The sequence below is a fragment of the Hyaena hyaena genome, unplaced genomic scaffold, assembly GCF_003009895.1.
Source record: "Hyaena hyaena isolate Hyena2069 unplaced genomic scaffold, ASM300989v1 scaffold_98, whole genome shotgun sequence".
In the NCBI taxonomy this organism is placed as follows: domain Eukaryota; kingdom Metazoa; phylum Chordata; class Mammalia; order Carnivora; family Hyaenidae; genus Hyaena; species Hyaena hyaena.
The window spans coordinates 400104-467182 of record NW_024080730.1 but is presented as its reverse complement, the minus strand read 5'-3'; the positions used below and the strand labels follow the sequence as shown (position 1 = coordinate 467182).

The window sequence follows — 67079 nt, the reverse complement described above, 5'->3', positions numbered from 1 at the left end:
AATACTTAAAAACAATCTTTAAAAAACTCATTTTACATCTATTTTAGTTGAGCGAGTATGTGGGAAAATGTGGAGAACAGTACTTGGCGTACTGGGAGTGCCACATAAGTGGTGTATTGTTGGTATTTTCTGCTCATACCGTCATATTGGTGAGAGGGCGGATTTTACTGATGAGAAACTAGGGATGCCAATACACTCCCGCCTCCTGCTCAGGGTGGACTCTTCCTGACCAGCGGGGTGGGCATGGGGCAGGCGCAGGAGCCCGAGAGTGTTGACAGGGGCGACGCTTGCCTGGACTGAGAGTGGGCAGGCTCTTTGGGCACAGACTGTGAGAAAGGAGCTTTGGAACCCATGGGCTTCTCCAGCCAGGTCTCCTGGGGCCAGTGGGGGTGGGGTGGGAGCCGGGAGGGGGCTGGATTAGCCCAAACTCTCTCCGGACCTCCAGACCTGCCCCCACAAAGCGCTACGGGACAAGGGCTGGGAGCGGAGGCTCCAGCTGGACTCGGGAGCTACCAACCGGCCCGGCCACGGAGATTAGTGAGGCTGAAGAGAACATTTGCCTAGGAAGGGAAAACGGGAAGTGACAGGCTAAGGGTAACGCTCTATAAGTCCCCCGAGACCCACTGCAGACCAGTGGAGCGGAGGGGGGCAGGAGGAGGTGGTGCAGCGGGGCATCTTGACAGGTCCCCCACCCCAGCCTCACCCCTTCTCCCCCAGAACACAGCTGCAGCAGCTGCTCCGCCCCCTCCGGCTGCGCCGCCTGCCATTGGCTGAAGTCGGGCCCCGCCCCACAGAAGTGGCCAACCATTGGCTTAGGTCTTTAATGTTTGCGTGCTTGTGGGGGTGGGGGACAGGCGTCATTCCCTGGAACCGGTGGACTTCCTCTCGGCTAGTCTGGGTCACCCTGTCTGCCCGTCGCTGGCCCCAGGCTCGCTCTCTGGCCCCAGCCCTCTCTCACTCTCTCTCTCAGCAGCTGTCTCTCTCGCGCCCGCTGGCCGATCTCCTTCCCCGCAGTCGCCTCCTTCTCTGCCTGCCTGGGTGGCCGCCATGGGCCGGAAGCGGCTCATCACTGACTCCTACCCTGTAGTGAAGAGGAGGGAGGGCTCCGCTGGGCACAGCAAGGGGGAGCTGGCACCAGAGCTAGGTCTCTTAAGTGTGTGTGTGTTGGGGGGGATGGCGGGAGCAGTGTACACCACCGAGGGGCATGAGAGGACGTGGGTGGGCGTGGGTAATGGCAGGGGAAGTGAAGTACGTCCTCTACTTCCTAGTCCAGGCCTGGTAACGGCCGGCAGAGGCGGAGGGGCGGTGAGGGCTGGGGAGCAGGGGCGCAGCTGTGAAGTGAGAGGCAGGGGGCTGCCCTTGCAGGGCACAGACCTGGGCAGGCCTGAGGAGCAGCATGTCATTGCAGGGGAAGAGCCCCAGCCCCTGAGCGTGGATGACCTGGGCAGGCCTGAGGAGCAGCATGTCATTGCAGGGGAAGAGCCCCAGCCCCTGAGCGTGGATGACGCAGAGCTGGAGCTGCTGAGGCAGTTTGATCTGGCCTGGCAGTATGGGCCCTGCACAGGTGAGAGACTCTCAGGCCCCGGGAGCTCATCCTGGTGACAGTCTTGTCATCTGCACGTCCCTGAGGCAACCCAAGCCCCTGCCTGACCCTCTTGGGCACTGCCTCCTAAGACTGGGGGGTGTGGAGATCCCAACACACCCCTCCACACACATTGTCTAGCCTGGACTCTTCCCCACCTGCTATGAGGTCCCAGTGACTTCTTCCCACCCCGGCAGGGATCACACGGCTGCAGCGCTGGCATCGGGCAGAGCAGATGGGCTTGGAGCCACCCCCGGAAGTGCGTCAGGTGCTGCAGATGCACCCTGGAGACCCCCGCATCCAGTACAGGTCAGAGACAGGCCCGGGAGGGCTTTCAGGGGAGCCAGGGCTTTCGTCAGGCACCAGCAGCCTACTGGCCCAGGTGGGGCCGCCATGACCTGAGGAAGAAATGGAGGAAGGCTTCGGGGCCTTGCTGAACGGGCAAGCAGGCTCTACAAGGTACCTGGCTCAGGAAGGCAGAAGATTGCTTTAATACTTCTTAACTCTGAGCTAACAGTGGGGGAAGAGTGCACCCCAGGCCCAAGGGACTGTCTATTTAGTACCAAGGGGTTGGCCAAGGACTATAGGCCATGGCCAAGAATTGGGGTAGGTGAAATCAGACCAAGGACTTAACTGACTCTCTCTGATTTTTCCCTCCCCTCCCCTTGCACAGCCTCTGGCATGTCTATCCCCTTTGAGGTGCCACCTAAGACCTGCCTGCTATCCCGGGACCTCAGGACACAAGTGGGGGTCAGTTGCTGCCCCCTTGGCTCAGTTCTGCCGTGAAGAGTGTTTGGCTGTGAAGAGGAGAGAGGCTGAGTCTGGAGGTCTCAGCCTGCCATCTAACCAGCAGGCTCCTGGAGCCCCCTCTGGGAGCCAACACAGCTGAAGCTTGCACTTCCTACATGGAGAGTGGTCTCTGAGGACAAGGACTTGACCATGACCCTTCAGACGCCTGCTACACACCTCCCTAACCACGGTCCGGGGAATAGGGTGGCAAATAGGCACAGCCTTGGACAAAGCCAGACTCAGGCAGATATCTAAGAGGCAAAGCCACGCTCCCCACTGAAGGCTGGGAATCTGAGGGCAGAACTGGCAAGGGGTTCACTAAAGTTTTTCAATAAAGAACAGTCTGGAAACTTGACCTCCAGTGCCTTAATGTGGCCCTGTTTGGGCTGGCAGCAATCAGCAAGTTGATAGGTGGGAGAGAGCCGGTGCTATGCTTTCCCTCTGCGGCCCAACCCTAGACCTGAGATGGAAGAAAGACGCCTTTAATAGATGGTGGGACAAGTCCGCATTAGAGCTGAGTGACCTCTGGCACCCCCTCGTGGTGTACAGGAAAACTACTCTTTAGTCACCTTCAAAGAGCAGCCAGAGAAAACCTACAGACCTGCCATCTGGCTTGCCCAGTGTGGCCCACCTCACAAACGTGGGTCCTTTGTCAGAGGAGAATCCATAGGGCCCACACACCATAAAGTCCAGACCTACGCATTCCTAGCAAGCACCTCTCCTTCCCACGTTGGGGCTACCTGGATCCGAAATACAGTTGGGGAGGCTTTCAACCTGCGGCTCCTGCTCAGAGATGGGCATCGTCTGATGGGCTTTGATGGGGAACTGGGTGGAGCAGAAGCAATGCTTAGGGGGCCCTGGGATGGTATGACATGGACAATGGAGTCAGTACCCCTCACCCTGTGTCTACCTTCACTGCATCCTGAGCAGAGACTGCACTACTATTAACTCCTTGGGGACAGGCCTACAGAGCAGCCAAGTGGCCCCCTCAGCCCCCACTGTAGTGGGTACTGCCCGTGCCTCAAGCTCTTTAAATGAATAGTCTCTCAAGTTCCTAAAGGGCCATCAAGGTAGATTTTACACAGGAGGAGCCGAAGCCCAGAAAGGCCCTGTGGGGTCGCCCGGCAGTACCAACAGGTACGTGGTGGCGCAGCGGTGAGAGGCCACATGCACCAGGCTCTTCCCACCTGTGCCCGCCGTGCCCAGGCCCCCACCCATTTGCTGAGCACCTTCTGTATGCCAGGCTCTTGAGGTCCTCTTGGGTGTTGTGAGGAGGTGAGAGAAGACACGCAGGTAAATATGTCACGGAGTGGTCAGTGGTAGGCAACATCAGAGTTAGAGGTCAAAGAGTGCCAGGGGTGCTTAGAGAGGTTGACCAGGGAAGTTCCCTGACAGGATGGCATTTGACCAGAGACCTGAACGAAGCACAGGAGCGAGCCTTGCACCTATGGGGCGCTCGGGACCGAAGAAGCAGCAAGCACACTCCAGCAGGCAGGAGCATCCGCAGGCTGGCCCAGGAAGAGCCTGGAGACCAGCGCAGCCAGGGCAGAGGGAGTGAGGGGAGTGCAGTGGGAAATGGGGCCAGAGAGATAGCAGGTCAATCCCACAGGCCTTTCAGGCCTAGACAAGGAATCTGGATTTTATTCTGAGATAGGAAGATATTGGTGGGTTTTAAGTCAACAAATGACATAATCAAGCTTATGTGTTGAAAACATTACTCTGGCTGTTGGTGGAGAACCAATTGTGCAGTTGGGGGAAGAAGAGGCAGCAAAACTGCTCAGGCTTCTGGGGTCGGCCTCAAGAGAGGTGAGGGTGATTTGGACCAGGGTGGGGAGATGAGTCGGTTGTGGGTTAGAGAGAGAGGAGCGACAGAGAACTCCAGAGGCTTCAGCCTGAGCAGCTGGGAACTCAGAGCTCCCATGACAGGGATGCGGAAGACTCTGTGAGGGGTGGGGCGTGCTGGGGAATCAAGAGTTCGCCCCTGAAGTGGCTGACACCCCAACGGAGCAGGGGAGCAGGCGGTAGATAGGCCAGCCTGGAATTCTGGGGAGCTCTGGATCTGAGATGTAAATGTGGACGTTTCTTCGGTGGCATTTAAAGCCCTGAGCATGAATGAAGTTACCTCAGTGAGTACAGACAGAGACAAGAAGTGGTCCGAGGACGGCCTGGGCCTTCCATGCTTAGAGGAGCGAGAGGAGACTGTGGGCAGCAGGGCCGGGGGAAAACCAGGAGGCGTGGGCCTGGGAGGCCTGGACATAAGGCATTTCAGGGTCTCAGGTGCTTTGGAGAGGCTGGTAAAACGAAGCCTGAGGGCAGAATGCTGGACTTGGCAATGCAGAGGTCACCGGAGACGAGAAGTTTCCACGACTGCCAGGTAAGAGTGCTTCTGCAGTGGGCCCAGAGGGAGTGGCAGCAGAAAGCAGAAAGGTGGTAGAGCTCTTTCAGCGACTTTTACTGGAAAGGGGAGCAGAGGAATACGGTAGTGACCAGAGGGACGTAGGACCCAAGGAGGGGTTGTGATGTGTCGTTTTGTGTTTTGCTTTAGAGACAGCGGCACTACAGCATGTCACACAGTGAAGAGGGTGAGCAAACAGGGAGGGTACTGATGCACAGGAGACGGAGGCAGCAGCCATACGAGTGAGGCCTTTGTGAAAATGACAAGGGCCAGGACTAGCACCCAGAGAGGGGGTGGCCTCAGCTAGGAGCATCCAGCGTGACAGAGAGGCCAAGGATGTGGGAGTAGATGCGGGTGGGAAGGTATAGTAATTGGCGGGAACATTCGAGAATCCAATGTTTGCTGAGAGCCCCATGCAGCTGGGAGGGGTCTGGCGTGTACGCAGGGGCCTGCGTGCCATCTGCTGGGCCGGAAGCGCACATTGCTCCTTGTCTAGCTGGCCTGGCTGACTCAGAACACTCTCATTAGATCGGTATCAGCCACAGTCGACAGATAAGGAGGCTGAGAGGAAAAGCGACTTGCTCCATCAGGAAACCCCAGGGCCTGCCGCACAGCCGGGGCTGCCTTCCGCTCTGCACTACCCCACAGCTGCACCCCACTGGCCTGCGCTCCGGGTGCTGAGGGTGCTATTGGAAGAGACGAGATCTACCCTTGTGGAAAGTTACAAAAACAACGTAATATACAGGCTACTTTGGGGCAACTGGGAGTGGTATAGACACGGAGTCCTCAGGAAGGAGAGAGCACTGCGTTTAAAAGGACGCTCACTGTGGGGACCCTGAGCACAGGGACAGCCACCTCCCGCTACATTGGTCGTCCCTGCCTTACTTCATCACCTCACCCCTTCCGTTGCAGAATGAATGCAGACCCCTGCTGCAGCTGGAGGGTGGCCTGAGAACCTCCACTCTGAATATTCTTTTTTTTAAATGTTTGTTTATTTTTGAGAGAGAGAGAGACAGAGACAGAGACAGAGACAGACAGACGGAATCTGAGGCAGGCTCCAGGCTCTGAGCTGTGAGTGCAGAGACCGACGCGTGGGGCTCAAACTCATGAGCTGTTAGATCATGACCTGAGCCGAAATCGGACGCTTAAACAACTGAGCCACCCAGGCGCCCCTGAATATCCTTACTAGTTGTTTCTTTTTACTTCAAAATCCTCAGCCAGTTTTCCATTCTACTCCATGATATGACTGGAGCGGCTGCTGTAGCTTTAAAAATGGGTAAACTCACTTGTCAAGTAAAATGACCCCTCCGGGAAGATGTGCTGTGCTTGCGTGGCTGGCCTGACAACACCCGGCCAGGTGGAGCAGACCTGCAGGAAGTGGCAGAGAAACGTTGATCGGAAGTAAAATGGGCGTTCAGTGGCCCATGAAGGGTGAGTAAGAGTAGATAGGCAGAGAAGAGCATTCTAGAGTGAGGGACTGGGCGGAGCAAAGGTAACGAGGAGAGGCGGACGCGTGCACCCAGGGGACAGGCGTGCACACTGTAACACTTGCTTAATGAGAAATCAGTGCAATAAACAGCTAGCATTTCAGTGCCTACTGCATATCCAGCACTGTTCTAAGTGCCGTTTATCCTCTCAGATGCTAAACTCTTTATGAAGACATTTTAAAGAGAAGATTCAGTCACAGCAAGGTTAAGTACTTGCCCAAGGGTCACACAGCATGTAAGTGTCGGGAATATAATCTGATGCGTGCACTCACGTCACGGAGCATAAAGCCAGCAAGAGGGGCTGGGGCCAAACATGGGGCCTGGAGTCTGATGCCAAGGAATCTGGCCTTATCCACAGTGATGACAGCCCCTGAAGGCTGGTGAGCAAGAGAGAGAGAGGATAAAAATAATCGTTCTGGAGAATCTGTCTGGCAGGTAGGAAGACAGACCAGCGGGGAAGAAGCTGCAGGCACGGGGAACACAGCAGAAGCTATGACATACTCAGGACGTGGGTGCCGAGACGCTGGATTAGCAGACAGATGGCAGGGGGCAGGGGGCAAGGCTGTGTTTGGGAAGGGAGGAGTGGGGAGGAGGAGTCCCAGATGACTCAGGATTTGCGCATGGGTGCGTGAGAGGAGCCCGATGCCATGGGCAGAGAAATGGAACCTGGGAGGAAAGGCAAGCTCGACTTCGTGCCTGCTCAGTTTCAGGTGTTGACAGGACTCCCAAAAGGAAACAGCCGGTAGGCGGTGGCACGCGAGCGGGCACGTCCAGCGGCGAGGTCGGGAGAGGCGGCATCCAGGGCAGCGGGGGGCGCCTGCACAGAGGCGCGGGTGGGTTCTCAGCGGGGCAGGGCGGACAGGGAGCTGGGAGGACGACAGGACCAAAGGCGGCTCTCGGGAAATCCCTCTAGAAGGTGGGAGACCAGCAGGGAAGGGAGAGTGGCCGAGTGGCAGGGGAGCCGAGGCAGAGCAGGGCCCGGGGGTCCCCGAGGACTTCGTGAACGGCTGGTGTCATGCTGCCCGATGTCAGAGAAGAGATCGTGAGGAGGAGCTCGGCCCACGCTGCCTCTGTCCTCGCATCTCCCGTGTCTCTCTGTCCCCATGCTGCCATCCCCAGCTGCCACGGTGACTATGAGTGCCACACCCGTCGACGAAGGCCACACTGATTCATTCTCTCTCTAGTGACTCAGGTGTGGCAGCTATTTTCCACCCTCAAACTCAAACATACGCGCCGGTAACGTCAGGCTTGAGCTGATTTGCCAAGAAACGCAAGGAACTGAGGGAGAGGAACACGTTTCCGAATGGGGCTAGGAGCGGAACGCGGCCTCCGCAGCAGCAGCGCCGCCTCCAGCACCCGTGGGACCCTCCACACACACTTCTTCACCGACTGCGGACCTAGAAAGCAGCTCTGTGCCGCGCTGGCAGGTGCGGGCGGCGGGCACTCGGGCGCCTGGAGCGAGGAATCTCCGGACGAGTAGGGTGGACGGGAAGGGGGGCCGGTCCGGGTCCTCCTTGAGCCCCGCTTTGGTCCTTAGTCTCTTGAAGGAAAAGGCACTTCCCAGGAGCGCCCTCTGGGACAGATGCCTCCGCCCCGCGGAGAGGCTCCGCCGGCTTCCAGGCAGGCAAGGCCTGCCCTTGACCACCAGCCGCTTCTGGGGCAGCCCTCCCCAAGAGGAGTCGGCGTTTCTCTGTTTCTCTCCTCGCCCCGCACGTCTCTCTGCCTCCCCCGCTAGAGGCCGCCTCGTCGTGGTGCCGGCGCCCAGCGCAGGGCTGGCCGCCCACACCTCCTGCTTGGCCCCGTCCAGCCTGGGAGGACCTGCCTCTGTGCCAGCCGCCGGTCGCTCGTGTGGCCTCCTGGGGGCTGTGTGACCTTGCAGGCAGGGGCCCCACTTCCCGGGGCCTGCTCGGCGGCGCGGACGGACGGCGTCGGGGCGGCCCGCCCAGGGCCCCAGGGCGGGTCAGCGGCGAGGAGCCTGCGCCCCCACTGGGCCTGCGCACTGAGCGCCGTCCGCGGTCCGGGGCCCCCCCCCGCCCCCCGCCGCCCTCAGGGGTGGCGGCCCAGGATCCCCCCACCCCCACCCTGCAGTCCCGCCACGCGGGGGTGTAAACTGGTACTTGTCAAAATTACAAACGCACATACCCCTTCCGGTTCACATCTAGAACTTTATCCTACCGACACGCTGTGTGTCTACAGTAACATCCAGAAGGCTGTTTCTTATCTTACCGTTTGTAACAGCAAAGACTACAAACAGCCTGAGTGTCTGTCACTAAGGTCCCGGTAAAGCAAGTTAGGTACACCGCGGGTTCCCACCGTGAAGAGTTCAAGCAGGCTGTGCAGGCAGTGGTGTAGAACAGCATGAAATCTAAAATACAGGTGAAGAAAGTGAAGTGGGGCGGGGGGGGGGGGGGAAGGATTTACAGAACAGTGTATAGAATAGGCTACTATTTGGGCAAAAATGTGTTTATTCCCTTGTATTCTGCATAAATATCTCTGAAAGGACGCCTAGGAAATTGATGCCATTAGTCACCTTTGAAAGGAAGGTAACTTGGTGGGTTGGAAATAGGGAATGAAGGGAAATTTTCATTAACACTACCTTTGAATTTTGAACTGTGTGGCTATGTTACTTATTTAATCAATCAATAAGAAAAAAAAATCTTAGGGCGCCTAGGTGGCTCAGCCGGTTGAACACCCGATTCTTGATCTTGGCTCAGGTCATGATCTCACGGTTTGTGCGTTTCAACCCCGTGTCAGGCTCTGCACTGATAGCACAGAGACTTCTTGGGATTCTGTCTCTCACTCTCTGCCCTTTCCCCACTTGCACACTCTTTCTCAAAATAAATACACTGTTAAAAAAGAAGAAGAAAAGAAGTCTTACCATGTTATGCTGACATATTTCACAAATGTTAAAAATACCAGAGGGGCACCCGGGTGGCTCAGTCAGTTATGTGTCCAACTTCAGCTCAAGTCACGATCTCACCTGAGATCCAACGTGGTTCCAATTGTGGGTTCGAGCCCTGCGCTGGGCTCTGTGCTAACAGCTCGGAGCCTGGAGCCTGCTTCAGATTCTGTCTCTCCCTCTCTCTGGCTCCCCTCCCCCCCTCACAAATAAACAAACATTTAAAGAAAACCACTAAAGACAATTCTACTGGGGTAAAGGGGTCATTGTGTCTTGTATTGCAATGGCTCTGTGCATGTCCCCGGACTCATAAGGCTGCACTCTTCCTCTGTTCCACAGGGAGAGAAGAGTCTTCTACTTGTCCTGGGGGGAGCGGGGTGTTGGCAGAGGCGGAAGACCTGTCTCCTCTTCCTTTTCACTAGCTCCCCGCCAGGTGCCTGGCACCGCCCACAGTGGGACATGAGTCAACTGTCATGGTGACCGGTTTCACAAGAGACCCAACATGATGAGTCTGGTAGGGGTCCAACCAGTTTGTCCCTTTACTGATTTAACAAGTACGGGGCACCTGTTAGTGTGAGCAGCATGTGAAATCCGCAACCTTAAAGAGTTTCTAGTCTACCCTTAAATATATGACAAGATGTCCACTTTTTTTTTTTTTTTTTTTTTTTTTTTTTTTTTAGAGAGAGAGAAAGAGCTAGCAGGGGAGAGGCAGAGAAAGAGGGAGAGAGAACCCCAAGCAGACTCTACACTATCAGCATTGAGCTAGATGTGGGGCTCGAACCCACGAACCATGAAATCATGACCTGAGCCAAAGTCAGATGCTTAACCTACTACTGAGCCACCCAGGCATCCCAAGATTCCCACCTTTAAATAAGATTGGCAAAAGCTAAAAAACCTGGACAGTATATACTCTGTTGGCAAGCTGAGGGGAAACATCTAGGAGTATAAAATTGGCCCAGCCTCCCAGAGAGAGGAATTTGGTAGTGCTAATAAGACGGAATGGCATTTACCCTCTGACCCAACAATGCTATTTCTAGGAATTTCTACCGAAGATTCACTTCTACAGACCTATAGCAGCATATGCACAAGCTTGCTCACTGTGGCATTATTTGTAATGGCAGAACGTTGGAAACCACCTAAGTCCCATGGACGCTGATTAAATAACCCCCCAGTGCAATGCTGTGTAGCTATTAAAAAAAAGATGATTTTCATTAGCTGATACAGAGTGATTTCCATGAAAGATTGCTAAATATGTGGTGCGCTACCTTTGTGTAAGAAAGAATGGAAAATAAGGTATCTGTCTGAAAAAAGAAATACAGGAAGAGTAAACTAGAAACGAATGAAGTGGGTGGGAAAGCATGAGGAGGGAGAGACGGCAGGAGGGACTCTGCTCTAAGTATCTTTCATGCAGTCTCTCAGCTCCTAAAGCATATGAATATTTTACAAATTCAAAAATATATCAAGGGATTGTTTCAAATCCTAAAATGGAATGCAAGTAGTAACAGCTGAACCTAACTGTATATCAAGTTGGTAACATAATTGTACAGAAAAAATAATACAAGAATTCAAATAAATATTCAGCACAGTTCATGGCCTTCCTAAGGACTACCGAAAAAATCCTGAGGTTTACTTAGTTGGTTTGTTGTTGATAATGAGATTAGTGTAGGAATTCTAAAACCATCTTGCTGTTTTTGTATGAAAGATATAAAAAATGAATAAGTATACAGATGTTGGAAATCAGAGATTGCACTGTGAAAAAAGGGAGATAAAATATGGCATGAAGGAAGGTGAGGAAAAATCCAGAAATGTCAGATCTGAATTGGAGATAACAGTATGCAGAATTTTGTTGTTGTTAAGTAGGCTCTACACGCAACGTGGGGCTTAAAATCATAACACTTTTAAATGGTGAAATATAGGGGCGCCTGGGTGGCTTAGTCGGTTGAGCGTCCGACTTTCGCTTAGGTCACGATCTTGTGGTTCGTGGGTTCGCGCCCCGCGTCGGGCTCTGTGCTGACTGCCAGCTCAGAGCCTGGAGCCTGTTTCGGAGTCTGTGTCTCCCTCTCTCTCTGACCCTCCCCTGCTCATGCTGTCTCTCTCTCTCTCCTAGAAATAAAAAAATAAATAAATAAAAAAATAAATAAATGGTGAAATATAGGGGCGCCTAGGTCGCTCAGTCGGTTAAGCATCCGACTCTGGTTCAGGTCATGATCTCACAGTTCGTGGGTTTGAGCCCCGCGTCAGGCTCTGTGCTGACAGCTCAGAGCCTGGAGCCTGTCTTCGGATTCTGTGTCTCCCTCTCTCTCTCACCCTCCCCTATTCATGCTGTCTCTCTCTCTCTCTCTCTCAGAAATAAATAAAACATAAAAATAAATAAATAAATGGTGAAATATATGTATTGTATTAGTTATATCTCAAAGAGCAAAATAAAATAAGCTAAAAAAGAGAACAAGTTAAATCCCAAGAAATGAGTCATGAGAGCAGAAATTAGTAAAACAGAAATACACAAAGAACAAAGTTAGCAAAAAGCAAAAGTTGGTTCTTTGAAAAAAATCAATAAAATTGATAAACGACTAGCAAGACTGATTAAGAAAAAAAAGAGGGAAATGCAAATTGCCAATTATCAGTAACAAAAGGGTGAAGGGGGCAAAGGAGATTTAGGGAACTTTTGGGGTGATCGAATGTTCTAGATCTTAATTGAGTTGATGGTTACACCAGTGTATACATTTACCAAAACAGGTGGTGGTACGCCTGGCTGGCTCAGTTGGTACATGCCACTCCTGATCTCAGGGACATGAGTTCAATCCCCATGTTGGGTATAGGGATTACTTAAAAACAAAATAAAAGGGTACAATCAGTGGTTTTTGGTATATTCATTATGTTGTACAGCCATTGCCACTAATACCAGAGCATTTCCATCACTCCAGAAAGAAGCCTATTAGCAGTCAGTCCAAATTCCCCCCTGCCAATCACTAATCTACTTTCTATCCCTGTGTATTTGCTTGTTCTGAACATTTCATATAAATGTTCACAACACGTGGCCTTTTGAATCCAGCTTCTTTCACTTACATAAGGTTTTCAAGCCTCATCCGTGTTGTAACATGTAACTGCTTCATTCTTTTTCTGGCTGAATACTATCCCACTACGTGGATGGAACCTATTTCACTTTATCCATCCTGGTGCACATTTGGGTTGTTTCAACTTTTTTGGGCTACAGGACTCATGTATCTATAAACATTTGTGTACCAGTTTTTGTATAAATGTATGTTTTCAGCTCTCTTGGGTATACATGCAGGAGTAGAATTGCTGGGTCATACGGTAAAAATATTTAACTTTTTGGAAAATCGGCCAAACTTTTTCTAGCTTCTTGGGGTCTAATAGAACATTGATTTTAAACCTTTCTTTCTTTTTTTCTGATTTAAAGTTCTCAGTCTCCCTCTAAAGCACTTCTGATATGCTGTGCTTTTGTTCAGTTTGTTCAGTTTGAAATATTTTGCCTTCACTGTGTTTTCTTCCTTGACTCATTAGTCATATATATATATATATATTTTTTTTAATGTTTTATTTATTTCTAGGAGAGAGAGAGAGAGAGACAGCGTGAGCAGGGGAGGGTCAGAGAGAGAGGGAATCACAGACTCTGAAACAGGCTCCAGGCTCTGAGCTGGCAGTCAGCACAGAGCCCAACGCGGGGCTCGAACCCACGAACCGCGAAATCATGACCTAAGCGAAAGTCGGACGCTTAACCGACTAAGCCACCCAGGCGCCCCTATATATATATATATATTTTTTTTTTTTTAAGGGAGATTTAAGTAATCTCTACACATAAGGTGGGGCTCGAACTCATGACCCCGGAGATCAAGAGTTGTAGGTCCCACCAACTGAGCCAACCAGGAACCCCTAGAAATATATTCTTTAATTTTTAAACATTTGGGGCTTTTCCAGATATATTATTTATTTATTTCTAATTTAATTCCTTTGTGATCAGAGAGCATATCTTGTGAGACTTTCATCTTTTGCGATCTATTTCACGCCAAGGATACAATCTAGTTTAGCGAATGCTCCATGCGTTCTACAAGTAGGGACAGAGTTCCCACAGCCAGATATAATCTCGATTCTGTCAAGCTGGTTGTACCGCTCAGATTTTCTATATCCTACAGCGTTTTTGGTCTAGTTATTCAACGATCAATTACCAATGAGGAGTTTTCCAATCTCTGTGATTATGCATTTGCCTTTTTCTCCCCTTAGTTCTGTCGATTTTTACTTCAGTTTTTTTGTGGCTCTGCTATCAGGTGCATATACACTTAGGATTATAGCTTCCTGTTCAGTCGGTCCTTTTCTGATTATGAAATGTCTCTCTTTTATCTCTGCTAATTCTTCTTGTCTGATCTGATATTAATGTAGCTGCACCAGCTTCTTGTGCTTTCCAAGTGCCTAGTATATCTGTTTTCATCCTTTTACATTCTGTGTCCGTAGAAAAATTCTCTCTTTTACATGTTATATAGTGGGGTCTCTGTGTTTTAATTGGAATATTTACATTTACTGGAATTAGTCAAACAGTTGGGTTTAGGTCTGTGTCAGTCTGCTGGGGCCGCCATAAGGAAGGACCAGAGACTGGGTGGCTTAGACAACGGAGATTGCTCTTCTCAGTTTTGGAAGCCACAGGTCTGAGATCAAGATGTTGACACAACTGCTTCCTTCTGAGGGCTGCGTGAGAAGGATCTATTCCAGGCCTCTCGCCTCATCTTGTCGACGGCCGGCTTCTCCCTGTGTCCTCACGTCCTTTTCCTTCGGTATGTGTCTGTATCCAAGTCTCTTCTCGTGAGGACACCAGTCAAATTGGATTAGGGTCCAGGCTAATCACCTCATTTTAACTTAGTACCTCTGTCGGGGCTCTGTCTCCAAACACAGCCACATTCTGAGGTGCTGGAGGTGAGGATTTCAACATATGACTTTGGAGAAAGATAGCAAAATCTGTCACCTTGCTACTTTTTTCCGTGTCCTTTTAATTCCTCAGTTCGTCCTTTCCTGCCTTCTTCTGAGGAACTGAATAGCATTAATATTATATTTACATATTATAACAGTCAGGATTTCAATATCATTAATATTATATTTTACTTCCTTTCTTCGCTTTTTAGCTAGATATCTTTTTATTATTTTTTCATGGTTGCCTTAGAAAGTATAGCATGCAGGGGCGCCTGAGTGGCTCAGTTGGTTGAGCGGCCAACTTTGGCTCAGGTCATGATCTCACTGTTTGTGAGTTCAAGCCCTGTGTCGGGCTCTGTGCTGACAGCTCAGAGCCTGGAGCCTGCTTTGGATTCTGTGTCTCCTTCTCTCTCTGCCCCTCCTCTGATCATGCTCTGTCTCTCTCTCTCAAAAATAAACATTAAAAAAAAATTATAGTACACATCACTCACTAATGGATCACAGTCTAATTGAACCTCACATTTCACAGATAGAAGAACCTTACAACAATATAAGTTTATTTACTCTCCCATTATTCATACTATTATATTTTATTCCTACTTATATCATAAACTGTATCTTATGACAATATTATTTTTGCTGTAAATAGATATTTGTCTTTTGTGGAAATTAAGAAGACAAAAGAGTAGTGCTTTTAAATTTACCCAACTGTGGTGCATTTCTGTGGTGCTTCATTCCTTCCTACGGATCCAAATTCCCAAATTTCCCTTCGGCCTGAAGAACGCCCTTTAGCATTTCTCAGAATGCAAGCCTGCTGCCAGCAAATTCTCTCCCCGTCATTCTTTTTTTTTTTTTTTTTTTAAGTTTTATGTATGTGTGTATGTATGTACATATTTATCTACTTATTTTGAGAGAGAGAGAGAGAGGGAGTGGGGAAGGGGCAGACAGAGAGAGGGTGAGAGAGAATCCCAACCAGGCTCCATGCTGCCAGCACAGAGCCCAAGGCAGGTTTTGAACCCACAAACCGTGAGATCATGACCGGAGCCAAAATCCAGAGTTGGCTGCTTAACTGACTGAGTCACCCAGGCACCCCCTCCTTTATCATTTTTCTTAAAATGTCTTTACCTGTCCCTCTACTGCAAGGTATTTTCATTGGCTACAGAATTCTAATGGTCTTCTTGGTGCGCACCTCAGAGGTGAGAGCTCACCGTCTCTGTCCTCCAAGCTTCCACATCGCTGTTCCCCGATATGGAACCTACCAGCTTTCAAGCTGTCTTCTTTACCGCTGGTTTTCGGCACTTGGACTGTGGCCTGCCTGCTCCGGGTGTGGCTTTTGTGCTGCTCGTCCTATTAGTGGCTTGCCAAGCTTCTTGAATCTGTAAGCGAATGTTTCTCATAAAATTTCAGATTTTTTTTTTACCAGTATCTCTTCAAATATATATTTTTTTTCTGACCCATTCTCTTTCTCCTCTCTTTCTGGAACTCCAGACACACGTGTTAGACGGCATAAGGTGGTCCTGCGGGTCACGTGGGCGTTGTTAATTCCTGTTCAGTCCTTTTGTCTCTGATTTTCAGATGAGATCACTTCTCCTGACCTGTCCTTAAACTCACGGCCTTTTCTTCTTCCGAGCCTTCTTCAATCTTTTGTTAAGCCCCTCCAGTGGATTTTTCAACCTATTTGATTCTTTACAGTTGTACTTTTTAAATGTTTATTTATTTTTGACAGAGAGAGCAAGCGAAGGGGGGGGGGTCAGAAAGAGAGGGAGACACAGAATCTGAAGCAACAGGCTCTGAGCTGTCATGACAGCAGAGAGCCCGACGCGGGGCTCCAGCTCACGGACTGTGAGATCATGATCTGAGCCAAAGCTTAATCCACTGACCATGCAGCTGCCCTGATTATTTAGTTTTAATTGCTCTGCTAAGACTCCCGATTAAGACCACCATATTTTCCTTCAAGTCCTTAATCATATTTATAGTAACTACTGTACAGTCTGTGTACATGGATTTCAACATTGGTATCATCTCATGATTATGTGTCTGCTTTTTTCTTTAAGTTTATGTATTCATTTTGAGAAGGGGGATGCAGAGAGAGAGAGAGAGAGAGGGAGAGAGGGAGGGAGATAGAGAATCCCTAGCAGGCTCCACACTGTCAGTGCAGAGTCCAATGTGGGGCTGGATCTCATGAACCATTAACTCATGACCGGAGCTGAAATCAAGAGTCAGATGCTTAACCGACTGAGCCACCCAGATGCCTCAGAATAACAGATTATATTAAGCACATAATAGATGTAGAAGGAATGATATAATTTTAAAAACTCAATTAAATGATTCAGGCCAAGATCATTCCTTGATACTAAAACCAGTGGCTGACAGATTGCTGGGGACAAGATATTCACACACCTTCAACTTACCACATGGCTCATGACTGCAAAGGGAAAGGGTTTCTGGACAACGGAAAGACTTAGCGGGTGGCATCTTAAACAGCAATCAAATTCAGCATCAGCAATAATGAGATCAGACAACATTAAATGGTGGCAGTCATGAGGCAGAAAGAACTTACCGCTCTATAGTATTCTTGCAAAAAGGCTTAGCCTGAATCTAATTGCAAGGAAACATTCAAACAAAGCTGAGTTGGAGAATATTCTATAAGACAACTCGTTTAGATTCGGCAAAAACGGCAGTGCCATGAAAAACAAGTAGGAGGGAAGACTGTCCCAGATCAAAGAAGAATCAAGAGACATGATAGACTAAATGCAGTCTGTGATCCCTGATTGGATCTTGAAACTTTTTTTTTTAAGCTGTAATGGAAAATTTAGGGCTATTTGGGGAGATGTAATTATGGTAGGCAATCTAGATAATAATACTGCATTATTGTGAAATTTCTTGGCCACTGCGAAAACAGTTTGGCAATTCCTCAGAAAGTTAAACACAGACTTCCCACGCGAAGCGCCAACCCCACTTCCAGGTAGGCGCTGAAGACCTGAAGCGGGGACTCAAGCAGATGCTTGCACAGCCACGTTCACGGCATCATCCAGAGCGGCTGAAAGATGTGAACAACCCCACGCCCATCAACAGGTGAAAGGCTAAGCAAAATGCCGTCTATCCTTGCAATGGGATGTTATTCAGCCTTAAAAAGGAATGAGATTCCGACCGGTGCTAGAAGTATAGATGAATCTTGAGGATATGAGGCCAAGGGACCTACGCCCAACATAAAATGACAAATACTGAATGATTCTACTTGCATGAGGAACCCAGGACAAGCAAATGTGTGGGGACAGAAAGGAGAACGGAGATTACCAGGGGGGATGGGAGGTTTAATGGAACAGTTCTGGAAATGACTAGCAGGGAGGGTTGCACAACGTAATGAACGCGGTTCACGCCACGAGCTGCGGAGGGGACCCACCAAACGAAGAAAGGAGCTGCACAGGCGTGTGTGCTGCTGGGACAGACGGGTGGCCGCTGTTCCGCGCACTTCCGCCCGGCCCCAGGCCTTCCCAGGCCCCACAAATTAAGGGGGTGCGTATAACGAGCTCTGTCTCCCGGCCCATAGGGGCACCCCCTTCACCCAGCCTGTCGCCCGCCCCCGCGATTGTGTCTGACTTGAGCCAGGCCTGCGTGAGGGGTCTTGCTTTCATCCGGGGCTTGTTCCTGCCACACCCCGCTCTCCATCTTCACCTCCGAGGCTCACTGGGCTGCGGCCGGGCGTGCCAGTGGGCTGGAGTGTGGCACTTCTCCCCGGGCCAGGGAATCTCACTGGGCAAACTCTGCCAACTCGCCTCCCCACCCAGGGGGAGAAGAGCTTTGCATTTAGTCCTCCAGCCCAGCGCCAGCATCCCCTCTGGGGTCCCAGTGGCCCATGGCGGCTGCAGACTAGGAAAAGGGCACCGGCTCCCTGATGCGACATGACGCCACGGGAACAAGTCAGGGCCTAGCGAGGGCACGAGCGTGAGAGACCTTGGCCAAATATGTCCGATAACAGCGGGGCAAGGCAGGAATGCTGGGGAGAAAGGGTAGGAAATTCTGACTGAATGAGAAGGAAGGGGCGTGCGGGTCTACTTTCAGGTCAGCCTTACAGCTACGGCCTTCCCAGTAGGCAGATGGGTCCCCTTCGGTGACCGCCAAGGCAGTGGAAAGATCACTGGCCTCAATGCCACCATTTGGCTCTTTGATCTATAACCTCTCAACTCAGACCCCTCAGGTGGAAAAGTGAACATCATAAGAAATTCTGGCCATTGTAGGGGCGCCTGGGGGGCTCAGTCAGTTGGGCGTCCGACTTTGGCTCAGGTCATGATCTTGAGGTTCGTGGGTTCAAGCCCTGCATTGGGCTCTATGCTGACAGCTACCTTGGAGCCTGGAGCCTGTTTCAGATTCTGTATCTCCCTCTCTCTCTGACCCTCCCCTGCTGATGCTGTCTCTCTCTCTCTCAGAAATAAATAAAACATAAAAAAAAATTTTTTTTAAAAATTCTGGCCATTGGGGCGCCTGGGTGGCTCAGTCAATTAAGTGTCCGACTTCAGGTCATGATCTGACCCCGCGTCAGGCTCTGTGCTGACAGCTCAGAGCCTGGAGCCTGCTTCAGATTCTCTGTCTCCCTCTGACCCTCCCCCGCTCACTCTCTGTCTGTCTCTCAAAATAAAATAAAGACATAAAAAAATAAATAAATAAAAAATAAAAATTCTGGCCATTGTAAACTGTAAGGGAGCAGCATGGCCCTGACACAGGCTGACACAGGCCTCCACGACAGGCACTGAGCTGGGGTGACCTCCGAGCTTCGCGCGGCACTTAGCGACACAGGAATCCTGACACACCCAGTGGGCACTTACCCGCAGCCAGTGCGGTGGGGGGAACCGGAAAGGCAGGACGGAGAGGAAGAGCAGGACTCCTGGGCGGAAGTGCGGGCTGCCGGGAAGATGAGGGGACGGCTCGCTCTGGGTCCCTTCAGACGTCCGACTGCCCTCCCACATCTAGGGACAAAACAGTCAGTCAGTCGTGCCCCATCCCTTCTTTGGCTGAACCCACTTGGCCCTTCCCCAGTTTCCTCAATCCGAGGGTGACTTCACAAAGGGATCCCAGAGGGCTGTCTAAACAGGACTCGGGAGGGTCTGCCCTGGCCTCAGGCCCCTCTCCTCAATACTCTCTGCTTTGCCCGCCTCCAGTGACCCCTCTACCCCGGGTCCTAAGGTAGTTCTCCGCTTCCCGGGTCACTGGACGGCTGTTCTAGGTGGTCTCTCCTTCAGTGCTGGAAGAGGGGTGGTGGGAGGGGCCCTGAAGTCAGCCTGAAGATGGCGCCACTGAAGTCCACTTCCTGCCTCTGCGGCAGCTACGGGCCTTGGCAGTCTGTGGGCACCGGGGACACAGTTTGCCCTCCCAGGCAGGTCACAGATGGGAGAGAAATTTCTCTGGGGTAGGAGTGGGCCACGGACAAAGAAGAGCCAAGGACGGACACAAAGGCCACTCGACCAAAGGAGTCTCCATCACTGGACCTCAGGACTCCTAAGCCTCATAAGCCTTCGTGGTGGTCTCCTCCCGTCGTGTAGCTCACTTCCGGGAAAGGAGGCTCACACGCCCTCCTGCGCGTCCCCCAGACCCTGTTCACTGGGCTCCCGGTCACCGTACTGAACGTGCCAACAACACGGCCCCACAAGCACCTGCCGATTCACCTTCCTCGCTTACAAGGGGGTCTCTAAGATACCCTGTAAGCTCAACACAGGGGTCTCAGGATAATACAAAGACCACATCTTGGCTCGTCTCTGCCAAGACTCATAGCCCCTGTTCCTTCACTCATCTTTCCTACGCGCGTGTGCAGTGCTGGGAGCAAAACACTGACCCAAACCCAGTCCCTGTTCTCTAAGAGCTCACATCTAGACAGGGCTCCAGACATTTCTCCCCCAAGTCGCAGGGCTGCTGGGGAAGGGGGGGCGGTGCCCACAATATCTTTTCCCTGCTCCTTGGCATATCCACATGTCTACATCCTTCAAGGCCCCGCTGAAATGCCGTCTGCTCTTTGCTGTTCTAATGACACAGCCACTTCGCAGGGGTGTCTCTCACCTCTGAGTGTTCACAGCAGACACATGTTTTTCTGTGCACAGTTGGCCTTCGCCATAGACTCTGCTTTCTGGAAGGGCAAAGACCATCTTACGCTCTGGATCCTTCAGACCACGCCACACAATACCATGTACATAATAAGAGGTCAAAATCCACTCCTACAAAGGAGCTTCCTCATAAAGATGCTCGTCAGATGAATGAAACCTTGTTTGGGAAGCCACTGGGAGTTCCCTGATTTAATAAATCATACATTTTATCACTAACTTAAAATTCCTTGTTGGGATTTTCCCAATGAATACAAAGTTAGAACTCAGTGCAAGTAGCATTCGATTCTTACGTATTCCTTATAACTGTGCGTGTATCCAGTCTTACAGAAATGTTATATGAATATTATAATTCAATATTCAGCTGTTTCTGTATCATAGCAGAAGTTAAGTCTGATGCTTAACTGACTGGGCCACCCAGGAGCCCCGGTGCTCACACCATCTATGAATACTAGGGAAGAAAATGTATCTTCTGCACTGCGTGATGTTCGGCTTTGCACCCTCCCTCCCTACAATGTGGTAATGATATAACCCAGACCTGAAGGGAAGAGATACACAGGTTGAGAGCATCCAGGCTTGGATAAAAAGACTCAGGTTCCCCCATCTTAATCAGCCTATAAAACCATCCTGTCTAGGGGCGCCTGGGTGGCTCAGTCGGTTAAGCGACCGACTTTCGCTTAGGTCATGATCTCACGGTTCGTGGGTTCAAGCCTCGCGTCGGGCTCTGTGCTGACAGCCAGCTCAGAGCCTGGAGCCTGTTTCAGAGTCTGTGACTCCCTCTCTCTCTGACCCTCCCCTGCTCACGCTGTCTCTCTCTCTCTCTCCTAGAAATAAAACATTTTAAAAAATTAAAAATAAAACCCATCCTGTCTAGGAGAATGGACTTGACCATCAGTAGAGGAAGGGCCTCCAAAAATTAGGTAAGGTCTCACCATAGCTAGGGAATGTGTTTTAAAGGGTGGGAAATGATGGCTGGGGCTTGGGACAATGCTTACTAGGTGCAGGCCTGGGGCTAAAAACGTACATGCATTAATTATCTCATTTAACCTTCAAACACTTGAGGTGGCAGTATGATTACCCCCAGTTTTGCAACTGAAGAAAAACGGAGGCTCAAGAGATGTAATAGTAGCTTTGTCCCAAACCACACACCCACGTTCCTCTGACTCCAGATCCTGAGCTGAGATTGTCGCTCAAAACCATCCAGTTCCCTTTCTTTCTTCTTGCACGCGGTGTGCAATGTGGGGGTAATGATCCCGTATTCTCCAGAGGGGCCATGAAGATCATCCGCTTCAACCTCGTTACTTTACAACGGAGGAAACGGGCTCGGGGAGATACAGGGACTCGTCCCCCGGGTCGCGCGGAGCCAGAGGCTGCCCTGCAACGGGATCGCAAGGCGCCCTAGATTTCCAGCCCAAGTCCCACTTGACGGGGGAGGAACGACAACCGCGACTGGAGACCCGGGTCCCGGACCCATCCGAGGCAGAAGCGGACTCACCCCCGGGGGCGCCCCTCCTCGCGCACCTGCGGCGCCAACCGTCCCGCGGGCTGCCGCGCCCGACCCGCGCCCCGGTGGTACCTGTCTGCGGAGCGCAGGCTTCCGGCCGGGGACCGGGCGCTGGCGGGGAGCGAGGGCGACTGCGCGGGGCCAGAGCCGGACGGACGCCGGCCTCGCCAACCCGGGCCTCCCCGGGGCCCCTCCGCCTCGAACTCCGAGGCCCAGGGAGCGCGCGGACGGCCGGAACGCCGAGAATCTGGGAGCGCTGGTCCCGGGAGGCAGAGCCGCCTGGTCTCCTCCCCTCCAGCCCCCTACTCTGCCCTCTCAGCTGTCCGCAGACCTAGTCCAGCGCGAGTGCACCTGAGGGGGACCAACAGCCACGCGCAGGGCAGTCAAGCACCTGGGACCCTAGAGGGCGGGGTTCCCATGGAAACGAGAGAGGCTCTTGGCGCCTGCGCGGACGCGCTAGGCACGGTGGGAAATGTAGTTTCCCCGCTGCCGCCCGGCGGCCAAAGGAACGGACGCAAGATGGCGCCCGAGGGTCGCTGTGGGCTCCGCGCGGTTGGGTCTGTTTCTCCCCCCGCTACCCCGAGCCCGAGCGCTGCCGGCGTGGGAGAGGCCACGGAGGCCTGAAAGGTAGTTACTCTTGGCAGCCTCGGCTCTGAGGCGTCTGGGGTGTCGGAGGAAGAGGCCGGGACGCGCTCTCTTCTCCGCGTTCAGTTGTGCCCTTTGAAATGCAGTCCTGACGAAGGGCCTCCCTGGCCCCGGCGGACCCGGGCCGGGCGGAGGGAGGACTCTGTGAAGGTGACAGTGGTCTGGCAGGCACCTGCTGTCCGAGGGAGGCGAGCTCCCTCTGGCAAGGGTTCACGTCTGGGCTGGGTGACCGGCCGGCTGCTGAGAGGCTCCCGCGGTTGGTGGGAGGCGACGTGGGATTCGCGAGCAAGGGTCGTTCCGCGCACCCCCCCCTCCGGGCCCCCGACTCCATCCCCCCACCCCCCCAGCCCCGCGGCCTTGGGCAGAACCGGTGAGGCCATGCGGGCTGGCGCCGCCCTGTCCGTCTGAGTTAGGTCTCCGGGCTGAGATCTAGAAACTTAGGATCGGTTTCAGGCCCTATCAGAGACTCAGTTACTTTCTCTGGGCCTCAGTTTCCTATTTCCAAAAAAGGTGGTGATTATAATGCCTGCTCTTCCTCCTCTGGGAGTGGTGTTAAGGTTCTCTGGAAATGACGTTGGCCTTGTGTAGGCTGGACAGTCCTTTAAGGGCATGCACGGGCATTCCTGTTTGCTATGCATTGATGCAACTTCGTGGAAGGAAATTAGGGAATGCCTTCCAAATTAAATGCATACAGCCTTTGCTTCAGCAGTTTTAGAAATATGTCCTACAGGTTTGGTATGTGTACCAGAAAGTATATGCAAGAGTACTTAAGCATTACTTGGAATGACCAAAAAAAAAAAAAAAAAAACAACCTGTAAGCAACCTTAATGTTCTTTAGTCGATGAGCACTTCAATAAATGGAATCCATAGACTAGAATATGTATGACTTTTATTTTTATTTTTTTATTATTGAGACAGAGAGAAACAGCATGAGCAGAGGAGGGTCAGAAAGAGAGGGAGACACAGAATCCAAAGCAGGCTCCAGGCTCCAAGCAAAGAGCCCGACACGGGGCTCGAACCCACGGACCGGATCGCAAGATCATAACCTGAGCCGAAGTCAGATGCCCAGCCGACTAAGCCACCCAGGCACCCCTCATGTGCATTTTTTAAAGTACTCTCTACACACAATGGCGGGGCTCGAACCCACGACTCTGAGATCAAGAATCAGATGCTCTACCGACTGAGAGCCAGCCAGTTGTTCCTGTCCGTAGATTCCGGTCAGCCCCAAGCTCTGAGTTCATGATACGACTCTGCTTTCCCAGCTGGAGAGGCTGTGGGAGGGCAGGGCCTGGCCTGGTTCCTCCTGACACTGTCACCCTGTCAGCACCTGACCCTGGCTTAGGACTACTGAAAGGACAGCCTGCGTGAGACGCGTGGTTGGCTGTAGGATGGCAGGCAGCCCCACTGTTTGCTCAGCAGGGTGGATCAGCAAAGTGGCTCAAGAATCAGGCTAGCTTCTCCGGACCCCACCTGTGACCCTAGGCGTGTCACCTGCAGATAGGTACACGCCGTTCCTCTTCTAGACAGCATGTTGAGGGTGAGTTCTGTCAATGTTCAGATGACATATGTCGTTAAAATATCAAAGTGGGAAGGGGGCACTTAGGGGTTTCCTAGCCTAATCCCTTTGTTTTACAGAAAGAAACAGAGACTTGAGGTGAAGGAAGTTATAAGTGGCAAGGCCAGGGCTAGATCCCAGGTTTCCTGCCCCTTGGTCCTCTAGGGGTGGAGCAGTGGTGGGCCCCCCCGGGTCTGGGTGAGAAATGCCCTCAAAATGGGGCATGAGTTCTCCATGGTGCCGGCTCCTACCTCCTGAGTCCGCTTTGAAGGAGGGCGTTGTATACCCAGCCCCACCCCCACCCGAAGTAGTGTGTTTATAGGGCAGAGGATATGGTCTTGGGAAGCGAAGACCAAAGTGACAAAGATAGAACCACGTACTCTTTTTGAACAGTAAAATGGAGCAAAAGGAACCCAGATGCCGAAGGGGAGGGCCCATCGAGGGTCCTTCTTCCTTGGCAGGGATGGACTGGCTTGGAAGATCAGGCTCTCTTGCGTTGTAGCAAGAGGAAGGTTCTTGGGACCCATGGCGTGCTCGAGAACAGTCAGCCAGTGTCCAAAAGGAGCCTTAGCTTCTGGAACAGGCTCGGTCCTGTCCAGATAGGCGTCGGCAGCTCCCACTTCCTCACGGGCAACTCCCTTCAGCTGTCCCAACAGAGCCAAGCACCTGCTGCTCAGTGTAGACTTGTCCCCCACCCCAACCTGCCTGAGGGGCTCGGGGGCAGCTAACATTTACCCAGGCCCTGCCCTAGGAAATGAGGGAGATCACACTGGTCTCCCCTCTTCTCTTCCCCATTCCTCTTCCCGCCCCCCACCCCACCCCTCCAGTCCTCCAAACGGGGCCTCCCCGGTGACACCTGGTGGTCGCGCGGTGGAGGCTGGAAGGGCGCGGAGGAGGCTGGAAGGGCGCGGAGAGGCCAAACTCCATGCGTAACCAGAGAAGGATCAGACTTACAGGCACACAGCTTTATCATGAAAGTGAAAATAATATGAAAATGTTTTTTATTTCTAAGTACAAAGCCAGATACTATTAAGACTGTGAAAAACTGACTGGCCAGAGGCCGTGAAGGACAAAAAGAAGACTCTCTTTGGCCTGGTGCCCTGTGACCCAGCGCGCTGCTGTCGGGGGGTGGTGGGGGGCAGGGGGCAACAGCAGAAGACGGGCTGGTTGTGGAGTGTGGGAGGGAGCCCCCACCCGCGGGGCCGGCTCTCTGCTCCTCAGAGCCTCCGGAACTGGGGACTGAGGTTACTCTTGGCCCTTAGGGCCACTGGTTCTCTGGCCTGGCGGGCCCCAGGAATGACGGGGGGCAGGGGTGAGGCACGTGGGAGTGGGTGAGGGAGGGAGCGTGAGCCCCTCTGCACTGGGACGCTCAGTTTTTTATCCCCCAGCTGCAAGTGAATGTTTCAGGCAGCAGTTGAGAAAGAAGCAAGGTGCTCTCGCCCCCAAAGGCACCTTCGGTCTCTCTGTCACATCCCCATTACAGAGAAGATCTTGAGCCCTTGGAAAGGTGGACATGTCTGAGACTTAAGGCTGTAACAGCCGAGGCTGTAGTGACGAGTCTTGGGGCCACTGGGGAGGAGCTAAAAGGCAAGTGGACAGGCTGACAAGAATGAAGGGTGCTCGTCCCAGGAGCTGTGTTTAGGCGCCTCGATCTGTGTCTAGGGGGCCAGGAGCATGCGTGAGCCTGCTCAAGCCTCGCCCTCCTCCCCACTGCCATCCACACTGGCCTGCCTCACCACCTTCCGGAGCCTGGGGGTGGAGGGACAGCCAGCCTCCCCCTGCTCCTGCAAGGCCTGGGTCCGGCTGGCCACCAGGGCGGCGCTGTTGAGGGCAGCCACGGACTGGCGGGACTTCAGGGCAGGCCAAGGCCCCCTGCGACCCTGCCCGCCTCCCTTGGCCTTGGAGGGCTGAGGAAGGGGCTCCGGAGGGTCTTCTTCTGAAGACTCGTTTGAAGAAAACACCTGGAAGGGGCAGAGTGGAAGAAGAATCACTGAGAAGTCTTTCCGGGGCAGAGGTCTTGAGCACAAAGCCTGGAAAGGGGTGGGTGTGGAATGTTATGTGACTGCAGTCTCCGTGGCTGCTTTGCGGGGACAAAAGTGAGCCGCCCAGGGAATGGTCCCCATGGGAAGTCGGGCACCCCTCCTGGTCTCTCTCCTTCCTCCCGCCATCACCCCCTCCTACTTCGGTCCCCTAATGCGCCTTGGCCTGGGCTCCTTCCCTAGCTCCAGCCTCACCTCTGGCAGGTCACTGGCCCCTGAAGTGCTTTCCGGCTCCGAGGAAGGTTCCAGGAGGCTGATGGACCTCATGACCCCTCGGAGGTTGATACGGGGCCGCGGGCCAGGCTCTTCTTTCAGGCCTGACTGGCGCCCCTCCAAGCCCAGAGCCTTTGCCTCCCCATTGCCCCCTGGTTCGGGCGGAAGGGGCGGGAATGGTGCAGACACTTCGGGGGCGAGGGGCTCCTCTGGGGAACCCCTACCGGCTTTCTGCTCCCAGACATGGCTCTGCCGGCTGGGAAGAGGTGGCCTCGAGTCAGCGCTGAGTGGCCCAGCAACCACGCCCAGCATCCCTCCCCCCGCACCCCCCCCTCCCCGCACCTGGCCGTCAGGATGCCCTGGTAGGTCTGCAGCTGGCGCAGGAAGCCGGGGTTGGGGCGGGCGACGGGCCGGAGCTCCTGCACGTGGCGCAGGGCCTGCTCCAGACCCCAGCCGTACTGCTTCATGGCATAAGCTACCACCGTGGCGGCCGAGCGGCTGACGCCCATCTTGCAGTGGACTAGCACCCGAGTGCCCTGCGCTCTGCGGAGGCGGAACACCGTCAGCTCCCCTCCACCCCTCCCCTGCCCCATCACTGTGAGGGGCCCTCCGGGATGGGGGGAGGGCAGGGAGTGCTCCCTCCCAGAGCAGAGGAGGAGGTCAGCACCCTGAGGGCCTGGAGAGGTCCTAGGCGGCCAGGAAGAGGGCAAGGGGAATGCCTGATGCTGGGGTAGGGGGAGCAGCGGGGGCAGGGGGAGCCCCACCTCGCAGCCTCCACAAAGCGGTGTGTCTCCTTCCAGTGGGGCAGCAGCTGGGCTGACTCTTCATCCCAGAGGCGCACATTATGGTAGATGAAGCGCTCGGGGTAGAAGTTGTCAATCTCGCGGGCCATGTTCAAGATGTGGCTGACCCTGCAGCGGAGGGCATGCGGCCTGGCTGACGTCGCCTGGGGCACCGGGCCAATGGGCCCGGCAGACCCGGGCGACCCTGCCGTTTCTGTTTAGCTCTCGGTTCTGAGAGTCAGGTGGGGACGGTGCAGTCATGCGGGGAGGAGAAGACGGCTGTGACCCTGAGCGAGTCGCCCTGGTGGGCTGGAGTCTCGCCCTCTGGTCCGGGTGGCTGCAGGGCTGACTGAAGCACTGAACCTATTACTCTCAGAAGTCAACCGGAGGATAGCTTAGCTCAAAGCTGAGACCGTGTGGATCTGCAGCAGCTGGGTGACGGGGGCCACCGTTGGTCTCCCGGAAGCCCGCGGGGGACAAATGGCAGGAACGTATGAGAGCAGGCAGCCGGGCCCCCTGCACGTCTCCCCTGAGACAGGGTCAGGCAGAGAGGGGCCCTTCAGCCTGGGAAAGGCCCTCAGGGCGCCCGCTGCCCCTCTTCCCTGCATGGCTGAGGCTCTCTGCGTGGGGCTTGTGGGGAGGGAGCGGCCCCAGGAGCCGCCAGCAGGCCCCTCTCTCCCGATGCCAAGACCTTGCAGGGGTGGGGGGGTCGGAAGCAGAGCTAGCCACTGCTCAGGGTGGCCTGGGGGGTTCTGGCCAGGTTGCTTCTTGGGGTGAGGCCAAGGGAAAGGGGAATCAGAGGGTGGGTGGTCCTGAGGCGCCCAGAGCCTTACCTGTTTCTCTGTAGCTCCTCTAGGTTTGCGGCATTCCACTCTGAGCCCTGGGGGGGGGGGGGGGATCAGAAATATCACCGTCCGTCTCCCCCCTGCTGCAGTGCCACCGTCCCACCTGCCCTCCCCCTGCCGCTCACCAGGTAGAGGTGGGGGAAGATGCGGGAGGCACGGTCTTGCTGGGCCATGAGTAGCAGCATCTGGTTGTCAATGAAGTCGCGGTACTGTTGGAGAGGACGGCCCAGGCGCAGCTCCAGGGCCTGGCGGATCTGCAGGCAGGGCCAAAGGGGAGGAGGGGGTGGGGGGGGTCTTGCAAGCGTCCTGATGCTCCCCCCCCTTCCCTCTGGGGCCTCAGAGGACAGTACCTGTCCCATCTAGACAGAGGAGTTGAATGAAGCGAGGCGAGGGGGACGGGCTCAGGACTGGAGGAAAGCTCGGCCCCAGTGGGAGGATCTCCCCACCGCACCCCTGCCCTGGCCGGGGGCCCAGCTGCCTCCTGGCCCCTGCTCCTTCTCAGGACCAGCCCACCTCTTTGGGTTTTTTAGCTTTATTTATTTTTATTTTTTTTAAGTAAGCTCTACGCCCAACGTGGGGCTTAAACTCATGACCCCTGTATCAAGAGTCGCATGCCCTACCGACTGGGCCAGACAGGCGCCCCGCCCCGGCCCCAGCCCACCTCTTTGGAAGTGACGCTCTCCAGGTCACTGGTGTCCAGCACCTCCCACAGCTCGGCCCGGATCGCCTGCTCCATCTGCTCCTGTTCTGAGGGCCTGGGAGCCGAGCCCGTCAGTCGGGGGACCACTCCCGGCTCCGCCATGGCTCCCTCCCCTTTCCTCCCCTCCCCGCACTGACCGGGCAGTCTCAGTGCTGGGAGGCCGCAGAGACTCCAGGTCGGCCATGGCCGTCCACTCGTTGAGGCAACTCTGGTCCGAGCTCAGCCTGTCCTGGTAGTGTCCGGCCCAGGTAAGGGCGCTGCCCCCGGGCACGAGACCGCTGCCAAGAGCCGCCTCACAGGCCTGGTGCAGCACCTGGAGTGTGGCCCTAGGACAGAGGCGAGGCCGGGTCACTCCGTCCTCCCTGCCGCCCCTCCCCAGACCCTGCCGCCAGCTCTGAGAAGAGGAGGCTGGCCCGAGACTGGGCCCCGAACCCTTACCACATGGTCTGGATGGAGATCGGCTTGAAGATTCGGCTCTGCCCGCCAGACGTCACACTGAAGCCCCTGAGGGAGACCGGGTGGCGGTAGAACCCAACTCCAGGCTCTGGGACAGAGCCCCTGAGAGGCCGGTCCTCAGAATACGTACACATCATTTGGGCTTCAAAACGAGCCCCATTTGCCACATATGGGGTGCGGGGCTGAGGCCTAGAGAAGTTAGGTGACTTGCCTAGGATCACACAGCAAATCTGAGGTAGAGCTGAGTCGGCCCAGGCCCCAGATACCCAGCCTGGATTTCTTCCACTGCTCCCCACTGCATAGTCACCACCCCGCTGAGCGCCCTCTCCCCATTCTCCTCCCTCCAGTTACCATCGCTTACCCGTCTCCGTCCAGGTACACCTGGGTGTCACTCCACAGGGGCAAGACCAGGCCCAGGGTGCAGCTCGGGGAGCTGGCAGGGGACAGAAGAAAAGCCATTGTTCCCCAGCATCTCACTTCCTTGCCCCCCTCCCTTCCTCCCCCTGCCCCCCTCCCTTCCTCCCCCTGCTCACACCTGCTGTCGGGGAAGTCCACTCCCAGGAGGACTGTCTCCTCCTGGCTCTGATGTTCTCTTGTGGAAACTACCAGCAGGTAGCGGAGCCGAGGGGGCCGCGCTGCCTCCAGCTGGGCTGCCTGGGGAAGATGCGGGGGGAGCCCAGGGTCACAAGAAGACCCTGCAACCCCCCCCCCAACCTGACACACACCTGGGCCTAGAACAGACCCGCTTGCTCAGTGCCCTTCCTCCTCTTCCCAGATCCCAGACCGGTGGTTACAACCCAGTGGCTGCCAACTTTTGGATTTCGTGGTCCAACAAAATGTTTAAGAAGGTTTTTCTCTTTTCTTTTTTTAAATGTTTATTTACTTGTGAGACAAAGAGGGACAGAGCTTGAGGTGGGGAGGGGCAGAGAGAGAGGGAGACACAGAATCCAAAGCAGGCTCCGGGCTCTGGGCCGTCAGCGCAGGGCCTGACGCAGACATCGAACCCCCGAACCGAACCAGATCATGATCTGAGCTGAAGTCGGCTGCTTAAGCAACTGAGCCACCCAGGCGCCCCTAAGAAGATTTTTCTTGAAGGGGGTATGTGTGGAAGAAAGGGGAGAATGGGCCTGGCACACGTTGCCCATCTTCAATTTCTGCCCAGGAAAGAGGCTTAAAACAACCACCACCGCCTTTGCTACTTGCCCTTACCAGCACTTGATTCAAGAAAGGTTTCTCATCAAAGAAATGCAATCTCACAACAAAGGACAGTGCTGCTTTAGGAAAGGCTGCCCGCAGTTTGTTTTTCCCATCTTGCCCGCAGACAGATGTCCCGCAGGCATCTGGGAACTGGTCCTGGGCTCCCACCTGGGCCCCTCCGGGCCTGGCGCCCCTCCAGCTCCGCAGGCTCCCGAGGGCCAAGCGGGCCTGAGGTATGCGCACAGCTCATGGGGTCAGGAAGGTCTTGTGCTGGTCGCACAGAACCCCAGTTCCCTGCTCTTGGACCTGATGGGGCCCTACAGGCTCACACAGGGAGCCCCCCCCCCCCCCCGTCACTTCCCAGCCCCTCCAGAGACCTGAAGACATGACTGCGCCCTGTTAAAACAACTAGCTGAAACGGGAGGCTCATCAGGGTCTGGGGAATCCGTATTACAGGCCCTCATACCACTGCTCCCCAGCAGACACAGGCTGGCTCCCTTCCACCCTCGCCTGCCCCCCTGCCCGCCCGCCCCCTCCACCGACTCAAGGGCTGGCTCTCTCTGCCTCTCCCAGGGCTCTGGAGGCCCCTCACCAGGCGGATGTCGTCCTGGGGCCTCAGCAGCTCCACCATGAGGTGCAGGTGCTGACTCTGCTCCTGCTTCCGGGGACTCTGGGGCCCCTGTCCATCGTCTGTCTGGTCCCCGTGGGGCTGTTCTTCACCCGGGGGGCCCTCCACTGCCTCGGGGCCAGCATCGGTTGCTTCTCCATTGTCCTCTTCGTCCTGCAGCCCCAGGACAGCCCCACGGAGCACTGCAAAGCTCTGCCTGGCGGGGCAGCAGGGAAACCATTTTACGCCCCGTCATACCCCTCCTCGGGACAGGTGGGCATCAATCATCCACTAGGCTTGTTAGAACAGGTGTTGGGCCTCATTCCGGGAGTCAATAGGTCTGGGGTGGGGGCCTGAGAATGCGCATTTCTAACCAGTTCCCAAGTGCCCAGGCCACCACATTTGGGGAACTACTCTCTTAGAGGCTCTCAAGCCCCCCACCCACTTGTTTAAGGGTGGGGGGCAAGGATTGCTCCCTTTCCCTTCCCGCCTGCCTATCTCAGGAGACGCTGTAAACTATGGGGACCCAGGAGTACTCGGGCTCTGTTCTCCATTCTCGCCCTTTGGCTTGTGGCCTGAGCCAGGGTCCGGAAGAGTGGCGGGGGAGTCCCACTGACCCGGAGGAAGGTAAAAGCAGAGGCGGCCAGGTCAGCGCTGCAAGCCCACCAGCCGTGCCCACTGGCAACATGGCCCGCATATGCAGTGGGTGGTCTGGCGTGAGCCCCCCAGGACGGCAGTGGCCAGCCCTGGTGGCTGGAAGTAGTTGTCTCTATTGGGGAGAGGTGCTCACCTTCGCTGGAGCCGGCTTCTCCGCTTAGATGCCTGGTCCTGCTGGGAAAGCAGCCCCCAGGGCAGGGTGAGGTGGGGGGTGGCTATCAAGGCTGCTGGGGTGGGGTGTGGGGATGGGATCGCCCCCCCTTTCCCCAACTGGGGACTGGACTGGAACCAGGAAAGGTGTCAGGTCCCTTCCCACCCTAGTCCACTCCCCATCCGGAGGCACCGGGGGAGCCTGGGCCCAGGTCCAGGTAGGGCAGCTGGGGTGTGAGTGGGTGGGGGTGCTGGAGGTGTCCAAGGGGTTGGCCCAGATCTGGGCCTGGAAGAGGGCAGGGCCTCTGCAGGCTGGGCTGGTGCTCGGGGCTCCAGATCTTGCCCTGGTCTAAGTTCCTGGGAGCCTCCAGACCCCCTCCCAATCCCTTCCAGCGAGACACTTGGGTCCCCTCCCCACACCCCCTGCCTCAAGGGGAGGCTGGCAGTGGGCAGGACGCACTCCCCCGGGCCCAGCTGGCAGCCAACTGCGTGGGCCGGAGCTCGGCAAAGCCAGACTTACCGAGGGCCCCACAGGCGTGGAGTGGCCGCTGGCCGGGGGGGAGCGGCTCACCGTGACCAGGGCCATGGGGCCAGGCCGGGGACACCTAGGCAGGTCCGGTCCGGTGCCCTCCCACAGCCCCACGGCCAGTCCCTGCCCCGCAGGACCAGGAAGGAGAGACGGGAGCCACCAGGGCCTGGCACCTCCTCGGGGGCGGCCCTTAAAGGGCCAGATACGCGTCCAGCCCTCGTCCAACCCGGCTCTGCGGAGCCAGCACCGAGCAGCCGCCGCCCCTCCCTTCGCGTCTCCTCGGTTCGGCCGCCTCGCCCCCGCCCCCTGAACACGTTGGGGGCGGGCCCGGGGCGGGGCGCAGGTGCGGAGCGCGGCGACTCGGAGGGAAGTGGCCCGAGGTCGGTCCGGCAACTTGCGGTCTTCGTTCCGGGGGTTCCGGGGTTCGGTCCCTCCTCCCGGGAGCTGCCCCTGCCCCTGCCCCCTGGCTCCGCCCACCAAGGTCACCTGAGATCTGCTTTGGGCTTCAGCCGTTCGGTTACCTAGCAGAGAGGGGACCTAGGGAGGCAGGGCTGGAGACACAGGTCTTGGAGAGGATCAGACAGAGTAGGTCTTAATTTGGGGGGCACCCCAGGATGACTTCTTCTTGCTGACTGGCCCTCACGTTCCACTCTCTGCACAGATTATTCCTGGGAAACATGTAGAGCCTCAGCGGGAGCTCACGGCGGTCCTCGCGGCCACCTTGGTGGTGAGCAGGGCAGAGCGGGGCAGGCTCCCGCTGCAGCGCCGGGAAGTGACTTGTCCAAAGTCGCTGGGATAGAACGTGCTCTGATAGAACCGGCAGGAACCCAGGCCTGGGGTGCAGGGGGCTCCTCCCAGCTGGCTGACAGCAGTCTGGAGGCCCAGCCTTTCCCCTCCGTGACAGGAGCAAGGGCGGATTCTGGGAAAGCCCAGTAAGTGGCAGGAGGAGCCTGGGTCCCCAGTAGCCGGGACGAGACTGCAGGGACTGGACGTTTATGAGGCACCTACTCTGTGAGGGACTTGACTATGTTGGTTTGTTCACGTCACCCAACAGCCCCGGGGGCTGGGAGGTGGTCTCATTTTACAGCTGAAGAAACTGAGGCTCAGAGAAGCTAAGGGGGCCGTAGCCGGGATTCAGACGCAGATCTGAGGCCGATGCCCGGAGTCTCCCCTCAAGGCTGCCTCCCCCACCATGTCTCCCCATCGAGCAGAACAAACCTGCTGCTGAAAGTCTCTTTATTTCCACCTGGGTCTCCAATGCAAGACCATCCCCAGGGCTCCAGGCCCCCAGCTCAGCAGCAGAGAGTTTATAAATAAATAAATTACAAAAGCAGGTGGAGGAGCAGACCAGACAACCCTCCCAGGGGCTGGGTGCTCGGTGCTCAGTGCTCCGTGAGCGAGAGCCGCAGGACCCTCTGGAAGTCTTCCTCTTCCTGCTGCCCCCGCCGCTCCCGCTCCTCCTGCTCCCTCGAAGACAGCTCCAGGGCCAGGCGAAGCTGCTCCTCAAAGCTTGGGGGGGCCGGGCCCGGGGGTGTCCTGTGAGGGGACTCTGGGCTGCTGGGCTCTGTGGACATCCGCAGGCTTTCATGGAGGGCCCTGCCAGGCAAGGCGTGAGGGGGGAGAACAGACCAGTGAGCGCTAAGGCTGGGACCTGGGGGACGGGGGGGCGGGGCCTTGGAGAGGGCGTGGGGTCCTGGGACCAGCACCTCCCCACTGCCCACGGCCGCCAGCCAAGGACCCGCCGGCTGGCAGGCTCTCCGGGGCAGGGCATCCTAGCGGGCCTCACCGCTCCAGCTGCAGCTGCTCCTCGTAAGCGGTGGCCTGGGGAGGAGGGTGGGCACCGGGCCGGGTGTTGGTCAGGGCTTCCCAGACGGTTACCTGCAGCAGACGGAGGCCGGAGCTGCCACCTCTGGCGCCCCTGCCCGCGCCCCAGGCCTGGCCCCTGCCCGTGCCCGTGCCCCACCTGCTCCGCCTCCGCGCCTGCCTCCAGCAGGCTCTGCCGGATGGCAAACTGCAGCAGGTCATCATCCTCGTCGCGAAGGGGCTCATTGCGCTCCGTGCCCAGCACGCTGTACCCCTCGGGCACCTCAAACACGGCGGGGTCCACTTCACAAGGGAAAGGGCTCCCTGCACGGCAGAAGGGCAGCACTCAGCCCCAGGGCCCAGAGACCAGCGAGCAGCAGCCCCTCCACCCCCCGCCCCCGGCGGTACCTGAAGCTGTGACGGCAGAGCCAGAGCCAGAGCCGGGGGCCGGCACCCACACCGAGCTCAGGGGCTCGTCACAGCCGCACAGGTTGCTGAAGGTGATGCGAGCATTGAGCACGTGGAAAAGGGGGATCTCTGTGAGGAGACAGCGGAGCCTGAGCCGGAGGCCGGCCCCACCCCCAGGAGCTGCCCCAGACCCTTGGCTGCCCCAGACCACCCCTCACCAATCTTGACCGGGAAGCCGGGGGGGAGGCGTAGGGTGATGAAGTCACGCAGCTTGGCAAAGTGCGCGTTGCTGATAGCCATCAGGTCAATGATGGGCGTCACCTGGTCACCCAGGGACAGTGGGTGCTCCTCGCTCAGCCACAGTGTTGCCTTGAACCTGCACAGGACGTGAGTCAAGGAACTCCTGGTGGCGCCTCTGCTAAGACCCACCCACTCCGGACACCTGCCTTGACTCACGCCCTCGGCCAGGCCTGAGGTGCCCCCTCGTCTGCTCAGCTGCCCCCGCCTGCCGCCCCCAGGAGCTTCCGTCCTTTGGTCCCACCGCCCGGGCTGCCCCCAGACCCTGGGCCCAGGCTGGGCCCTGTGGCAGCTCGAGCCAGCTCAAGTCCTCTGGATGAAGAGGGCAGGGCTGGGGCTGCTGGCTTCAGTCATGGCCTCGCCCACAGCCAGGTCCTCCTCCCCAGCCCACAGCGGGCCAGCGCCTCACACTCTGCCATACTTTTGGGTCCAGAAAAGCCCCGAGGTCAGGACGACCAGGGCTCGAACCTCCACTCCAGCACTCAGGGGCTAGGTGTGCCTGTGGTTCCTAGGGCAGTGCTGGGCTCGTGAGTTCTATGTCACGGCTCATGAGATCCTCCTAGCACCCTTGTGAGCAGGCGGCTAAGAGTGAGTGGTATCTTACTGAGGAAGAGAACAGACTCTCGGAGGGGAAGACATTTCCTAGGGCCCCAAAGCCAAAGGCCAGAAGCTGGCCTCCGGTAGGTGCTCATTCAATTGAATAGAAAACCATAAATGGGTTGGTGCTGCTCATTCGTTCATTCGTTCGTTCGTTCGTTCATTCCTTCCTTCCTTCATTCCCCAAAGAAGAGTGACCAATCCTCTGGTCCAAGCCCCCTGCCAACAACCAGGGACAAAACAGACCTGGCTCCTGTCCCCAAGGAGGAGAGTCTAGGAGGAAGCCGGTGGGCCCCAGGTGTGACAGGAGCCTACAAGGGGCTCGGAGGACCAGGCGCATCCCTGTCCCCGAGGGAAGTCCCCAAGCCAGCCCCAAGGCCTCACCTCTGAACTTTGCTGGACATCTCAATGGGGCGGCCGATGTTCCTAGACTCCAGGCTGAAGTTGGGGTCGAAGTATTCACTGGGGGAGATGGCTGTGGGGTTGGTGGGGCTGGCGGCCTGCTGCACAGGAGTCTGGGAGGGCCCCAGGACCGGGCTCAGTGCTCGGGAGGGCGGCTGCCCGGCCCTGCCCTGCGGCCCCCCGCCCCCTGGGCCTGGCTCACCCCGCTGTGAGAGGAGTGCTGCTGGGCCATGCCGAGGAAGGACTGGAACGGGGTCTTCCCGCCTGAGGAGAAGGGGTAGGAGCCCGTGAGGAGACCCTGGGCCACTGCGCCCAGACTGCCCCCACCCCCATCCACCCCGGGAGCCTCCTGGAGGCGGGGGACCCGAGCCCACGGGAACGGGGAGGCCTCCCAGCTTGTGCCCGGGGCTGAGGCCCGGAGCACGGTGACCCGGCGTGGGGTGTGACTGGGCCGCAGGCAGGCGCACCTGGGTTTACCTTTGCTCCTCGACTTGTCCTGGTCAGAGAGGTGCTCCGTGCGAGTGCGTGTCACCAGCTCCACATTGGTGGCACTGTATACCTGGGGAGCAGGGGGCACACGGGGGGAGCTGAGGGCTCAGAGCCTGTTGCCCACATTCAGCCTCACCAAGCCCTCCTCTCCGCGGGGACAGACAGGACCTCGCCCCCCACAGTGGAGGAGGCGGCAGGGTCTGAGCCACGGGGACTCAGCAATGAGGCGAAGACGCTCCTCATTTCCACTTGGAAACCTGGGTGGGGGCTGGGGCCGGGGCGATCCCTACGTGCTCGGCAGGGCCTGGGCAGTCGCGCCCCACTCAGTTCCCATGGCCGCACGGGGCTTCCAGAGTCCACGGGCTACTCTGTCCCTCTTCCACGTGTTGGGGGGGCCCCACCACTAGCCCCGCCTGCCTTGGCCTCGTAGCCGCTAACGGTTTCCATCTTCTCAGACCGCCAGCCCCAGATACCACATTTGTTCCTGAAACAGACCAAACAGGAGCTCATGAGGACCCGTGCCCCTCAACCGTAGCCGGAGCCTTCCCTTCCGGAGACCCCTTCCAATTAGCCTTCCCACTGCGCAACACGCAAGGGCCTTGAAGGGGCTGGACGGCTGGGGACCACCACACAAGGACTGGGGACTAAAGAGTACTGAGGGATTATCGTTCATCCTGTTACGTGGGGTAATGGTGTTGGGGCTTGTTTGGAAAAACATCCTTCTTTGTTAGAGTCATGCACAGCGGCATTCACTGTTAAAACGATAGGACATCTGGGATATGCCTTAAAATAATCTGGGGTAGGGGCGCCTGGGTGGCTCAGTCGGTGAAGTGTCCGACTTCGGCTCAGGTCACGATCTCATGGTTCACATGTTCGAGCCCCGCATCAGGCTCTGAACTGACATCTCAGAACCTGAAGCCTGCTTTGGATTCTATGTCTCCCTTTCTCACTCTGTCCTTCCCTCCCTCTCTCTCTCAAAAATAAATAAATAAACATAAAAATAAAATAAAAGGAATAAAAGGGGTAAAAAGGGAAAAAGCAAGGAAGGCTAGAAAGATAGGCAGAACGTTGGTACGTGTGGAAGCAGGGTGCTGAGGACTTTCTAACTATTTTCTCTCCTTTCATACATACGTGTTTGAAACTTGCCACAATAAAAAATGAAAAATAAAAGGACAACAACAATAAGTGCAAGCGATCAGCAGCCTGCTTTCAATAATGGACAGGACAAGCAGACAAAAGATCAACAAGGACACAGAAGACTTGAACAACCCTACAAACCAGACTTAACAGATTTCCCTAGAGCACCCCACCCAACCACAACAGAACACGCATTCTTCTCAGGTGCACATGGAACATTCTTCAGGATGCATCATACGCAAGGCCATAAAAGAAACCTCAATAACACTGCAAGGAGAGAAATCCTACAGACTATGTTCTCCAACCACAAGGGAATGAAGTAAGAAATCGATAACTGGGTAAAGATTTGGGGAACTCACAGATGTGTGGAAAGTAAACAGCACACTAAAGGATCAATGAATAGAGTGAAAGAGACGTCAGAAAATGCTTTGAGGTAAATGGAAGGAAAGATACGATCCATCAAAATTTATGGGACACAGCTAAAGCAGTGGTTCTAGGGAAATTTACAGCTGTGAACGACAAGAAAAAATTAAAAGACCTAAGTGAGTGGGAAATGATCACATGCCCTTGGTAGGGGACGCCTAACATCGTTAAGATGGTGGTACTCCCCAAGTGAGTTACAGATTCAGCGCAAAGCCCATCAGAATCCCACCTGGCTTCTTTGTAGAAATTGACAGACTGGATCTGGAATTCATGTGAAATTGCGAGGGACCCAGAACATCCAAAACAATCCTAAGAAAGAAGAACAGTCAAAAGACACACCTTTCCAATTTCAAAACTTACTACAAGGCAGCACTGAATTAAGACAGCGCCGCGCCAGCACAAGGACCGATGGAAATCAATGGAATAGAATCAAGAGTCAACTGATTTTCCACCAGCGTGCCAAGACCATTCAATGGGGAAAGAATGCACGGTGCTGGGGCAAGTGGATCGTCACCTCTAAAAGAACAAGGTCGGACCCTTACCTCCCACAAATATGAATTCAAAATGGATCAGAAGGTAAGAGCTAAAAAGCATAAAACTTTAAGAAGAAAACATGGGGGGGGGAATCTTTGTGACTTTGGATTTGACGAAATATTGGTAGATGTGATGCCAGAAGTGCAGGTGACAAAAGAAACAACAGATGCACTGGATTTCGTGAAAGTTAAAAACATGTGCTTTCAAAGGACACCGTCAAGACAGTGAAAAGTCAACCCCACAAGACGGGAGAAAATATTTGCGAATCAGGTCCCTGATAAGGGGTGTACCTCTAGAGTATGTGAAGAACTCTCGAAACTCAATGATAAAAAGATAACCCAATTGTTGGGGCTCCTGGGTGGCTCAGCTGGTTAAGCGTCCAACTCTTGATTTTAGCTCAGGTCACGATCTCATGGTTTGTGAGTTCAAGCCCTGCGTTGGGTTGGGCTCTGTGATGTCAGCGCAGAGATTCTTTCTCTCTCTTGGGATTCTTTCTCTCTCTTCCTCTCTCTCTACCCTTCTTGGGCTCGCGCTCTTTCTCTCTCAAAATAAATAACCCAATTGTTTGAATGCGCAAAGGATCTGAGTAGGCACTTCTCCAAAGAAGACATACAGATGGCCAATAAGCACATGAAAAGGTGCTCGGTATCACTACTCACTAAGGAAATGCAAATCAAAGCCACGATGAGATACCACGGCTCACATCATGAGCCATGATGGTTATAATCCAAAAATAAATAAACGACCACTGAGTGTTGATGAGGACGCGAAGAAGCTGGAACCCTCATTCACGGCTGGGGGGCCGGGTGTAAAATGCCGCAGCCCCCTCGGTAAACGGTCTGGCAGTTCTTCAAACAGTTAAACATCCAGTTACCACGTGAGCCCGCAACTCTACTCCCAGGGGATCCACCGGAGAGAAACGAAAACTTATGTCCGCACAAAAACTCAGATACTGATGTTCCCAGAAGTGTTATTCGTAACGGGCAGAAGACGGAAGCAATCCTACTGTCCGTCAGGAGATGAGTCCATGAACGAAATGTGGCAGAGCCATACGACGGGCAGCCGTGGAAGGAACGAAGTGGTCACGTGCTACCAACTGGACGGACTGGGAAAGCAGCTGCTCAATGAGACAAGTCACAAGGGACCCCCTCGTGTAGGATTCCATGCACGTGCAAGTCCAGGATGAGGCACTCTGTAGAGACGGTCAGTCAGGGGCTGCCTGGGGCTGGGGCAGGGGGGTCAGGGCACTGGAGTCGGGAGCTAAAGGATTTCTTTTTGGGGATGAGGACAATGTTCTAAAACCAACTGTGGGGAGAGCTGCCTATCTGTGAACCTGCTAAAAACCGGGAACCGTACCCTTCACAGGTGAGCTGCATGGTGTATGAAATTATATTCCAATTAAGCTGTCGGTTTGTTTGTTTTGTAAGGTGGCTCAGAAGTCTGTTCCTGGAACTGGGACGTATGTTGTCAGACAGAACAGCCGGGCCAGTAGGGTCAGATTCCTCGGCCACCACCCACAAAGGACTCTGGCCCAGAAACGGCCATACCGTGGAGAAACCAGCATGGGGGCAAACAGCCGCCCTGACCCACAGCCTAAATCCTTGCTGTTGTGGGAAAACACGTGAGGCCAGAAGTCAAGGCACTGGGGGCCCCTGACCTCGCCTCCCGAGGTTGCCAGAGGGGATCCGAGTGAGCCGTTAGGCCCGCAGTGACCCCCGCCCCCGTCCGAGCAGCCTCGGTGAGCGGCCCAGCCTCCCAGAGGCCCGAACCAGGGGCCTGGAGGGCACCACCCACAGTGTGGCCGGGCCCCAACTGACCTCTCGAAGGCCACATTTCGAGTGTCCAGGTGGGTGGAGACGATAGGCGAGGTGAGACGGCTGGCCACGTGCTCTTCGCTGGGCCGCATGGCGGCCAGCAGCGCTTCCGGCTCGTGCAGGGCGAGCCCCAGCGTCTCGGTGTGCACCACCTGCCGGTCATGGTCCACCTCCATCACCAAGGCTCCTGCTTCTGCCAGCCGGAATGGGTGTGTGAGGGGGCCATGTGGGCGCTGGGCCGCAGACGGTGGCGAAGGGGCCGCCGTGGCCCCCACAGCCGCCTGCTGCTAAGGGGGTGAGGCCCCAGCCCCTGCGGCCCCTCCACCCTCAACCTCTGTTTCCGCGTCTGGGAAGCGGAGAAGAACACCGTCCTCACCAGCCACGGGAGGACCCGGGCTGCGCTGGCCCGCCGCGTGGCCGCGCTCCGTCCCCCCAGAGCTCACCCTGGCCCTTGAAGATGAAGCTCCTCCGGCCGCGCTGCCAGGTCATGTGCTCGAAGCCCAGGAGGCTGGTGTCCACCCGCAGGCTCTCGCCCCGCTTCCACACGCGGTACACGTCACTTGGGCACATCTTGGACACGAGAGGCACTGCAGGGGTGGGGTGTGTGTGGAGGTCACCAGGGCTCACCTTTCCCAAAGATCCCACCCCAGGCGCCCCCGGAAGCCAAGAGGTCCTCACTCACCCCAGCTGGTGAACTCCCACTTCATCTCCACGTAGAAATCGGGGGCCTGAGATAGACCAGAGCACCTGTAACGGCCCCTGCCTGGTGCCGGGGACCAGCGGGCCTGGGTGGGGGGTGCTCCTCCCTTCTGGGAGCCCAGCCCCTCAGCAAGTCTTAAAGTGCGGCTAGGTCCCAGATACGCCCCCACTACAACCAAACCCCACCCAGCAAAGGTGGGCAAAGTGGAGCCCTAAAAAGGTCTTGGAATAATCAGACGGTAAGTATCTGGGGCCTGGAGGTCAGTCCCCACCTGGCCGCTAGCCTGCTGAGGGGCCCTGGGGGAACTGCTGCTCCCCCTGGGTCCCAGAGTCTTCATCACTGATCTGGGGCTGCCCCTGGGGTGGGGGCCATGAGCTAGGGTGCCCTCCCTGCCAGGCTTCTTCATGCTGGAGGGGGCCGGACAGGAACTCCCGGGGTACCCGCCCACACCCGATGGGTCACACGCAACTCTCTCTCCAGGAAACATGCTGTTCACCAGGAGGCCCAAATCCAAAGCGCTGCTGAGATTTCTGGTCTGAGGGACCTGGGGGGGCGGCCCTGGCTTTCCTCCTACAGGGCCCGATGTCACACGCATGCGGGCCTGGGCGCCCCTCTTTCCTACACAACCCCGGACTGCGGTCCAGAGAGAGGGATGTCGTTTACAGTGTTGGGAAAGCATGTGGTACAGACTAAGCAGGTGCCCAGAGGGACCCACCCCCCGACGGCCACACCCCTCTGCACCCCGCTGTACCTGGCGGAGCTTGTTGAGCAGTTCTGGAATGCCGGCCAGCCTCTGTGTGGCCCTCTGGTAGTCCCGATACTGCAGCACCAGCTGTACCATCTCTGGGTCCCCAGTGCTGACTGCCTCCTGCAGGACTGGGGGGGGGGCACCAGGCCGCTGGGGGGCGGAGCTCAGCCACCCCCCAGGCCTGACCACTCACTGCCGCACCAACCCCGCGGCCAGCCTCGGGGGGAGCCCCTCTGCCCTCTGTAGTACCTGCCCAGCCCTGGCAGCTCTCTTTGCCCACATTGGCATTGTGTCGAAGGAGCACTCTCACGGACTCCAGGTTCCCCAGGGACACAGCCAGCTCCAGGGGAGTGCGCCCCCGGGGGTCCTCCTGTTCAATGTCGTGCTGGGAGAGACGGGACACTCAGCACAGGGCAAGTAAGGAGAAGCAAGAAGGCCACTAGGCTGAACGTGGTTGGGAGTCATTGCGGGAAATAAAGATCGCAGACAGACCATGGAAATGGCCGAGGGTGGCCTGCGGGTCCTAGTAGGAAGGGGGAGGGCGCAGGGGGGAAGGGCCTGTCCACCTCTCCTGCCTTCGGCCAGCAACAGAGCTGGGGGCCCCCCCGCGGTGGGGCCTGGTCAGGCAGAGGTGCGGCTGCAGATGTCAAGAGTTTGGACAGGTCTGGGGACCAGAACCAGGCTGCTTGTTCGCGGCCAGGCTCAGGGGTGGTGTGGCGCGAATTCGGGGGCTGGATGCAGTGTGAAGCGGGGAGACGGGCTGGGCAAGGCCCAGCGCTGGAAGCAGAGGCCAGAGGCTCAAGCCAGAGGGGCAGGTGACCCGGGCTTCGGACCAAGCCTGGCAGCCTCCAAGACGGAGACCCGGCTTTGGGTGGGCGGCCCGGAGGACAGCCCCGGTGCCCGGTGGGCCTCACCTGGCGGCTGTGGAGCGCGGCCTCCAGTTCGCGGTGCCGGTTCGCCCAGACGAGCCGGTGCAGCGGGAAGGTGGGGCCCGGGCCGGCCATGCTGGGCTTCAGCACCGCATCCCAGGAGGGAGGGTGGGCGCGGCGGGGGCGGCCCAGCCCCGCCTCGGCTTCGGGCCTGGCGCAGCCCCCTCGCCTCCAGTCCGCGCCGCGCGGAGTTGCGCCCACCGCAGCCCCCGCGCCCCGCGGCAGTGGCGGCGGCGGCGCTGGCGCTGACGGCGTGGAGGGCGGGCCGGGCGGGCGGGGCTCGCCGGGGCGGGGCGGGGCGTCGGGCCGCGCGCCCCCTTGCCTCCCGCAGCCATGGCAACCGCAGCCGGGCCCGCGCGCGCACCGGGGGCTGGCGGGGGGCGCTGCCCAGTCCCCTGGGCAACTTCGCGCGCCGCGGAAGGAGCCCGGACCCGCGTCTGCAGGACCCAGGCCTCAGCCGGGCCTGGGTCTGCGCTGGGCGGTCTGGTGGGCCGGGCCAGCCTACGGCTCCGCCCTCAGCCTGCAGGGGGCGCCCCATGCCCAGCGCAGACCCGGCTTTCGGGTCCGGAAAAGGGAGGAGGGAGTCCGGGGGCGGGGCGGTTCGGCCAGGGGCGGAGCTTGGGCCCCCGGGACGTGCGCGCGCGTGTGCGCGTGCGTGCTCAGCGGGCTCTGGTCTTGCTGTCCTTGGGTTTTCCGCGTTTTCCCCGCTGCCATGCACCCATGCCCGGGTCTTCCTACCCGCCGCGGGTGCCGACTTTGTCTTGTAAGGGCGGGTGAACTGGGAGACCCTGGCTCCCTTTACCATCACCTCGGAGATGTCCCTAACTGCTGCCCAGCTTAGCGTAAAGCACCTTCCCCAGGGACCTAGGCGTGTTTCATGGTCGCCACATCACGGGCTGGGCTGGCCACGCGGGGAGACGCGCCGCGGGGGCACCGCAGTCAGGGATGGGAGTCCTGGGGGGTGGGGGCGGCGGACCTGGAGCCAGACCTCTCCTGGTGGACTGTCCACCCTAAATGGCTGCCTTCACCCACTGCAGACCGCTTTTGCAGAGGCTGCGCTTTGCTGCCAGTATCAGGAAAGGAAGGAAAGTTTCGAAATCAGGGCCGGCCCCTCCACCCACGCTGGAACGGGGGGTGCAGGCCTCAGCTAGCTGCCTGAACTCTGTCACCGTTACCCTAGCTTCAGCCTGGGGTCTGGTGTTGGTGGATGGGGAGGCAGCCGCCAGGCTTGGCCAAGGCTAATCTTCTGGTCTCAGCCTCCCTATTTTTTTTTTTTTTAATGTTTTATTTATTTCTGAGAGAGAGAGAGAGACAGTGTGAGCAGGGGAGGGTCAGAGAGAGAGGGAGACACAGAATCTGAAACAGGCTCCTCCAGGCTCTGAGCCATCAGCACAGAGCCTGACACGGGGTTCGAACCCACGAACTGTAAGATCACGACCTGAGCCGAAGTTGGACGCTTAACCGACTGAGCCACCCAGGCGCCTCTCACCTCCCTATTTGTAAAATGACTAACTACGTATTTTGATCTAGAGGGTTGAGCTGACTCTCTGGGCTGGGAGGGCCCGGTTGCCGTTGTCACCCTGTCCTCTTCTTGTGGCCAGGTGGCTCCTGTGCTATCTGGGATCACTTTGCCGCCCCATCCTGTGGTGTCGTCGGGTCACCGTGATGTCCTTGGTTCTCTAGAAGCTCAAAGGCCTCTGAACGTCCCAGAAGTCTACACCAGGGCCTGCTGGCCACCGGGCTGCAGCTCTCTCTACCCTCCACCTTTCTTGAAAGGGGCTCCTCCCTCTCCCAGCCGCTTCAACTGAAATCTAACTGCGCTTCTCAGGCCCGGCCTCTCCCGGTTTCTGCAATCTGAACACTACTCCCCACCAGCCTGTGACCCTAATTCCATGGTTTTCTCAACCCTTCTCCAGGACCCCTCCTCCCTCTCCAACCCCCAAGTCAGGCTTCTTTCTCCCTGCCTGAAAGCTTGTTTCTACCGTCCCCCTGATGCCACCCTGAGGACTGCATTCAGCTCCGTCTGGGACATCTCTATGCCTGGTGTCCCATTCTATCCCATTAGCATTCCTGAAACCAGATCTGGTCACAGTCACCCTTTCCCCAGGCTGGCTCGCTGGCTGTCGTGAGGCAGAGCAGGCACGGACCTCCCCGTGTGGCCTCTCAGACGCCTACCTCTCTTGTCCCGTGTGGCCCATTCCTGGTGGGCAGTGTTCTTCCCATCTGGCCTCCCTGCTTCCTAGCCTTTGCCTCCCTCCGTGCATCATGTGTGAGGACATCCGCGACGTGTTCTACAGCTGGCCCTCATCACGCAGCCTGTCCAGAGCCTTCAGGGACTTCCCGGAGCCTGACTGAGTCCCCGATGTCCATTTCCATCTTCATCGCTCAACGCACGCTGCGCTCTGGGCCAGGGTTAGCCTGGCGTTCAGGACCTCCCGGACTGGCTCCTTCCCACAGTGCTCCTACCAACCTGGGCCAGTCCTGACTGCCCGGCCATTCCCTGCATCAGGGACATCCTCCCCAACGCCCCGCCCCGATGCTGCAGGCCCAGCTCAAAGGCCTTTCCCTCCCAAGACTCAGCCTCTCCCTGCAGCAGCCTTCCTTCTGCACCTGCTGTGCTCTGGATTCGGGCCCTCAGCCCTGCCCAGCAGAGCCCAGCACAGAATGGGCAGCAACTGGCATCGCGCAGAGGGGCCTGTAGGCCCAGTACGTGGGGAAAACGAAGTGGAGCAGAGCCTCCGGGTAGAGGCCAAAAGCTGGGGGAATCCCTCGGGCCTCAGGAAGCCCTACTGGGGTCTGCACAGCAAGGCAAGAGGAGGCCAAAGCCAGAGAGGGCCAAGGGCCCAGGGGCTGCTGCGTGACCCCAAGGGCAGAGGTGCCTGACTGACCGAAGGGTGTCCTCAGCACAAGGACTGGCGAGCTGAGATGCTCAGTCGGTCAGTCCAAATGTGATGTGAAGCTTCCCCTTCTATTCCCCTCGGCTGGGGGGATGGGTCGGTGGGGCGGGAGAGGAGGCGTGGAGCCCCCTGCCCCAGCCCGGGGAGGGATTGGGCCAAGGGAGGCTGGCCCTGGATGCCCGCCATGGCAGCGGAGGGGACCCGGCACTGCCAATACCCTCTCTCCTCAGGCCCCAGCTCAGCGGTGGCCAAGAATGGTCGTGGGGCACAAAAGAACCGACACAGCTAAGTCAGGCACCATTTTTTATAAAAACGCATAGTCTCATTTTCCACTCTTTAAAATCACATTCAAAAATCGGCAAAGGAGCGCCCCCGGGAGTGAGTAGACAGGAAGGGAGGGTGCGCCAACCCAGCCCCAGGGGGAGGGGGGGCGCGACACCACACACGGCAGCGCGACTGGCACAAGGGGGCATGCGGCGGGCGGGGTGGCACCCTGTGGGCAGTGGCACTGACGGGACATGGGACTATGGGGCTGGACAGCCCGGGGGGGTACACTGACCAGCCTGAGGGGGTGGGGGCGAGGGCTGGCCCTGCCCGGCCCCTCTTGCTGTGCTGCCCGACCTGTTGAGGGTCAAGGCCAGTCACCTACGGTGCCGGGCAGATGAGGCCTCGCCCAGCCCCGGGGGCAGAAGGGGGGCCAGAGATCTCAGGGCCAGGCCAGGCCAGTGTGACACAACCCACAGCTGCCTTTCTGTGGTCCCTGAGCCCGGGCGCTTGGCAGGGGAGGAGAGGGGACTGCGGGGAGGGCAGCGGCACCTGCTGCCCATGCCAGAGCCCCTCAGCAGCCAGGGAATGTGGGAACGGAGGCGGCCAGTGACACAGGGGCTCTTCCCGGGCAAAGGGCACAAGAGCTCGAGTCACTGCGGCTGGGCCTGGGGTCAGGGAGATCATGGGCCCCTCCTCCACCGATTGGCTGGAGGACAGGACAGTGCAGGACTGCGCCCCCGTCACAGGAGGGGCTTCGGCGGGAAGATTCAAGTAGTAGCCCTGTGCCGCGGCCTCCCCTGGGCTGTGGGACGCCGGGCCACCCTGCGGTGCTGTGCGCACAGCGCGGTGCGGCGTCATCCCTGGGGAAGGGCCAGGAGGGCTGCTGGGGCCGCTGCTCCCCCGCCCCCCGCCACCACGGGAAGACACGGGGAGGGGAGGCCCCTGGAGGGTCGGGGCTGAGGGCAGCTGGACAGTGGCTGGGTTGGTGGCAGCAGGAGCCAAGGCAAGCGGGGCCCCCCCTGGGGGCTGGGCCAGGCCGGGGCCACAGGAAATCACAATAATTACAAAATAAAACCTTTTCCGCTTTGCGGGAAAACAAATAATAAAAATCCGACAAAATAAATTAGAGGTTTATAAAAGGCGGGCGGCTCAGAGGCCATTGGCGCTGCCGCGCTGGACCAGCGGCACCTTGCTCAGCTCCACCACAGGCGAGCGCGGCTTGTTCTTCATCTTGGGCACGCGCTGCACCAGCTGCTGGGCCTCGCGGTACGCGTCGCGAAGCTCCTTCTTCCACTGCACCAGCTCCGGGTCACTCTGCGGGCGCCCGGGGGGCCGTCAGGTGTTGTGGGGGGAGGCCTGGGCGCCCGAGGCTCGCGCCCGAGGCTCCCTCCCGGGCCCGCCCGGCCCACCGCCACCGGCCCCCGGCCCCACTCACGTCACACTGCAGCACGAACTGTTTGCCGCCGCGGATCTTGAGAAGGAGGCACTTCCGCTCCTTGATCTGCGTCTCCTCCACAGACTGGATCTCCTCCATGGTCAGCAGGCTCTGCTGCGGGGCGGGCGGGAGGCACGGGGAGGGGCGCTGAGGATGGCACAGGCTGGCGGCTGCGGCACTGCCCTCCTTGTCCCTCCCCCGGGCACCAGGCCGCTGCTTACCGGGGCCTCGCCCTCGCCCCGCCACTCCAGCCGGTTGGGAAACAGGTAGAAGTACCGCCGCTGCCACTGCGTCAGGAAGGGGTTGCCCATCTTGGACATGTAGCCGTGCATGATACAGTCCTTGCCCAGGGCGTAGTCTGCCGCGAGAGAGCAAGAGGCGCGCTCAGCCAGGCCCCCCACCCCCGGCCCCCCCACCGCCCCAGGGCTGGAACCTGGTTCGGCCACTCCGGCTGGGACCCTGGGCAGCTCCCCAAAACCCGAGCCGATTCCTTGTCTCTAAAGCGCCCAGTGGGTGCCCACGGCAGCCGCGAACCCTCACCTTCCTCGTGGCCCAACTGCTTGTTTTTGGTTTTCTTGCGGGCCTCCAGCCGGTCCGTCTCGGCATTGATGGTGTCGAAGACCGTCTCGGCCACCTCCTGCTGCCACCGCTCCGAGATGGTGAGCGGGAAGTTACGGTAGAGTTCCTGGTCACTGTCCAGCAACTTCAGCGGGTAGACAGGGCAGGGACATCCATCAGCCACAGGCCTGCCCAGGCCCGCGGCTCCCAGGCGGGGGGTTCTGGTCTGACAGCCCCCCAGCCGCCCAGGCATGTGTGGGGAGGCCCAGTAGCTGACAGAGCCCCGCAGGCCGGCATCAGGGCGCATGTGGGAGGCCAGGGCAGGCCTGGGTACCTTGATTCCTTTCGTGTCCTCCTCATCAAAGGAGCCAATGTCGAAGGCGTCAGCAGCGTTCACCTCCCCTCGAGGGGGGATCAGCGGGGGAGGGTACTGCAGCAGAGCACAGGCTGGGCATCAGCACCAGGCAAGGGCTACAGGGCGCCCGCCTGGCCCTGCCCCAGGCTGGTACCTTCTGCAAGAAGACCATCTGCCAGTCCAAGGAGCGGAAGAAGGGGCTCTCCTTTACCTCCTGGGCCCTGTGGGGACACGCGGGTCATCAGGCCGTGGCTAAGTGTGGGCGCCGAAGCGCCTCTGCCACCCTGGGCAGGTTCCTTAAACCTCAGCCTGTTTCCTCATCTCTAAAATGGGGAGAACAGTTCCCACAAACTAGGGCCGTTGGGAGCTTTCACATTTGTAAATCTTGCAACATCACGCCCAACAACTTACTAAGTGTTAAATAAACACAAAAAGCTGTCGCCATCATCGTTGTCATTGCTGTGTTTGTTACAGGGGCCCCTCTGGCAGCCGTGCCCCCAGGCAGCCCTGTCCTGAGAACACTAGATGGGGTCTGGTCGTGCCCCAACCTGCGAACCCCTCAAAGGAAGGTGGCACCAGGAGGGGGCTCCAGGGACGGAACACAGCCCTCGTTCTCAGGCCGGCCCCGGGCCTGGCAGGGAGGGAGGACCGGGGACAGTGGCCCTGGTCCCGGGCACTCACCCTCGACCCAGGCAGCCCAGTCTCCGGTTGACATCCCTCTGCAGCAGCCCCTCCAGCAAGGAACGGAGCTCGGGGGAGAAGGAGTCGGGCAGCTCCACAGCCTGCGGGAAGAAGTGGACGTCGGCAGGGGCCGAGGAAGGGACCTGGCACCCGGCACAGGGAGAGACAGGGCCCAGCTTCCTCCCTGGCCCCCATGGGGCACGTTTGTTCTGACAACACAGGGCCGGGGAGCCTCTGGGGCCAGAGGCCAGAGTAAGGATCAGTGGACCAAGTTTGCTGTTATTTGGTGAGAACCAAGAATCCGTGACCCTGACGCGCACAGGAGACCCCGGCTCCACAGTGACCACCCCCCGCCATGGACCCCACCCCGCCTCCCTACACTCACCATCGTCAATGTCATGCGGTCAATCTCGTGCTTATCTTTGGTCTTGTGCTGCCGAAAGGGGCTGTGCCTGGGCAAGAGGCGCAAGGTCAGAGGAAAGGCATGGGGAAACTGAGGCAGGGAGCAGCAACGATCCTCATCCAAAGCCAGGGACGGTGCCACCCTAACACCCAGGCAGCTGTAGGCGCCGCTCACCTAGATGGCTACCCTTCCCTGTCCCCTCCCACCCGCCGGCAGGGGAAGGCCCACTCACCCCCGCAGCAACTTGAAAAGCATGCAGCCCAGGGAGAACCAGTCAGCGCTGCTATCGTAGGCCACGCCCTTCTGCAGGACCTCGGGGGCCATGTACCCATGGGTGCCCCTGCGGGAGCAAGGAGGCCATGAGGGGGTCTGGCGGAGGGCGCGGGAAGGGAGAGTGGGGGGTTGGGCACTCACACGCTGGCGTGGGGCTTCTTCTTGGAGAAGTCGCAGGCCAGGCCCAGGTCAGAGATGCGCACGTGACCGTGCTCGTCCAGAAGGATGTTGGCTGGCTGTGGGGGAAGCCCAGTGAGCGGCCTCAAGAGCAGCTCAGGACAGGGCCTGGCCAGGCAAGATGCCAGCTAGGTCACTGTCCTCACCCTGGAGGGCTGGGGGTGTCCAGCGACAAGGCCCCGGGTGGGGTCTTCCCCTCCGTCCCCCAGTTACAACCGGAATCCAGAAAACGGCTCGGGGAAGAAGAGGGCAGCCGGCCGGCCCTGTCCCAGAACGCCACTGCTGCGGGCCAGGTGGGCCGGTGGCACGGAGGGGATGGGGGGCCGGAACCTCACCTTCAGGTCCCGATAGACAACGAAGCGGTTGTGCATGTGTTCCAGGCCCAGGATGATCTCGGCCGCGTAGAAGCGCATGTCGGCCTCGGAGAACACGCCGTGCTGGGACAGGTGGTAGTGCAGGTCCCCACCTGAGGGAGGCAGCCCCGCGGGGTGGCGCTCAGCTCCCCGTCACACCCCCCCGTCCCCCCCGCCCTGCGGTCCACCTGGGGCCGGGCCCACGCACTCACCGTTCATGAGGTCGAGGATGAAGCTGAGCTTGTCCGGCGTGTGGAACGCGTACGACATGCACACGATGAACGGGCAGTCCTGGAGGGCAGGGGAGGGCGGTGAGCAGAGGCGGCGCGCGGGGCTGGGACCAGGGGCCCACAGTGACCTGCCCGGGCCCTCCCGGCTCACCCCAGTGCTGACAAGGGACAGCATGATGCGCTCGTTCAGGGCCAGGGTCTCCCCCTGCTTCATCTTGATGCGCTTCTTATCCAGACACTTCATGGCATACCTGGTGGGGGAGGGGGGCCGGCTGGTCAGTCAGTCCCCACGCACCTTCAGTACAGAGCCCAGGGCTGCGTCTGGGGGTCTGCAGGGGCGGGGCATGGGGGGCAAGTCCTCAGGGCTCTTGCAGTGAGGACTGGACACTGAGACCAGCGTACGACACATCAGAGTCAAGGCGGGAGGCGGGAGGCGGGAGAGAGCTGTGAGTTGCGGCCTCTGTGCGCGCGTGCAGTGGGGAGACGGTAGCCGCTGCAGAGACCTGCCCACTCAGGACCTGGGGGCCCTGAGCCCCCTCACAGCTCTTCCACGGACCCCAGGGGCCCCTCCCCTCCCTCAGGCACCCCACTGGACACTGGCCGAGCCGGTGCTCACATCTTGCCCGTGTCGGCTTTCCGGCACCCGTAGACCTCGCCAAAGCCCCCTCGCCCGATGATGCGGTGCACGCTGAAGTCGTTCATGGTCAGCTGTGGGGCGGTTAACAAGCGGGGTCAGAGCATCCGGGGCCGGTCCCAGGCCAGGGACCACCCTCGCCACGTACTTACCTGCCCTGAGCCGCCCCCCACCGCTGGGACCCCGGCACCGACCCCTGGGCGGGCGGAAGGGAGGGAGCAGCCTTCCGAGCCCACCGAGCCACTCACATGGATGTTGAGCTCCACATTCTTCCACTGGCAAAATCGTGTGAATTTATCGCTGTGAGAGAAGAACGAGGGCTCAGACGAACTTCAGAAGGTGGGCGCAGCGATGCCAGGCAGGCGCAGCGATGCCGGGAGCAAGCCGACCCCACACCCCTGCTGTCGTCTGGGGTCCTGAACCTCAGCTTCCCCCGACCCCCTGGACTGCCAGGCACAGCGCCGGCCCAAGTGGGTTTCAGATAAGTGTAGAGAAGTGGCCCTCCAATCTGACACGGACTTCCTGCCACTGTATCCCTGACAATACTCATCCCTGCTTGCACACCTCCAGCGACGCAGCACTCACCCCTGGGAAGCTCCCACTCCGCTGCCCGGCAGCTGGGACCCTAAGAAGGCTGTTTCTCATGTTAAGCTGAAATCTGCCTATAGCTCCCACCCACCAGGCCAGCTCCGGCCACAAGAGCCACAGTAGAGGACGGTGTGTCATGTGTGTGCCACCCTGAGGCTTCTCGGCATAGATGGGCCCAGCAAGGTGCTGAACAGTCCACGAGAAGGAATGACACTTGGGTGGTCCCTCATACCCTGGAGAATCCCCTGGGGCAGGCTCGGAGATGCCTGGCAGTAAGAAGGGCAGGGGGGAGTGTGGAGGAGCTGGTGGCTGGGAGCCCGCCCCACTTCTTAGGAGTCCCCGCACAGGGCCGTTAGCGGGGCCCAGGAACCCGCCTGCCCGGATTCTCTCCTCCACACCATCTGCACCCCTTCTCAGCAAGTGCTTCTCCCCTGCCTCTCCCGCACGTGCTCTGCTCTCACCTCTCGATGAATTTCTGGAACACATCCCCTCGGAGGTTCTGACAGATCTCTTCGATATATGGCTAAGGGGAGAAGCTGGAGGTTGGTGACTGAGCCAGACTCGGAGCGGACCTCGGAGCGGACCAGGCTCGTGACCTCAGCGGCCCAAGGGTGGCGCTGGCTGGGTGGGGGTGGGGGTGGGGGGCAGGGGGTGGGCGGGCAGCGGGGATAAGCCCAGTACGCACCTGGAAGAGGTCCGGAGGAACCTGCTTCTTCACCAGGTGGCCCTGGACGTGCTCAGTGGCACTTTTCGAGAAGGGCTGCAGAAGACAGAAGTGGCTGTGAATTTTCTGCAGGGCCCTGGCATCCCCTGCCCACACCCCAGGCGGTTCTGGGCCAGCACTGGGGTCTGGGCCTACGGCCAGGCCGGGGGGACACTCACGTGCGAGCAGGCCAGCAGCTCCTTCATGATGTAGGTGTCGAAGACCTCCCGGCTACGAGCAAGGCGCTCCTCCTCCGTCTCCAGTTTCTCGTATTTCTTGATCTAGAGGACAAGATCCCCACCGGTGACGCAGAGGCACCAATGGCAGGCGTCTTACAGACGGAACGACAGCAGCCCGACCTCCTCCCCTTTCCGCAGGCAGGCGGGGCCTTACCTCCTCATAGAACTCCACCAGCGGCTTGGCCTCCTCCAGGTGTTTCAGGCAGAAATCTCGGAAGAGCAGGTACCCTGAAAAGCAAGTGTTTTGGGTCACACGGGGCCACACCCCTGTGCGGCCATCCCATCAGGGCGGGCGGTGTGGGCTTGGGGCTCCCTGGGCAGCACTAGCCAAGGAAGCAGCAGAGGTGGTCTCTGCCCTAGGTGGGGACTGGACGAGGTGGCCCCAAAGGCTGTCACCAACTGAAGAGTCTCAGTTTCAGGTTAAGGGGTGCCTGTGTCTCTACCCCTTCCGGAAGCCGCTTCCTCAGATCGCCAGCTGGAATGTGACCGGCGCTCTGGCGAGACACAGGCCGACTCCGGCTCCCCGCCCTCTCCCTGCCGTCCAGGGCCTGCAGCTGCTACTCAAGGGCAGCACCCCCACTGGGCAGGCTGTGCAGGTGCAGACTGACCTGGGTCAGGCCACAGCATGGCGGGGAGGAGGAGGGCAGCCTCCCAAGGGGCCCTGGTCCCTCTCTCTGGACCCCCCATATCATGCCCTGCCATATCTGACCGATTCTCATGGCAGCCCCGAGGAACAGGTGCAGAAACACACCTGGGGAGGCTTGTCAAGTGGGCCGAGTAGAAGATTCTCGGCTCTTCTACCCGCTGGGAGGTGCTGGGAAAGACAGGCCAGGGGGTGGGGCCTCGCAGGGCATGAGACCAGAGGCCACTGGGGAAGGTAAGAGGCGGGACAAGCTATGGGAAGGGCTCCCAGGCCTCACCCCTCCCAGCGAATGGGGGCCCGAGGCCCAACCCCAGAGCAGCCCTGGAGGGCAAGGGGAAGTAAGGGCAGTCCATGTTCCCTCCAGCCTGACGTGGGTGACCAGGCTGGCACTGGGTAGCTTCCATGTCTCTTTAGGGGTGCTGACTGGGCACCTCCAGCAGAGCACACAGCCATCACTTCTATTAAAGGCGGCCTGGCCTTTGAGTAACTTGTGACCTGGGTTTCCTAGTGGGCAAGGGACTTTCACTGAGGACGGGCCCTCCAACAGTCCTGGGCGGCAAGGCTTCTGAGTCTTAATTCCCGGGTGAGGACACCAACAGGCTCAGAGCGGTAAAGCGATGTACCCAACCAAGGTCACAAAGCACAGGCAGGGGACTGACCCACACTGGGCTTCTCGATGCAGTGACTCCCCAGCGCTGACTTCCAATGCCTGATCCTGCCAGGCTGGCCCAGGCCACTCCCATTTCAGAGCTGAGATCCTGCTCTCCCCTGGGGAAGGCCGACCCAGAGCTGTGTGTGCCTGCAGCCTGCTTTCCGGGAACCGCCCCAACCCAGCCTGCCCTGTGGGCCAGTTCTGCGGCAGAAGCACTCCACTCGTGAAACGAGGGCACTGGAGGAGGAGGATCCGAGGGACTGAGCGAGGCAGGTTGCTCTCAAAGAGGGCCCTTGAGGGCGGGGGCGGGCGACCACAGCTCGGCAGGCGCCACAGGAAGGGCCCCGCCCCTTCCTGTCAGTTCTACCAACGGCCCAAAGCAGCTGTGCCTGCGCCAAGGGGAAGCTGCAACTCTCAAAAACAAAAACCCCAAGGAGGAACTTCCCCGGCAGCCCGGGAAGACTGCTCGGCCCCCACCCCCTTCACAGGGCTCCCAGGGCCCACCGCCAGGGGCTGGGAGGCACAATGGGTCACGGCCCTGAGCAGCCCTGCCGCCACCCTGGGATGTGGGGTGCTCATCACCGCCCTGCCCCATCCGATCGATGGCCAGACCTCCAGGGAGGGGACAGAGGCCAGCCGGCTAGGGTGGGGGTGGGAAAGCGGCCTTGGGGTTCTCCTGCCCCCACACCCCAGGCCTGGGCAGCTGGACAGTGGCGGGAAGTCCTTGGGGCTGGCAGAACTCGTACTCACCCAGCTTCTGGGAGAAGATCTTCTCAAAGGTCACCTCGCCCCGGTCCTCCAGGTACTTCTGCATAACGCTTCGGATGCTGAAAGATGGGGGGCGGGGGGGCCTCAGTGAGCCAGCGCCCCCGGGGCTCCTGCCAGGCCTGCTGGCCCTGTCCCCTCCCCGGGGGTCCAGAATGTCACCGCTCCCTCCAAGAAGGCAATGCTGGGCCAGGCCTGCCCACCAGGGCTCTGTCCCCCAGAGCCAGGGTGGCCAGCAGGTGGCTGCTCGGAAGTGTGGTCCCAGGACTGCCTCATGCTGGATCGGGAGCCTGGCCAAGCCTCAAAAGCCCAGGCCTCCCCATCAGCAGAGGATGGGTAACCAGAATGGGGCCTGTCCGTACCATGGAATATGCCTGGCCATAAAGTGGGACGTCGCACTGACAGAAATGCTACATTAGGGATGAACCTTAGCACGCTGCTAAGTGAGAACAGAGAGGCACATAAGGCCCCAGGTTCTATGATGCCACTCAGGTCGCATGTCCAGAATAGGCAAATAGATCTACAGACACAGAAGGCACATTAGTGAGGCCAGGGGCTGAGGGACAGAAGAGGAGTGACTGCCAGCAGGTAGGGGGTTTCTTCTGGGGGTGATGGGAATGTTCTGGAATCAGGTAGGGTGAGAGCTGTACCAAAACCTACTGGGCTGCACTCTTTAAAATGACGAATTTGAGGCGCCTGGGTGGCTTAGTCGGTTAAGCGTCCGACTTTCGCTTGGGTCATGATCTCACGGTTCGTGGGTTCGAGCCCCGCGTCGGGCTCTGTGCTGACTGCCAGCTCAGAGCCTGGAGCCTGTTTCAGTCTGTGACTCCCTCTCTCTCTGACCCTCCCCTGCTCACGCTGTCTCTCTCTCTCTCTCCTAGAAATAAATAAAAATATTAAAAAAAAAACAAAAAAACATTATTAAAAAAATAAAAATAAAATGACGAATTTGATGTTATGTGAATCATATCTCATGTTTTTTACACAGTAAAAATAAGACGACGTAGAAGCCACGCCTCGGTTCCTGTGTCCCTAACATCTGACTTAAAAAGATGTGCCCCCCCACCCCCAACCGTCCCTGGGTTGCTTGGGAGGGCAGCACGGGAGAGGCTGGCCACTGTGACCATGCAAAGTCCAACCTGACAGTCCCCACCCGGAAAGCTCATCCTCAACACCAAGGCCAAGTGACCTGAGGCTTGTGACCTGAGGCTTTCCCTCGTACCTCACCCCCCACTCCCCCCGCTGTCCACTCCTCCCCTCTCCTGGGCCACCTGTAGACCAGCCATCATGCCTGCCAGCTGTCATCACTCTGGCCTTCCCTCGCCCGGGCTCCTGGGGAACCCTCCTAGCTGCCGGTGCCGGGGACCACACTGCGCAGTCACAGCTGAGCCCTGGCAATGCTCACACAGCCCTGGGATATGTGGGGCCACCAGGGAGGGCCAGGGTCAGGAAGTCTGAGCTCTGTGCCCCCACATCCCTCTCGGAGCTGAGCACGGGTCACCCGGGCCTGCTGTTCGCTGTCTACTGGAAGGTACCCTGTACCCCTGGCCTCCGCACAGGCGCTCCCAGGGCACAAGTTCTGCACGCGTGGCTCTAAGCCATTACATAGTGTGTGACAAAGCCTGACGCGACCCACTCAGGAAGGGAAGAAGGTTCTGGGCCGCCGCGAGAGGCCACGTGGAGGAGGAACTTCACTGGGTTCCTCGGTGCAAACAGGATGTCAACAGGTGGCAAAGCCCAGGGCAGGTGGGTGGATGTGGGGACAAGCAGGGGAAGACCCAGACTCGGGCAGGAGGGGGCTGGGCTGGGGAGGCTCAGGAAGCTCAGGCCAGGGCAGACAGTCGGCTGGAGGCCCCACGGGAGGCAGCCCGGGTGGTGGCGACACTAGAGGGACGGCCAGTAAGGAGGGAGAGGCGCAGGCTCGGGCCATCGGCGGGCAGAGGAGTCCGCCAGAGAGGTGTCTGAGGTGAGAAGGCGCCAGGCAGGGCCCGTGTGGACGCCGCCCAGCCGCTGGGCCTGTGCTCGGAGGCGGGGGACTCCTGCCCCTTTCTGCTCAGCGCTCTCCTTCTGACGGTCTGAGCGGAAGCCCAGGCTCCGCTCCCCCCCAGGCTTCCGCCACACAAGGAAAGGCCACGCAAGATAAGGGGAGCGCACAGTGCTCTCGTGAGCACGGCTACGCAGCAACTCCCTCCCCGGCTTCCCCGCCCCAGGAGGCTGGACGACGCTGTGACCGGTCTCCGACAGGAAGGAGGGTGCCAATGACCGGGACAGCCCTCCCGTGTCCCTAGCCTGTGACTCCGACCAACAAGAGCGGGGCTCCTAGCCGAGGGCCAGTGGCTCGGTGGCCCCACACTGAAGTGGTGGCCACTAGGGAGCTGGTCCCCTCAGGAAAGCAAGGCTGCTCTCCGCAGGGGGGCAGGGGCCCTGAGGCGGGGACGGGGCCCTCACCCGTGCCAGGGCACCCTCCCCTCCTGACTGCCATGCCATCAGGAGCGCGTCTCCCCAGCCCCACGGGCCCCACAGGGACTCAGGGGCCCTCAGGAGGCGAGGCCCGATTCCAAGGCCCGCTCCCTGCTCACGCGCCCTGCGCTGCAGCCCGGAGACCGGAGCCCCACAGACCCGCACTCAGGACCCCCTTTCTGGAGGACAGCGGGACAGGCCGGGGCGTGCTGCGGGGCGTGCTGTGGGGCAGCAGCCCGGGCCCGGAGCGGGGCAGCGAAGGGCTGACAGGGTCTCGAGGCCAGGCACCCAGGAGTTAGGGGCTCAGAGCCTGGGGAGCCCTGTGAGGGGCAAGTACCCGGACTTCAGCTGTAAGGTGGACCCAGAAGGCCGGCTCAGCTCTTGGCATGCCATGTCCACACCCAATTCCTGTGTTTCAGGACATTTTGGTCGATGGAAGGCGCTGGACAAAGTAATAAAGTGGGGGGGGGGGGAAGGGAATCACAAAAGGTCAGTCAATCTTCCACGGAGGTGAGTGGTTGGAAGGTCAGGTGTAGTCGGGCGGGATGACGCCTGGACAGGTGGACCCAGACGGGAAGCCCTCCTGAGACCCCAAACTGGCTTCCCGGGGGCCGGTGAGACTGGCACCAGCCTATCAAAGGCGGCGCGATGGGAATGCCCCCCACTTCCCGCCACAGGACTCGGTGGCTCCCAGAGAAGCTGGGAACCGGACCCTCCTGGGAAATGCACTCTCCCCGAGGGCCCGTGGATGAGGGAGCCAGCCTGCCGCCCGGCCTTCTCCCGCCCCGGCGGCTGCTCTGCTGTGGGCTCAGCCCAGGATGGCGCAGAAAGTGGGGCATCCGTGGCCAGACCCCGCCTCCCCTCTGGAGCTGCCTGGGGCGCCTCTCTTCCCAGCCTACAGCACTTCACTTTCTTCCTTAAAAAGAGAAAAAATGTTTTCTAAATAAAATAAACAACCCCCACACACACACACACCCAAACACGACATTGGACTGAGCAGAGCCTTGAACGGAAGGCCCCCAAAGCGACAGCGTCAGGGCTTCCTGTCCGTTCGCACTCGCATGGGGGGCTGGTGGCCGAGGGAGGCGGCAGTTTAGAAAAACGTGTCACGGGGCACACTCCCGCCAGGGTGGCAAGTGCAGGCTGGCACGGGCGGCGGCGGCGGCCTCCTGGGCCGGGTCACCTTCGTCTCCAGCACCTACTCCCTGATACTGGCAGGGTCGAGGGTGGCAACGAGCCCAGAGCAGCACATTCCCGCCCCCACCCAGGCCAACAACTCCGACATCCAGGAGCACGTGGCCCCCAGGCCAGCTCTGGGCTGTCAGGGGAGCTGGCGCCGGTCCCTGCCCCGCCAGAAGGGCCCTAAGGCGCCCAGTTGTTCGGAAGAGGGGACCCTGGCTGCCCTCGCTCTAGCCATGGGGGGTGGGGGGGACACCCAGGCCTGAGTTCCAAACGGCTCTCCCCAACTTCCCTCCCTGGAGGCCGGGCCAAGTCACAAACTTGAATCGTCCAGTTGCCCCACTTGTGAAATGAGGATGTCAACGACCTGCTGAACTGTCACTACATTGTGGGCTGGAAAGCCTGAGGGGGGCGGCTGGGTGGCTCGGTCGGTTAAGCATCCGGCTCCCAGTGTGGTCTCAGGTTGTGAATGATCCCACGGTTCGTGAGATTGAGCCCCGGGTCCAGCTCTGCACTGTCAGCGCAGAGCCTGCTTGGGATTCTCTCTCCGTCTCCCTCTCCCTCTCCACTCCTGCCCCGCGTGTGAGTGTGTGCACGCGTGCACACTCCTGTTCTCTCTCTCTCAGTATAAACAAACTTAAAAATTTCTCAAAAAATAAATAAAATAAAAAAATACAGAGGCTGAGAGGACACCGCAGAACTATCCTAGGACGCTAGCCTTGCTGTGACAGCTGTCAGCTCACATCCCCTCCTGCTGGGGTCCCCCCGCCTGCGCCTCTTCTAGAACGTGATCCTGAGCTATTTCGTCCCGTTCGGGTCTCTGCCCCACACGCTCCCACGTCCTCAGGGGGTGCCGCCCGCGGCCAGGCCACCTGACTGGGCTCTGAGCAGGGCCGGGGCCAGGTGAGTGGCTCCCAGACCAGCCTCACACGCTCGTGCTGATCAGCCTAGGAAACTGGGGATCGGGGTGGGGGAGGGAGGGCGGAAGCAGAGCTGAGACCTGCCCCTGATGAAGCAGCAAGGGCCCTGCGGCAGGAGCTGCTGGACCCTGCTGCCTACAGCCAGGGCCAGTCACTTTGGCGCCAGCTGCCCTGAGGAGAGGGCCGAGCCCAACGCCGCGACAGAGCGCGCATCCTCCCCTGCAGCCCGGAGTGTGGGCAGGGGTGACAGCACAGCAGGCAGGAAGGCGGTGGGGGCTGTGGGGGGGGGGAACTTCCGGTACTTTCTGGAACCACGTGGTTCAGAAGACAGGCAAGGTCTCTGGCTCTGTGGCCCAGGGATCTGACCTGCGCCCTCCCGGAGGACCCCTGCACGGGGCCACAGAGGGCAGCTTGTGTGGGGACTGGGGGGGCAGCAGGGGCCAGAGGCAAACACACCTGTTCTGTCTGGACGGTGAGGGGGTCCAGCCCACACCGAGTCAGCAGCCAGAAAATGTCCCGGGGCCGCCCCCCCAAGCCTCTGCAGAGGACCCCGGCCTTGTACCCTGGCTGCCTCTCCTTCTATTCGCTGCCAGGGCTGTGGGCAGCGGGCGGCACCTCTCCTACGAGCCCGGCGGGCTACGGGCAGCCTCGGCTGGCACCTGGCGGGCCAGGGTGTCACTGGGGTGCCCAAGTCACGAAAGCCCAGGACGGTGGCGGCCGGCCTGGGGACTGTGGGCCCGGCTGGGCCGGTGCAGCCCCGGCCACGCTCTGGGAGAGGACACTGAATGAGCCGGTGGAGCGGAGGCTGCAGCTGTGGCAGCAGCTCCACTGTGGCATTTCCAGGAAACCTGGCACTGAGGTGGCAGCAGGAGGAGGAAGTCCCCTGGGGCTTCTTATTAATATTTCTCAATGACTCTCCCTGGGGCTGACTGTCCTCAGAGCTCGAGAACAGGGCTACATGCCAAATGGGAAAGACTGACCCTGACGGCCACCCTGAAAGGCCAAGCCCAGGGAAGAGAAAGAGACACACACCAGGTGGCACACACACAGCCCCCCTGCCCCCACAAGTCACTCAGGCTCCCAATGGTGCAGTGTGGTGGCCCCGACGTGGCATCCTTGCGAGATGTGCGGGGGGGGGGGTGGAGGGGGGTACTCTCCGGCGGCCTCGTCACATGTCACAGCTTCTATGCTAACATGACCTGAGTACCACACCCTGCAATTTACTGCTATTATGTTAAAACGCACCAAGAACCAAGTTCCGGGGCTGCGTGGCCCGTGGCCCCCAGGAAGGGGCTGTCCACGGTGACCCAGCTGGCCTCCAGGGTCCCTGATGCCCCGCGCAGACACAGAGCTCTGAACACTTTTACACCAGAAAAACTCGCTTCCGAAACCCTGCTCCTCTGCCAGCACAGAGGCTCCCCTTCGAGGCAGCAGCGACGCAAAGAAGGAACGTTATTGTTGTAGAAAAAAGCCGCAGCCGAACCTGTCAGCTTTCGGATCTCTTACTTGCAACAGATTAGCGATAACTTGAGCAGCGCTCTCTGTCCTATGTGGCCAGTATGTGACCGGCAGAGGACAGTGGCCCCTTGGGGCCGCAGGAGGAAGGGGCAGGTGTGAAGGCGGCTGTGCGGTCCTCAAAGACTCTCCCGCTTTCCCGGCCTTGGCGGTTTGCTCTGAGGCAGGAGCAGAATAGCCTGGAACGAGCCGAGCCCGAGCCGAGTGCACGCAGCCCCGGGGTGCCTGGGGCGGGGAGGAGGCGCCGCTGCAGACTGCCTACACCCGACGTCACCGGGAATTTACTACTAGGAATTGATCGTGCATTAATAGGACACATTATTCCTGGTTTGACAGAGCCCAGCTTCCCCTGCACAGATTCCAACCTGCACGGCTCACGCTCCCTTCAAATCCACTTACTGAGGGAACGGCGGGTGGGCGGGCAACTCAATGGCAAAAATGTGAAAAACCCCAAACCCCAGAGAGGAGCGCAGATGGGAAAAGACATCCCAGAGACTCGCTCCAGAGCAAGGGGGTGGGGGGGGAGGGGCTTCAAAGGCCCGGAGGGATGCCTTTCGGAATGATGCCGAAAGATCACCGTGTTTGGTGGGGTGTGGGGGTGAGGAGGAGAGCTACCGCCAGGGTAGAAAGTTCTAGGGTGAGGGACAAAGGCTGGAAGCACACAGGGTTTTGCTGGTGATGGAGAAGTGGAGGAGGAAGGGAGGAAACCTTCCCCTGCACCCCTTCCCCGCCCCCACCCCATACAAATCGAGGGCAGGAAGTCCTGGAGGCAAAGAGTTAACAGGAACGAAGCAGCAGCAGAGGAAGAGTGGCCTGGTCTGGGGGACAGGGAAGCCAGGAAAGGGCAGGAAGGAGGCAATCCGTGGTGGGGGAGGGACCAGGAAAGAGCCGAGAAAATGGGAGGCTGCAAGAGGCACCCGACTCCGACAGTCTGCTGCCGGGACTGCCACCGTCACCAGGGAGGGCAGGGACACCTCCTGGGACCGCCCGAGCGAGGCTCCTGAGCCGGGAGCCCAGAGATTAATTACACCCGGCCTCCGTGGTCATATTAAGCAAATGACAGTAATTACAGGGCCGCTGCTGGTGGAGGAAGAGCGGCTCCGTCGGGGAGCAGCACCGACCACAGGCCCGAGGGCTGAAGGAGCCCTGCGAGGTCGTCCCTGGAGGGCCGGGCCCGGCTTTACTGGGGTGGAAACAGGTGCGGTCAGGAAAAGGGACGTGCTGGAATCGCAGCGGGATTCCAAGCCGGGTCTGCTTGTCTTCCAGCGACACACACTGCCTCCTTCCATGAGAAGGTCGAGAAACGGGTCCATTTCCTCGGATTCTATAGGGTGACAGAAGGGGAGGCCCTTGTGCCAACTCCAAGTGGCACCGTGCCTGCGCAACAGCTCCTGTTCCCAGCCCTGATGCCAGCCCCAGCTCCCGGCCAAGCCACAACCTGGGCATCAGCGGCAGGGAGGCTGCCAAGATGGACCACCCCAAGGTGGGAGCGGCTCCAAATGGCACCTCGTCACGGACGAACCACGGCCAGTCTCCCTGACCCTGACCTTGTGGGGAAGGGGAAGACGTGACCCCAGGCAGGAGCTGCCTCTTCTGTGCACTCGCTCTGCCAGAGCAGTTCCGTTCTGTCCCAGATGACAGGGCAGGGGCCCTTGTGCTCTGTGGTTTCCAGGCCAACCCCCAGATCACCCAGGCGAGGGGTGCCTGAGGGGAGGGCCGGTGGGGGGCGGGGTGGCGCACAGCGATGTGTGGAGGAAATGAAGCATAGCAGGGGGCCTGGAGACCTGAGTTCAAATCCCAGCTCACCCCTGGGATGAAGTCTCCTCCCCTTCCCGAGCCTCAGCTTCTTCAAATATTAAACGGGCGAGAAGACCGCCTGCGGGACCGGCTTTCCCACGGCTGTGAAAAGAATAAGATGGAGCGAAAGCCGCTTGGCACACTGGGAAACGCTGGGCAAACGTAAGACACCGTCATCGTGACCTTCCAGGACAGGACGCATGTGACCCACCAGGTGGGCAAAGCATAAAAGCAAAGGCTGGCATGTCGTCCAAGAGGAGAGGCCTGGTCTTAGCTCACTGACGGGCGCGTCCAGGGCCTCTGTCCATCTCACAGCTGTGGTCCCTCTGACGCCGTTGTGCCGCTGGAGGGCGGCCCCCTACGAGAAGCCATGACACCTGGGTCTTGGTCTCCTGCTGTCCCCCCAAAACTCCCAGCCTGGTTTCAGACATCGCCCGGTCCTGATATTTCCTGAGCGACTGCTACACGCGAGGCACTGCCGTGCCAACTTCACAGGTTGGTTTTCAGATCAACTGAGATGACAGATGTCAGAATAAATAATAAATTATTATAATTTCTGCCACCGTCACTACCACAGATGGTAGAGGGGACAGGAAAAGAGGAACATCTCGTTTCTCAGGGTTCTAACACCTGCAAGGCCAACCCAAGGCGGGGCCCCGTCGGGAGCAATGCATTCTGGGGAGAGATTACCCAAATACAGAGAGTTCCAGAAAAGGTTCTGCCAGACACTTTGTGGCGCTCCAACCTGCAGGAGGGTCTCGAGGCCACAGCCACCAAGGAGGACCGTTGTGAACCCTAGAGGTTGACTCCCCCCCTCCCTGCCCCGTTTCCTCCCTCGTGGCTTTGTCATTTCTGAAATTCATTTTTGTGCTAACTGTCGCTGCTCCCTGGACAGCCCCCAGCTGACAGCCAGCCCGGTTCCTGTTTTGAGAAATCTGATTGCAAATGTCTTAGAAAAAAAAAAAAAAAGGGCCCTAACGGCCTTTTCAAAACGCAGACCCATTTTCCCGTCCCAGGCCCGGTGCTTGGTCAATCCGAAACCCAGCGAACGAGGCACAGAGAAAGGTGCTGGGGATGTAGCCAAGCCCCTCCATCCCCCGCCACTCTGGGCTCCGCTTCAAAGGCTTCGGCTGCCATAGGGTCACAACACTTAACTTCACACTCTCCACATTTCACAGATGAGAAAACCGAGGCCCAGAAGCAGAGGAGAAGGGACTTGCCCAAAGTCACATGACAGATAGGCCAGGCCCAGGTTCCCAGGCCAGCCAGGCTTCCGGCACGTCAACTCTCAGGCATGAGCAAGCATGGTGGGCACACAGCTGTCGCAGATGCAGAGCAGCCAGGGCCCGCCTCAGGCCCGAGTGGTACACACGATGTGGAGGCAGAAGCCAGAAGCCCTGGACTGGTGGCCGGGCGCCAGCCCAGACTACCTGTGACACGGGGCGAGCCGCTCACCTCCGGGGCTTCGGCCGCCCCACCTGATCAGTGGAGACAAACCCGCACCTGTCCTGTCCGACCTCCTGACAGGCTGCGGTGCGGCTCCCGCAATGGGAAAATTCGCTACAGAAGCCATAAAAGGCCGGCCGACCCTCGGCGACGGTCCTGTCCTGAAAAGAACGTGCCTACATCCTGAACACTTTAAACTTTGATACCAGGTGCCGTGACACCAACTGTCTCACGGAGAGGTGGCAGCCGCGGTCCAGCTGCTGCAGAGGTGCGGGGATGTCCTGTGGCAAGCAGCGGCCGCCGGGCACCACACGCAGGGCCGCCAGAGGACTGGGAGGGCAGAGGGACAGGGGGTGCCTCCCCCACTGGGCTGGGGCACACGCCACACCCTGCACCCCCCCATCACCCCGGCCCCCAAAGCACTCTCAAACCCTACCCCAAGCCAGTGACCCACCAGGAGGGTGGGGAGGGCCAGGAAGACATGCTGCCGTCCGGAAGCCTCACACCAGTGTCGCCCAGAGGGGACTAGGAGTGGGGGTGCTGGGGCGTCGGGGAAGCTAAGGGATGAGCGATGTGGTCAGGCCAGGTGGCCTGGCAGGTAGAGGAGGGGACCCCCCGGGGCCCGGGGGCTGCCGGGAGGGTCATGAAGGGCAGCATGGGGCCCCTGTGCGAGAAGGCAGGAGAAGGCAGGAGCGCGGGGCCGCCGGAGGCAGCGTGTACGAAGGGAAGGGAGGCGGTGGGGCAGGGGGCACTGGCGGCTCGGGGAGCCGGCGGGGCCGGGAAGCCCCGGGTTCAGGTGCACTGGGCCTGGGGCCGAGGGGTCCCGGTCGGGGTGGCCGGGGCACAGGGCACGGGAGGGGGGAGGGGGGCCAGGGGCCAGCGCCGGGGTGGTCTGGGGCCGCGGGCTCCGGGTTCGGGCAGCGGCCCGGCCGGCGGCCGCCTCACCTGGGCTCGGGCAGCAGGATCTTCTTGCTGGCGCGCGCGGCCGGCGTGGCCTTGCTCTTCTCCATGGCCATCAGGTAGCTCACATCGGCCAGCACGGCCTCCAGGTCCGCCATCTTGGCGGCGGCGGCGGCCTCTCCCGCCGCTCGGCTCCGCTCCGCTCCGCTCGGCGCGCTCGGCCCCGGCCCGGCCGCTCCGTCGGCCTCGGGCGCCGCCGCCCGCCTGGCCCCGCTCGGCGCCCGCGGCTCCGGTCGCCGCGGCTCACAGGCGGCGCCGCCCCATGGCGCCGGCTCGGGCCCGGCCCCGGCTCGCTCCGCTCCCGCCGGGACTGCAGTCGGGCCGCCGCCGCCGCCGCCGCCGCCGCCACCGCCGCCGCCCGCGCCCCGGAGCCGCCGCCGCCTCCGGCCCCGCCTGCCGCGCACAGCGCCAGCGAGCCCCCGAGGGGCCGGGCGGGCGGGCGGCCGGCGGCGCCCCCTGGAGGCCGCGCGGGCTGGCCCGAGCCTGACCCCCACCCGCTCCGCCCGCGCGGACCCCTTCCCTGACCCGACCCTGACCCCGCCCAGGGGCCTAGGCCGTGGCCTTTGAACCCCAGACCTGGACCTGGCCAGGGGACCCGGGGCCGAAGAAGCCCCTGGACCCAGACCTTGACCACAACTCGGATCCTAACTCGGACCCCAGAATCCACAGTAGACCAAGGCCCTCACCCCAGACTGGGACTTCAGAACAGGATCTCGAGGACTTGGACCTCAGACCCTGGACATAACCCCTGACTTCTGGATCCTGATGGAAGTGTATGACCTGACATTAGTCCTGGACAATATTCCTGAGCCCGCCCTCCAAATAGGACCCCAGGACTGGACCTCGGACCACTGTCTTCAACCACTGCATTAGACTCTGTGACCCGAGATCATAGCCCTGTGTCTCCCTCCACACCCAGACCTTGACACTGCTCCCAGCCCCCTCAACAGGACCCCAGGTCTAGTTTTGGGACCATGACCTCAAACACTGATCCCATCCTGGTTACCAACCCCAACCTTGATTCCAACCCCAGACCCAGACCTTTGTCATGACCCTAAACCCTGGACTTCAGGATAACGACCAGACCTGAACTTGGACCATCAACCGCAGACCAGAGTTCCAGACCCAATATCAAGAACTCTGAACATGGGGGTGCCTGGGTGGCTCACTGGGTTAAGTGGCCTACTCTTGGTTTCGGCCCAGATCGTGATCTTACAGTTGTGAGATTGAGCCCCCAGTGGGGGCTCTGAGCTGGGCGTGGTGCCTGCTTAAGATGATCTGTCTCCTTGGGGCGCCTGGGTGGCTTAGTCGGTTAAGCGTCCGACTTTCGCTTAGGTCATGATCTCGCGGTTCGTGGGTTCGAGCCCCGCGTCGGGCTCTGTGCTGACTGCCAGCTCTGAGCCTGGAGCCTGTTTCAGTCTGTGTCTCCCTCTCTCTCTGACCCTCCCCTGCTCATGCTGTCTCTCTCTCTCTCTCTCTCTCTCTCTCTCTCTCCTAGAAATAAATAAAACATTAAAAAAAAAAAATGATGATCTGTCTCCTTTTCCCTTTGTCCCCCCCCACCCCACCTCACCTCTCAAACAAAAAACTCACTCTGAACAGGGACCCAGGACCAGGACATCCAATCCAACCAGGGACCCAGTCTAGACCTAGAACACTTAACAGGTCACCATGAACTTGAGACAACTGCAGTCAGGCTCCAGGCCTATACTAGCCCCAGTCCCCACCCCTCCCGCTCTAGATCCAACTCTTGCCCGAGGATTTCCACTCAGGATGAAGGGCCCTGCACCAGCCTCCACCTTTCCTGGACCAGCTTGTGCTTGGCCTGCACCCCATCCCATCTGTGGATCTAATGAAATCGTCATGATTCAACAACGTGGGATCAAACCTCTCTTGGCCTAGGAGGACACAGGAGTCTCAGTGCTGCCTGGTAAGGGAAATTCACCCTACTGAGAGCACTCAGGGTGGGGAGGGAAGGTCCAGGTGTCTCAAACAGCGCCCCCTAGCTCCACATGCTCTTCCCGAGAGCTTCTCTCTGCTTTCCAAGGTGACAAGGTCCCTTCCTAGTCCCCGGGGCACACGGCACACAGGGCTCAAGCCTGCCTCATGTCAGTGTGTGACCTAGTAACCAGAAACGTTTGCAAAGCAGAGCCCCACCCCCACCGCCATTCTGTGCATTTCTCAGGCTACTTTCTGAGATCAGCACCGAGCACATCAGAAACAGCAAGACCACTTCTCAGTGGGCAACGCTACCATCCACCCGGGAGCCGGCTCAGAACTCCGGGCATCATCCTCAACAACTCCCTCGCCCCCTGGCCAGTCTCTCACCACACCCTCTTGTGTGGCCTGAGAATCTTCGTAAACCCGTCTGCTTCTCAGCTTCCCCACGGCTGCTACCCTGATGCAGGCCCTGACCAGAAATGCCTCTCCCCAGTCTAGACCTGACGCAGTTACTAAGGACTCTGGGAAATGCCGAGAGTGGGGGATGGGGGTTGGTGGCTCTAGGCCCTCCCCCTCCCCCTCTGCTCAAAGCAGATCAGGGGAGCAGGTTCCTTAAGTCAAGGAACGCGGATGACTGGACCCTGGCCCCCTCGCCTGCTTGTACTGCCTCCATTCTGTGCACCTGGG

The 67079-nt window shown here is 58.7% G+C and overlaps 4 protein-coding genes across 7 annotated transcripts; 1 reads left to right on the top strand and 3 right to left on the bottom strand.

The window, feature by feature from the left end:
• The first annotated feature begins 836 nt into the window (after positions 1-836).
• On the top strand, positions 837-2726 carry POLD4 (DNA polymerase delta 4, accessory subunit). Its single transcript, XM_039235475.1, has 4 exons — positions 837-1144; positions 1409-1564; positions 1780-1891; positions 2256-2726. Exons 1-4 carry the CDS (start codon positions 1048-1050, stop codon positions 2278-2280), a joined length of 390 nt encoding a protein of 129 aa, XP_039091406.1. The 5' UTR covers positions 837-1047; the 3' UTR covers positions 2281-2726.
• A 22123-nt stretch (positions 2727-24849) lies between these two features.
• On the bottom strand, positions 24850-32249 carry SSH3 (slingshot protein phosphatase 3). 2 transcript variants are annotated; one of them, XM_039235511.1, is made up of 14 exons: positions 32032-32249; positions 31495-31535; positions 30690-30921; positions 29436-29554; positions 29262-29333; positions 28883-28948; positions 28582-28770; positions 28406-28499; positions 27870-27998; positions 27733-27779; positions 26882-27028; positions 26460-26660; positions 26100-26373; positions 24850-25826 (listed from the first exon to the last, which is right to left on the bottom strand). In XM_039235511.1, exons 1-14 carry the CDS (start codon positions 32095-32097, stop codon positions 25554-25556), a joined length of 1950 nt encoding a protein of 649 aa, XP_039091442.1. In that variant the 5' UTR covers positions 32098-32249; the 3' UTR covers positions 24850-25553. The 2 variants fall into 2 exon arrangements, with proteins under 2 accessions (XP_039091442.1, XP_039091443.1); XM_039235512.1 differs by having other exon boundaries at positions 31495-31532.
• A 1013-nt stretch (positions 32250-33262) lies between these two features.
• On the bottom strand, positions 33263-42522 carry ANKRD13D (ankyrin repeat domain 13D). 2 transcript variants are annotated; one of them, XM_039235529.1, is made up of 15 exons: positions 42307-42522; positions 41642-41777; positions 41396-41520; positions 40627-40672; positions 40388-40531; positions 39948-40137; positions 36454-36520; positions 36025-36106; positions 35750-35811; positions 35530-35660; positions 34470-34627; positions 34252-34380; positions 34004-34167; positions 33827-33918; positions 33263-33636 (listed from the first exon to the last, which is right to left on the bottom strand). In XM_039235529.1, the coding sequence occupies exons 1-15, from the start codon at positions 42394-42396 to the stop codon at positions 33423-33425; spliced, it is 1830 nt and encodes a 609-aa protein (XP_039091460.1). In that variant the 5' UTR covers positions 42397-42522; the 3' UTR covers positions 33263-33422. The 2 variants fall into 2 exon arrangements, with proteins under 2 accessions (XP_039091460.1, XP_039091461.1); XM_039235530.1 differs by lacking the exon at positions 41642-41777 and having other exon boundaries at positions 42307-42359.
• A 2986-nt stretch (positions 42523-45508) lies between these two features.
• GRK2 (G protein-coupled receptor kinase 2) lies at positions 45509-64549 on the bottom strand. Of its 2 annotated transcripts, none has more exons than XM_039235458.1 (21): positions 64437-64549; positions 54160-54236; positions 52269-52342; positions 52055-52156; positions 51858-51932; positions 51634-51695; positions 50833-50884; positions 50567-50658; positions 50102-50201; positions 49933-50011; positions 49703-49833; positions 49332-49426; positions 49150-49257; positions 48900-48966; positions 48515-48615; positions 47988-48054; positions 47813-47908; positions 47461-47623; positions 47142-47278; positions 46921-47034; positions 45509-46799 (listed from the first exon to the last, which is right to left on the bottom strand). In XM_039235458.1, the coding sequence occupies exons 1-21, from the start codon at positions 64547-64549 to the stop codon at positions 46635-46637; spliced, it is 2070 nt and encodes a 689-aa protein (XP_039091389.1). In that variant the 3' UTR covers positions 45509-46634. The 2 variants fall into 2 exon arrangements, with proteins under 2 accessions (XP_039091389.1, XP_039091390.1); XM_039235459.1 differs by having other exon boundaries at positions 46921-47031.
• Positions 64550-67079: the final 2530 nt, after the last annotated feature.

Bases quoted from the DNA above. Each gene is read 5' to 3' on its own strand.
- ANKRD13D (XM_039235529.1), bottom strand. From the start codon at position 42,396: ATGGCCGGCCCGGGCCCCACCTTCCCGCTGCACCGGCTCGTCTGGGCG. The intron at 41,778-42,306 runs GTGAGGCCCACC...CGTCTCTCCCAG, and splicing joins CCGCGCTCCACAGCCGCCAG to CACGACATTGAACAGGAGGA. The intron at 34,168-34,251 runs GTACCGCCGGGG...TCTGCCGTGCAG, and splicing joins CTCTGCCGTCACAGCTTCAG to GGAGCCCTTTCCCTTGTGAA.
- SSH3 (XM_039235511.1), bottom strand. From the start codon at position 32,097: ATGGCCCTGGTCACGGTGAGCCGCTCCCCCCCGGCCAGCGGCCACTCC. The intron at 31,536-32,031 runs GTAAGTCTGGCT...CTGCTTTCCCAG, and splicing joins CCACGCCTGTGGGGCCCTCG to CAGGACCAGGCATCTAAGCG. The intron at 29,555-30,689 runs GTGAGGGGCCTC...CATCTTCCCCAG, and splicing joins CCCAGGACGACATCCGCCTG to GCAGCCCAGCTGGAGGCAGC.
- POLD4 (XM_039235475.1), top strand. From the start codon at position 1,048: ATGGGCCGGAAGCGGCTCATCACTGACTCCTACCCTGTAGTGAAGAGG. The intron at 1,145-1,408 runs GTCTCTTAAGTG...ATGTCATTGCAG, and splicing joins GGAGCTGGCACCAGAGCTAG to GGGAAGAGCCCCAGCCCCTG. The intron at 1,565-1,779 runs GTGAGAGACTCT...CCACCCCGGCAG, and splicing joins GCAGTATGGGCCCTGCACAG to GGATCACACGGCTGCAGCGC.
- GRK2 (XM_039235458.1), bottom strand. From the start codon at position 64,549: ATGGCGGACCTGGAGGCCGTGCTGGCCGATGTGAGCTACCTGATGGCC. The intron at 50,885-51,633 runs GTGAGAGCAGAG...CTTCTCTCACAG, and splicing joins TTCCAGAAATTCATCGAGAG to CGATAAATTCACACGATTTT. The intron at 48,967-49,149 runs GTGAGTGGGCCT...CCTCTTGCCCAG, and splicing joins CTTTTCAAGTTGCTGCGGGG to GCACAGCCCCTTTCGGCAGC.